Consider the following 72,089-nt stretch of genomic DNA (forward strand, 5'->3'; position numbering starts at 1 on the left):
TCCGCTCTCCTTGGCTTGATGCCCGACATCCGAAGCGTTCAGCCATCCAATATCCTGACGTGATCTCTTCTGGCGCAACGTCAATTCCTCCTGCGTTAACTGTCTAATCCTGATCGAGTAGACCTGCATCACTCAAAATGCAGTTTAAATTATAAACATATATCAAGTGGTTTCATCATCAAAATACAAGATTCAACATCTCGCTGCCCTTCCACAGCCATCCATTAACCCTCCACAACCGCCCAAACAAATTCCCACAATTGCTTAAAAGATCGTTGCCAAATTCCACCATCATCTCCACCACCACGGATCATCCTTTGATCTCCCCGTGAATTACAACAGGTTCTGGTTTTCTACCTTACTGCTGCTGCAATTTAGTTATCCTTATTTAAAAATCCTAAAAAAATTATTCCTATATTGCTGCATAAACTTTTCGTCATAAAGTTTTCATCTCTACGACGAAAGATATATTGCAGAATTCCAACCATATAGCACCGTTTGTTTGATCTTGCTACTGTGTTTTTTCTATCCAAATCTCTATAAAATTTTTATGACATATTTGACATTTCCTAACAGCAGATTTCCTTTGGTTTTGTCAAAAAATTCTCAATATAAACCATTGATATTTTACGTCTAATATGCTATACTTGAAAATCTGCACTGTAAAATTTCAGTCGCATAGTACTGTTTGTTTAATCTTGATACTACGTTGTTTCTATCCAAATCTCTATGAAATTTTTATGATAGCTTTGACACTTCCTAATAGTAGATTTCCCTTTGGTTTCATCAAAAAATTCTTAATATAAACCACTGATCTTTTACGTCCAATCTGCTATACTTAAAAATCTGTGCTGTAGAAAATTTCAGCCGCATATTGTTGCCTTAACCCATCTATTTGCAATCTTTTTTGAATGAAATTTCTTATACACTTCATAGATCTATTAAGAAATTCATCTCTAAAAATGATTTTGTGTTGCTGCAAATTTTCGTCGTAACCCGCTGAAATTTTTCGACGAGAATTCTACAATCGCAACTTGCACTAATTTCCTTGCTGTTATACTGTCGAAATTTTTTTGATTAAATTAGATATCCTTGCTGTCATATAAACTGTGATTTTGCTATCAATTCCCTCCTCAATTCTCTCAAGTTTTTGGTAGAAATTACGTCGAGAAACTATTATTTCTTCGACAACAATTCTACTCTTACAAGATAGCACATATTTGCTGCAACTTCCTCTGATTTCTATCAAACCTTTGCTACCATCTACTACAGATTCAAAACTTTTATCTACAGCCCTGAAATTTCACCAAATGGAGTTTTAGGGCTGTAGAAGCTTTCGAGGCGCGAATGGAGGATAAGATTCGGACGCTCTTTACCGAACTCAGATTGGGTCGACCACTAAGCCCGAAAAAATCACATCAAGGAGAGAGCTTTGCCCAATCACACCAAGCCCGAAGATATGACTTCCAAGAGAGGGGAAGCTCTATGACCAACCCTAAGTATCCATGCATGGGAGTGGACTTTCCTAGATGGGAAGAAGGAGACCCGATTGGTTGGATCTCGCGCGCAGAGCGATATTTTCGGTACCATAAAACCGCGGATACATCTATGGTGAAAATTACAGGTATACATCTTGAAGGGGATGCTATACAGTGGTTTGACTAGTTTGAACATACTTATGGAGTCCTTTCATGGTGACAATTCAAAGAAGGACTACTGATCCGCTTCAGACCAACCGATTACGAGAATATTGACGGACAACTAGCAAAGATCCAACAAACATCTACCATTCAGGAGTACCAAACCAGGTTTGAAAGGTTATCTAATCAAACTTGTGATTAGTCTCAAAAACAGCTATTGAGGACCTTCATTGAGGGCTTGAAGCCGGAGATCTGATGAGAAGTTAAAGCACGACAACCATATACGCTTATGGCAGCCATCTCTTTCGCACGACATCAAGAGGAGCAATTGAACCATGAAGCTCGGAGGACTAGGGTCGCTCCTCAACCAATAATATTGAAGCCCTCAGCTCCCCCTACTATCGACCAAGTCCCTACACCAAAGAGGTTAACAAGAGAAGAGCTTCGGAAGCGATATGCGAAGGGGTTATGTTGGCATTGTGACGAGTCGTGGAGTCGTGAGCATCGCTGTAGTAAAGGGAGACTTCTTATGATTGAACCAATAGAAGAAGAGGTCATTGAACATCCAAAAGAGAGCCTTGAACATGAAAAAGAAGATGCAGAAGAAGAGCCACAACCGACCGAAGTTACGGTACATACACTAGCCGGCTACTCAAACCCGCAAACGATGAAAGTTGGAGGCCTTCTCAAACAACAACCGATCACTGTTCTCATCGATACAGGCAGTACTAATAACTTTCTAAACAGTAAGGTTACTATCCAGATGGCCTTACCTATTGAGAATTGCAACAGGTTTGATGTTAAGGTCGCCGATGGATGGATTTTGAAGTATGATCGTAGGCGCCCGCAAGTGAAACTGTTGCTGATCATGAGGCCTTACCAAGAGATAATTGCATATTTCTTCCTTCTCCCTCTTGATGATCATGAGGCCATGCTCATAATTAAATGGTTAATGACATTATGTAATATTTCTTGGAATTTTATGCAACTAATTATGAAATTTTATAGTAAGGAGAAACAAGTGATACTGAACGGGAAACGTGGGGGCGACGTAACGACGATTTGCACACAACAAATGGAGAAGGTTTTGCATAAAGCATGCAGCAGATTTTTGGTACAACTTGAGCAGCAAACTAAGGGAGAGCCAATATAATTTGAAGATCCAAACCTACTTCCTTTGCTTGCTGAATTTTCAGATATATTTGACGAACCATACAACCTACCTCTTACCCGTCGGCATGATCATTATATAATGATTCTTTCAGGCAAACCTCCAGCAAATACTCGGCCATATCAATATCTACATCTCCAGAATGATGAAATAGAAAGGATTGTAAAAGAGATGCTCAAAACATGAGTTATTCGGCCAAGTTGCAACCTCTACTCTTCACCGGTGCTACTTGTTTGCAAGAAGGACGGAACATGACGAATATGCATTGATTACCGAGCTCTCAATGACATAACCATCAAGGTCAAATACCTTATTCCAATAGCAGATGAATTGCTAGATGAAAGGGAGCACAAATCTTCACAAAGCTGGACCTTTGATCCGGGTATCATCAAATATGAGTGTGCGAAGAAGACATACCGAAAACCACCTTTTGAACACACAACAACCACTACGAATTTTTGCTTTCTTCAACAGAAGGTAGAATATCTTGGGCATATCATATCAGAGGAAGGTGTGATGGTGGACCCCTTCAAAATTGAAGCAATGCAAAACTGGCCTACCCTGAGGAACATAAAATTGCTACATGGCTTTCTGGGTTTAACAGGCTACTACCGTAAGTTCGTGAAAAACTATGGAAAGATCAATGCACCACTTACTTTCTTACTGGAAAAAGATGTCTTCCAATGGTTGGACAGAGCCTCCGCTGCCTTCGACAAACTTAAGGCAGCCATGACGACGACGCCGGTGTAAACACTACCAGATTTCAACCGACCCTTCATTATTGAGGCCGACGCATCTGGAGTCAGAATTGGAGCCATTCTCATGCAAGATGGTCGACCACTCGCAAACACTACCAAGGCATTATCTTCCTCCCATCAAAATAAGTCAACATATGATAAGGAGATGCTCGCCATTATGCGCACAGCAACGAGGTGGAGACCACTTGATTGGTCGACGATTTCAAATTAAAACCGACCATAAAAGCCTCAAGTACTTTTTGGAGCAAAAGATATCATCTCTTGAGCAGCAAAAATGGGTAACAAAACTTCTTGGATTTGATTATGAAATAACTTACAAAAAGGGGAAAGAGAATGTTCTTGTAGATGCGCTTTCGTAGCTACCCGAGCAAGCTGAAGTTTCGGATGTTTCACTTCTGACCAACGACTTCCTTGAGGATATTAAGATGGAATGGCAAGAAGATTCAGAGACTAGTAAGATTATAAAAAAATTGGAGGAAGCACCAAGCTCTGTGGCTCATTACAATTGGGACTCAAAAGAATTACACTATAAGGGACGCATTGTGCTTATGATAAATTCTACTTGCATCTTTACGAGCAGATTTTGGACAAAGTTATTCCATATACATGGTACTAAATTGAAAATGAGTATGGCATATCACCCACAAATCGACGGTCAGACAAAAGTTGTAAATAGGTGCTTGGAGACAGCCTAAAGCCACCCACTAAATATGACTATCTAAGAAGAACTCCAGACCCAGCCAAGTGCTATTATTGATCGACGGATCATGACTCGACGATAACGTCCCACTACTAAAGTGCTAATACAGTGGGTGAACCTACCAACAGAAGATGTCACTTGGGAGAACTATGACGACTTGAAGATCAAATTCCCAAAATTCATGAATCGTCAGCCTTGAGGACAAGGCTGATTTGAAGAGGGCGGGACTATTAGGACTCTAGCTAGGAGAGTCCTAATTGAGAGGGGCATTCATGTAAAACCTACCTAAGCTGACCCCTATTAAAGAGGTGAAGTGGCCGGCTAGGGTTAGGAGGTTGTTTCTTAGAGAAGAATTAGGAGTTGTAAAGGAATAGGAGTGTTGAGTAGAAGTCCTATTAGGAGTTGGTTAGAAGTAGGAGTCTTGAGTAGGAGTCATATTATGAGTTAGGGTTTAAAAACCCTATAAATAGCCATGTATTCCTCCTCTTTTGATAAGCAATAGATGAATCTTTTCTGTAGCCTTTGAGCAGCAACTTGGAGAGAGGGACCCCTATAGAGTTCCAAGGAGGTCGATCCCCTAAAGAGATCAACCCCAAGTTTAGAATCTGTAAGGGTTCTAACAGACAGTCTCGGAGATTAAGTCTGGGCGGTACCACCACCCAAACTGGTGGTACCACCTCCTGACACAGCCTCGGAGACTGTGCCACCGACAGTTCCACTAGTTTGGGTCACTATTTGGGCCTTTCACTTGGCCCAACATAGCCCAAACTTGGGCCTAATTGGTCCTTAATTGAGTTGGCCTAATTCCAACCCAATTACGCCCAAAACCTACTTCGATCTAGACAATTATTACAAAGCTAATCAAATATTGTCCGGCATGTCATTGGTTCATCGGCGCTTCGTCCAAATCTTCGACGCATCGTCCTCTCTTGCACCCTATTACCCAATCAGCCAGTTGACCTCTGCAACTCCGATTTCCTTAGTGCAATTTCCGCTTTTCTTAGCCCGGTGCCTAAACCTATGGCCTGAAGCCTTCTGTCGATATGTCAACCGATCCTCTAGCTCGACGTCCAATCTTCTAACATGTTCCACTCCGGCCCAACATGATTCTCCTACTTTAATTATCTCTCCCTGATCAAAGTTTTCTGTATCACTTAAAGTGTAGATCAGATCATAAATACTATCAATTGGTTTCATCATTAAAATCTGAGATTCAATAATATCGTTTGAGGACTGCGTCGTAGTGGCCTAGTACGTCCACAGTCGATGAGTCGAGTAAATTATTATAGAAATAATAATTCACTGAGCTAGAAGGAGTTCTGATAGGTATAACTCATGGTCAACTCATTATTGGGCCTAGAGGGTCCCACACATATGGTAGGCATTGCGATGAGTCGAGGTTCGGATATGAGATATCCATCGGAGCCCCTATCTTATTGGATATCCAATAAGCCCCTGAATTATTAGATCCTATGAATGAGATCCAATAAGAGCTAATGAGAAATTATTAGATAGAGATCTACTAATCTAAGAGGCTTGGATAGTTGGATGGAGATCTAATACCCAATATAGCAGGATTCATTAGGGTTAAGTTGATGGGGGACCTTTTATAAATAGGCAGGAACCAATGGTTCATAGGTTAGAGTCTCTCTTGGTTGTCACCTCCTATTCTCCTCTCTCCCTCTCCTCCTCAAATAGTAGGCCTGAAGACTTGAGGAGCATCGTCTCAGCCCTGTTGTGTGGATCACCGCTAGAGAGGAGGATGCTTGACCTCCTTCACCCTCTAGTAGAGGTCTATAGAGATTCAGGGATATACAATCTCCCTAGGTAACATAATCTTTAATATATACAGTTTTAAATTTTATGATTTACGTGCACCAATCTTCGCACGACGACGAACACATCGATGGAAAAGAAACCTCATTTTACACTTACCATAACTTTTGCACTCGATGATATTTTGTGTGCACCTCACATTAAAAGAAACCTTATTTACTTATCAAAAAAAAAAACCTCATTTTCATTTCTCAATTTTGTATATAAAATAATGTCTTAATTGAATTCTTTCCTGACTCTTTTCTTATCAAGGATTTTAGCACGTGGGCATCCTTAGTTCAAGGCCTGAACAAAGACAACATTTATGAGTGGCCATCAGCTTTGAAAATTACCCAACCTATTGTTTACTCTTCAGTTGCAACTCCAATTGATGTGCGACATCATCGTCTTGGTCACCCCTCACCCTTTATCTAGCAAAAATTGATTTCTCATTATTCTCTTCCGACTTTCAAAACTTGTAGCACTATCACTCATTGTGATGCTTATCTTAGTAATAAAAATAATAAACTATCTTTTGGAACATCCTCCATATCTTGCTCTAAACCTTTTAAAATTATTTATACAAATATTTATGGTCCTGCCCCAACTCGTTCTTTTGATAAGTTCAGATTTTATGTAATTTTTGTAGATTATTTTACTAAGTACACATGGTTTTATCCTCTCCATCATAAATATGATGTTTCAACAATCTTTACCAACTTTAAAAAGTTGGTCGAGAATTTTTTTCAGTCTTACATTATAATAGTTTACTCTGATGGTGGAGGTGAATATCAAGCCCTCATATCTTGCCTCTCAACTTGTGATATATAACACATCAAGTTACCTCCACATACTCCCCAATTAGTTGGCTCTGCTGAATATAAACATCAGCATATAATTGGATCTGGTCTCTCACTTCTACATCAAGCATCCATGCCACCAACCTTTTGGTCAATAGCTTTTCAAAATGTAGTCTATCTCATTAATCATTTGCTCACTCCAGTCCTATAATACCAATCATCATTTGAAAAACTATTTCACAAGCTTCCAAACCTCTAGAAACTTAAAGTCTTTGGCTATTTATGTTATCCATGTATATCCTTATGCCTTACATAAGTTGACACCCCGATCTAAGCCGTGCACTTTTATACGATACTCTATTGAACATAACGCTTTCTGATGCTATGAACCCCAAACTCAAAAAGTCTTTATATCACATCACATTATTTTTATGGAGTCTATCTTTCCGTTTTAAAACCATCCTACCATGCAAGCTACTCCGACAAACATACATCACTAGAGTATCCCTCTGATTCCGTCACATGAACCTCCCATGACACCATCCAGTCCTTACATGTTACTCCAATTCAACAGCTCCTCCCTCCCTCCATTATTTTTGAAGCAATACCCTCAATAACATCGCCACTAGCGTTACCTTCTCCTAGACCTAGTGACAATAAAGTGTCGTAGGCTGGCCCAGCCCATGTTAGTGACTCACCACCGGATATACCAATAACACAATCTACCACTTTCATTGCCCCTAGTCATCTAATGACAACATAGTCCAAAAGTGGTATTTTCAAACCACGTCAAGTCCTTGACCTATATGCTATAACAAACTCCTCTCCTGAGGCCAGTGAACCCACTATAATTACTCAAACTCAAAAATCTCCTCACTAGCATAAAGTCATATGTCAAGAATATGACGCTCTCCTCTATAACTCTATATGGACCCTAGTATTCTTTTATCATATGCAAAATGTCATCGGGTGTAAATAGATCTTTCGAATTAAGCGGAACTCAGACGGATCCATTGCCAGATATAAAGCATGTATAGTTGCCAAAGGGTTTCATCAATTACCTGGTGTTGATTTCATAGAGACATTCAGTCCTATTATTAAACCCATAACAATCTGACTTATCTTGAGTTTGGCCATCTCAAAAGGCTGGCACCTATGACAACTGGATGTTAATAATGCTTTTTTATAGGGGTCTTTGACTGAAGATATCTTTATGCAACAATCTCCTAGTTTCGTTCATCCTTAATATCTGAGGCATGTTTGTAAACTACAAAAAGCTATTTATAGACTTTGTCAAGCTCCAAGAGCTTGGTATACTAAACTTGGCTTATTTTTTACATCAATTGGCTTCATCAATTCCAAATATGATACTTCATTATTCTTACGATAATAAAATAAAAGCACAATATATCTTCTGGTGTATGTGGATGATATTATTGTCATGGGCAATGATCCCTTAGATACTCAAGCATTCCTAAAGTAATTGGTCGATCAATTTTCCCTCAAAGATCTAAGAACATTGAGCTACTTTCTGGGAGTGGAAGCAACATTTACATCTTCAGGTCTCTTCATATCACAAAGAAAATATATTCAAGATTTATTATTAAAGATAAATATGCAAGATGCAAAAGCGGTTACAACTCTCCTCTCTACTAGTGAATCACTAAAGTTATATGATAGAAGCCGGATTACACTCAATACCGACAAGTACTTGGCTCCTTACGGTACTTGCCTCTCACCCGTCCAGATATCTTATTTGCAACTAATAAATTATCACAATTCATGCATTGACCATCTGCTACACATTGGTCTACGGTCAAATGAATTTTACAGTATCTTAAAGGGACCCTTAATCATGGCCTTTTTCTTTGCAAAAGTGCTCCACTTGTTAGAACCCTTGCAGATTCTAAACTTGGGGTTGATCACTTTAGGGGATCAGCCTCCTTGGAACTCTATAGGGGTTCCTCCCTCCAAGTTGCTGCTCAAAGGCTGCAGAAAAGATTCATCTATTGCTTATGAAAAGAGGAGGAATATATGACTATTTATAGGGCTTCTAAACCCTAACTCATAATAGGACTCCTACTCAAGACTCCTACTTCTAACCAACTCCTAATAGGACTCCTACTCAAGACTCCTATTCCTTTACAACTCCTTATTCTTCTCTAAGAAACAACCTCCTAACCCTAGCCGGCTTAGGTAGGTTTTACATGAATGTCCCTCTCAATTAGGACTCTCCTAGCTAGAGTCCTAACAGACCCGCCCTCTTTAAATCAGCCTTGTCCTTGAGGCTGACGATTCATGAATTTTGAGAATTTGATCTTCAAGTCATCATAGTTCTCCCAAGTGGCATCTTCTATTGGTAGGTTTACCCACTGTATTAGCACTTTAGTAGTGGGTCGTCGTCGTCGAGTCACGATCCGTCGATCAATAATGGCACTTGGCTGGGTCTGGAGTTCTCCTTGGATAGTCATATTTGGTGGGTGGCTTTGGGCTGTCTCCAAGCACCTATTTACAACTTTTGTCTGGCCTTGATTTGTGGGTGATATACCGTACTCCTTTTCAATTTAGTACCCTGCATATGGAATAACTTTGTCTGAAATCTGCTCGTGAAGATGCAAGTTGAATTTATCATAAGCACAATGCATCCCTTATAGTGTAATTCTTTTGAGTCCCAATTGTAATGAGCCACGGAGCTTGGTGCTCCCTCCATTTTTTTTATAATCTTACTAGTCTCTAAATCTTCCTGCCATTCCATCTTAATATCCTCAAGAAAGTTGCTGGTCAGAAGTGAAATGGCCGAAACTTCAATTTGCTCGGGTAGCTGCGAAAGCGCATCTGCAAGAACATTCTCTTTCCCCTTTTTATAAGTTATTTCATAATCAAATCCAAGAAGTTTTGTTACCCATTTTTGCTGCTCAGGGGATGATATCTTTTGCTCCAAAAAGTACTTGAGGCTTTTATGGTCGGTTTTAATTTGAAATCGTCGACCAATCAAGTAGGGTCTCCACCTCGTTGATGCGCGCACAATGGCGAGCATCTCTTTATCATATGTTGACTTATTTTGATGGGAGAGAGATAATGTCTTGCTAGTGTATGCGAGTGGTCGACCATCTTGCATGAGAATGACTCTAATTCCGACTCCAGATGCGTCGGCCTCAATAATGAAGGGTCGGTTGAAATCTGTTAGTGTTAGCACCGGCGTCGTCATCATGGCTGCCTTAAGTTTGTCGAAGGCAGCGGAGGCTCTATCTAACCATTGGAAGACATCTTTTTCCAGTAAGAAAGTAAGTGGTGCATTGATCTTCCCATAGTCCTTAACAAATTTTCGGTAGTAGCCCATTAGTCCAAGGAACCCGCGCAGTAATTTCACGTTTGTAGGTTTCGGCCAGCCTTGCATTGCCTCAATTTTTGTTGGGTCTACCGCCACTCCTTCTTCTGATATTATATGCCCAAGGTATTCTACTTTTTTCTGGAGAAAGTTGCACTTTGGTTGCTTAACAAAAAGAGTATTCTCCCGAAGGATCGTCAAAACAATCCGTAAATGCTGAAAGTGAGTCTCAAGAGAAGGGCTATAAACGAGAATATCATCGAAAAATACCAACACAAATTTACGAAGAAATCTCCATAAAATATCGTTCATGAGACTTTGAAAGGTTGAAGTAGCATTAGTGAGTCCAAAAGGCATTACCAAGAATTCATAATGGCCATCATGTGTGTGAAATGCAGTTTTTGGAATGTCATCGTCACATACCCGAATTTGGTGGTAACCGGATCGGAGGTCCAACTTCGTGAAGACTCGAGCTCCTTTCAATTCATCAAGAAGTTCATCCACCACTGGTATTGGGTATTTGTCCTTGACGGTGATGCCATTTAAAGCTCGGTAGTCGATGCACATCCGCCAAGTTCCGTCCTTCTTGCGTACAAGTAGCACCGGTGAGGAATAGGGGCTGCAACTTGGCCGAATCACCCCTGTTTCAACCATCTCCTTTACGATCTTTTCAATTTCATCTTTCTAGAGGTGAGGATATTGGTACGGTCGAGTGTTCGCTGGTTGCTTGCCCGGAAGGATTGAAATTCGATGATCATGTTGCCGAGAAGGAGGAAGACCGTGCGATTCATCAAATATATCGGCAAATTCAGTAAGCAATTGGGCAAGATTTTGATCTTCAATTTCTATTTTCTTCTCTTTTGGTTGCAGCTGGAGATGCATCAAAAAGCCACCATTTACCTTGTGCAAAACTTTCTCCATTCGTTGGGTCGAAACGGTGGTTATGTTGCTTCCGCGCTTCCCGCGTAGGATGATTTGTTTGCCCTTACAGTAGAATTTTATAATTAATTTAGAAAAGTTCCAAGAGACATCACCTAGTGTAGTCAACCATTCTATGCCAAGCACGGCCTCATAGTCATCGATTGGTAGGAGGAAGAAATCGGTGATAATTTCTTAGTCTTGTAGTAATAGTTTCACCTACGGGCATCTTTGGTCGCACTTTAGGATTCTGTCGTCGACAACCTTTACATCGAACTTGCTGCAGCCTTCAATATGCAGTGTCATCCAAGCAGCAACCTTACTATTCGGGAAGTTATTAGTGCTGCCCGTGTCGATGAGAATAGTGATCGACTATTGTTTGAGAAGGCCTCCAACTTTCATCATTTGCGGGTTTGAGTAGCCGGCTAGTGCGTGTACCGTAATGTCGGTCGGCTGTGGCTCTTCTTCCATATCTCTTCTTCATGTTCAAGGCTCTTTTCTGGATATTCAATAACCTCTTCTTCTACTAGTTCAATCATAAGAAGTCTGCCTTTTTTACAGCGATGCTCGCGGCTCCACGGCTCGTCGCAATGCCAACATAACCCCTTCGCATATCGCTCCCGAAGCTTTTCTCTTGTTAACCTCTTTGGTGTAGGGACTCGGTCAATAGTAGGGGGGCTAAGGGCTTCAATATTGCTGGTTGAGGAGCGACCCTAGTCCTCCGAGCTTCATGGTTCAATTGCTCCTCTTGATGTCGTGCGAAAGAGATGGCTGCCATAAGTGTATACGGTTGTCGTGCTTTAACTTCTCCTCGGATCTCCGGCTTCAAGCCCTCAATGAAGGTCCTCAATAGCTGTTTTTGAGACCAATTATGAGTTTCATTAGAATAACCTTTCAAACTTGGTTTGGTACTCCTGAATGGTGGAGGTTTGTCGGATCTTTGCTAGTTGTCCGTCAATATTCTCGTAATCGGTTGGTCTGAAGCGGATCAGCAGTCCTTCTTTGAATTATCGCCATGAAAGGACTCCATAAGTATGTTCAAACTAGTTAAACCACTGTATAGCATCCCCTTCAAGATGTATAGCTACAATTTTCACCATAGATACATCCACAGTTTTATGGTACTGAAAATATCGCTCCGCGTGCGAGATCCAACCAATCGGGTCTCCTTCTTCCCATCTAGGGAAGTCCACTCTCATGCATAGATAGTTGGGGTCGGTCATAGAGCTTCCCCTCTCTTGGAAGTCATATCTTCGGGCTTGGTGTGATTGGGCAAAGCTCTCTCCTTGATGTGATTTCTTCGGGCTTAGTGGTCGGCCCAATCTGAGTTCGGTAAAGAGCGTCCGAATCTTATTCTCCATTCGCGCCTCGAAGGCTTCGAATTTAGCATTGATTACCTCCTCCGATGCCATAGTATATGCCGCCAAATCTGTGATGTTAAGATCTCTCTTTTGTTGTCGGGTTAAAGGCATGTATTGGTTGAGAGAGGTGATGGTCGAAAGGGTTGGTAGATTGGTGGATGTAGGCTACGGTTTAGGCTTGTTTTGTGGCTATTTTGGGTGAAGTTTGAGGGTGTGGTTTGGTGGAGCTGTAGATGAAAGTTTTGGATATGTGGTAGATGGTAGCAAAGGTTTGATAGAAATAAGTGGAAGTTGCAGCAAGTATGTGCTATCTTGTAAGAGTAGAATTATCGTCGAAGAAACAACGGTTTCTCAACGTAATTTCCACCAAAAACTTGAGAGAATTGAGGAGGGAATTGATAGCAAAATCATAGTTTATATGACAGCAAGGATATCTAATTTAATCAAGAAAATTTCGGTAGTATAACAGCAAGGAAATTGGTGCAAGTTGCGATTGCAGAATTCTCATCGAAAAATTTCAGCGGGTTACGATGAAAATTTGTAGCAACACAAAATCATTTTTAGAGATGAATTTCTTAATAGATAAATCTTAGATAGAACCCAAGATGATCTATGAAGTATATAAGAAATTTCATTCAAAAAAGATTGCAAATAGATGGGTTAAGGCAACAATATGCGGCTGAAATTTTCTACAGCACAGATTTTTAAGTATAACAGATTGGAGGTAAAAGATCAGTAGTTTATATTAAGAATTTTTTAATGAAACCAAAGGGAAATCCACTGTTAGGAAGTATCAAAGCTATCATAAAAATTTCGTAGAGATTTGGATAGAAACAATGTAGTATCAAGATCAAACAAATAGTGCTATGCGGCTGAAATTTTACAGTGCAGATTTTCAAGTATAGCAGATTAGACATAAAATTTTAATGGTTTATATTGAGATTTTTTTGACAAAACCAAAGAAAATCTGCTGTTAGGAAATGTTAAAGATGTCATAAAAATTTCGTAGAGATTTGGATAGAAAAAACAAAGTAGCAAGATCAAACAGACGGTGCTATACGGTTGGAATTCTGCAATATATCTTTCGTCGTAGAGATGAAAACTTTATGACGAAAAGTTTATGCAGCAATATAGGAACAATTTTTTTGGGATTTTCAAATAAGGATAACTAAATTGCAGCAGCAGTAAGGTAGAAAACCAGAACCTGTTGCAATTCACGGGGTGATCAAAGGATGATCCGTGGTGGTGGAGATGACGACGGAATTTGACAACGATCTCTTAAGCAATTGTGGGAATTGCTTTGGGCGGTTGTGGAGGGTTGATGGATGGCTGTGGAAGGGCAGCGAGATGCCAAAAGCGTTGCTCTGATACCAGGTGTTAGAACCCTTACATATTCTAAACTTGGGTTGATCACTTTAGGGGATCGGCCTCCTTGGAACTCTATAGGGGTTCCTCCCTCCAAGTTGCTGCTCAAAGCCTACAGAAAAGATTCATCTATTGCTTATGAAAAGATGAGGAATACATGACTATTTATAGGGCTTCTAAACCCTAACTCCTAATAGGACTCCTACTCAAGACTCCTACTTCTAACCAACTCCTAATATGACTCCTACTCAAGACTCCTATTCCTTTACAACTCCTTATTCTTCTCTAAGAAACAACCTCCTAACCCTAGCCGACCTCTTCACCTCTTTAATAGGGGTCGGCTTAGGTAGGTTTTACATGAATGTCTCTCTCAATTAGGACTCTCCTAGCTAGAGTCCTAACACCACTCCATCTCCATGCCTTTGCTATGGTAATTAGGTAGGAAACTTTGATGATATCACATCTACGTCAAGGTATATTATCTTTCTTGGAGCTACTCCAATCAGCTAGAGTTCTAAAAAATAAAAGACAATCATATGATCTACAACTAAAACTAAATACCGTGTCGTCGCCACCGCCGCTATTGAACTCAATTGGGTCATAAATTTACTCAAAGAACTTAACTTCAACTCCACCGTTACTCCTACAATATATTGTGATAATGTTGGAGCTACCTACTTATGTGTCAATCCAGTATTCAACTCCCACATGAACATTGCCATCGACTTTCACTTCGTGCGAGATCAAGTTGTCAGACATCAACTACGTGTTTCTCACGTGCATATGACTGATCAACCAGCAGACTCACTTATAAAATCTCTCGTCCGTAAACTATTTTCATTGTATCGGTCTAAGATTTACATCCTTGATAGAAGCTCAATCTTGTTGGGGCATGTTAGCAGATAAGATTTTCTTAACTACACGAGGAAATCTATGAACAGTTGAAAAAAATCCTCTCTGCTAAAATGTATAAATAGCCATCAAGTTCTAAGTTCGCTATATCATGTAATTACATTTTATATTCTATCAGAACTTATTAGATGCATGCTATAATGTGCGCTTCATCGTTGCGCTTCATCCACGTTTTTTCTTTTTTAGCTTGAAGTGGATGCAAGGTTCGAGGAGCTCTAATCCAATAAGTTTTCCATTTGTCGAGTAGGGTGTGACCTTTTAGTCTTCCCTAGCTTCATCCACAGGGTAGAGGAGCTAACTCGACAAACGAAAGTAGCTCTTTGGCCTAAGTTCGAAGTGAAGGTGCTCATCAATATATGAAGTGCCACTGGGATTCACAAAGAAGGTCACCAGTTTATTTACGGTTATCGTATGGTGATCTGTTCGAGTGCTCCATGACTAACTGGATCTAACAATCTTCGAAGACCCGAGTGACTGAGGTTCCACAGATGGCCAAGTCACTCTATTCGACAATGACGACTTCAACAACTACAACAAATGGTCAACTCCAACAATCGGCAGTAGTGCTCGAGTGGGAGATGGAGGAGTTGAGCTCGGTGAAGAGATTGAGAGAGGTCTTAAGCTGTCGACCAAGTGAGTGAGGTGGCTTCGACCAGCTTGTAATTTATTTTGGCAAAGATTCATATTGAGGTAGTAAGCATACAGTTAAAAAATTTATATTTACTACAGCTAATCCCATTGCTATAAAAAGGGCAATTGAGGCACCTAAAGTCATCTAAGCTTGTCGGTGGGATATCATCGTAATGTAGTAGTTTTTAATATATGATAGGGAGATGATAGTTAGTATTTTTTTTTACAGGGATTCGAGGCTGTTTTTGAAGAAGTATGCATAATTCTTTAGACACAATTAAAATTTAATATAACTTTTTTGAGTTCACTAATCCAAGAGAATAATACAAATTTGAAAGATCTTACAGATTCAGGAGATAGTTGATATATGCATGCATGTTATATTTAAGTGGTAACATGATTCAAACAAAGAGGCCACTCCATAATGATAAGAGAAAATTAGAAAGTAATATCAATATTTATTTTCTAAAAATAAATTAAATTATAGGACCATGTATCTTTTAAGAGGGGATGAATGTAACCATTAACACATTTTTTTTCCTTTCCAAAAATAAAAGTTTCTATGTTACCTTATGTGGTTTATCTATTTTTATTATTTGAACAAATAATTAGAAAATACTAATTAATTCTGCCAATGGATTTAAAATGAAATTAATTAATTAATTAATTGATAAAATAATATAAAATTTAACTTTTGTTTATTAACTTTTGGATAACCCTCTCTCCTATTTAAAGATGATCCCTCTCCCTTGTTGCTCACCATTTGACAAAGACAACCGAGCTCCCAAAGTGAGAGGTAAGTCCTCTGTTCATTTTAAATTAAATATTTTGATTTATTGTTTTTTATAAATTTTAAGAATTTTAAAAATATTGTATCCTCATGTCGCATGACAATGTTTATTCTATTAGTTTATAATAAAAAATTTTAATTAATGAGTTTTAGGATCCTTTTTTTTTAATATTATGATGCATGAATTTTAATGTCATTTTTAATGGTTTAAGTTTTGAATAATATTTCGTAAAGATTAACTAAATAATTTCATGAAATCCATCTTAAATTAAATTATTTTAAGGTTGATTTAAGCATTCTGTGGCATGTTGATTTCTTTGATGAAGCATGTTGACTAAACCATTTAATTAATTTCTATAATGTTTGCTGTTTGATTATCTTCATGTGTGTTATTGAATTAGGTTGGTTATATTAGTTATTAGTAATGCTATTCGAAAAAAAAAGAAAAGGGAGAGTGGAATTGAATTGATATATGGGTCCGACATAACTTGGTGTTTGAAGGCTAACAAAGGTGTGACTTTTTTGACGATAGGATGTTTGATGGATTATTGATTATCTTTAAATATTTTGATTAAATTTTATAAGATATTATTGTATTCAAAATTAATATAACCTATCATATCGTGCGAAGACTTTGTTTTCTTATCGATAACAAATATATCAATGTTGATAAGTTGATTTTTTTTAGAGATTAATAGACTATCACACATTACTAAACATCCAATCAAATAAATATATGACATAATTCTATTCATTGTTAGGAGTATAATATGAATTTTTTTTATCAGTCATGAACGAACATAAGGCTCATCTCAAATCTTCATATTTATTATTAAAAGAGTACCTTGACCTATGCAAATCGTGATGACTATGATATGATATCTGACATCACCAATAAATATATGAAGTTTTTTTAGGAGGTTTATACTCAATATATTTACTAATTATTTTTATTTTTATTTGTATATTTTGAATAATAACTTTATGATAGATTAGCGTGCATTTAAAATTTTTATTTATGTAAAATATTATGTGACAATGGTTTAATTGGCAAGATCATTTAAAATTTTTATTTATATAAAATTTCAGGTGTTATATTATTGTGTCGCCAAAAAAAATAAAATAAGGATGGAGGAGTCATCCGATCGTGCCAAGAAGCAGGTCTCCTTCTCCGACCCAAAGGATGAAGGGAAGAAGGAGAAGAATCCCAAGCCACCGGCTTCGCCGAAGGGTGGCAGCGGCCAATGCGTGTGCTCTCCGACGACCCACCCGGGCTCGTTCCGTTGCCGCCTCCATCACTCCCGACCCACAGGATGGAAGCGTTAGCTCCAAGTCCATGCGTTCCTCCTCCACTCCCCCGGATCAGACTTTTGTGTTTCGTTCGTGTAGTCTCTCTCTCTTGTTTGAATCATCGCAGTTACTGCATAAATGAATGATAGTTTGAGAGTGAAAACATGCGTGCGAATGCTCTCCTCTTGAATTTGTCTGTTTGAAAGGATCAAGTTCCTCCAGTGTACTTACTGCTCATATTCTGTGTTGGTGGGACGGATCTAATGATCGGGTTTTGCGTTGCATGACATAAGCTTTTTATTCTTGTTGGCGCTTTGATGTGATCGAGGACCGTGACATGTAGTTCTCGGAGCTGTTGTATAACATTCTAGCGATTTGCTATCATCATTTATATTCTGATCTAGGTGAATGATTATTATTATTATTATTATTATTATTATTATTATTATTATTATTATTATTATTGTTATTGTTATTATTATTTTTATTTAGATTCAAATAAACTAAGAATTGAGGCATTTCTATAAAAAATCTCTCTCGTGGTGTTTTTTTGTTAGAGGAAAGTGATACACCATTTTGAAAATAATCTTGTAATGTTAAATTAAAATTAAATTCATCATATGGTGACTTCGAGACATTTTAGGAAGATTTTGTTCGAAACAATGCTTGTAATGTTAAATTTGAATTGGTTTGGGAAAACGTTAATCCAAATTAGGTTAGAAGATAAATACCGACATCAGATGAATTAGGTTGTAAATCAGATGTATAGGTGCTAAGAATGTAAATCAGATGAATTGACCTTTTAATTAAAATAATATTGACTGTAAATTTTTTAATGACACCAAAAGGAAAGCATCTGTTTTCATGTGTTCAAAAAAAAAAAAAAAATCATCCTCAATTAATTCAAGTTTTATGTATTGAACTTAAAACTTGTTTTCTACCCACATGTAAGTGATAAAGTTTTAAGAATATTAATCATATCATTTCTCATCTACTACTAAATTAACTTTTATATGAAATGGAATGGCTAAAAAAACAAAAAAAATACAAAAGCAGAAAATAAACACCATCAACTAATTACCGATGGATCCTTCAGATAGCTATCAGTATCACCATATCTCATTTACTGAATTAAATATTCTCAATGAAATGGTATTGATAAAAAAAAAAAAAAAATCATCAACTGATCATAAAACGTGACAAGCTATCCTACCTAGCCGTATCTCGATTGGAGGAACCGGTGGGAACCAGTGCGGATCGACAGTGGGTAAACTGTGGGTTGTTGGATGCTATTAGAGTATATATTCGACGTGTATATGCGCCTTTCAAGAAACGTTTCGTCGAACACAATACAGCGTTGGACAACAGCACGCGAGAGAGAGAGAGAGAGAGAGCGAGCGAGAGAGAGAGAGAGAGAGTTGGGGAGTCTCCGAGGGAGATGGCGGAGCTCCGCCACTCAGCTTCCATGGGCAACAGGGCCTCCGCGGGCTCCTCCCCCGTCAAGCGCGACGATCCCTCCGCCCCATTCGTCTCTGCCAGCGGCGTCGATGGCGGTGGGCGCGATCGGGACCGGGATCGCGACAAGGATCCCCACCGCGCCCCCTTCGCCTCCTCTGTCCTCCATCTGCCGCCCCCCATCCGGTCCCTCCTCGCCCTCGAGGACCCCAGGGTCTCCACCTCCACCGCTTACCGGATCCTCGTCGCTTTCCTCGCCTTTCTTGTGCTGGCTGGCTTCCTCTCCCTCCCCTCTCTTTGGAGTCGCCTGGTGAGCTCCGCCTCCGCCACCTCTCTTTTGCTGTGCTTGATCTGTCTCGTGGTTCTTGATTTGGGATCTTTGACTCGCTTAGTGAGTTGGGATCTTTGAGTCGCTCGTGGTTCCTCTGTATTTATTTGTCTTGTGATTCTTGCGGATGTTTTCAAGCTTCTTTCTGATGACAAAGAAGTGATCTTAGTCCTACAATTGCAGTGATTTTCCCATCATGATGTTCAATAAGATATTTGACTGACTATGACTGACTAGATTGTGCAGTCTAAATGACTGGAGTCTCTTTGTTTGGTAGAATGCACCTTATTTGTGCCGCAAGGAAGGGATTGTTCTTCACTGCCCTCGCGTAAGTTCTCATCAAGTATACATATCTTGTTTTGTGATTGCCTCTGTGATGTGATGTAGCAAAATATCTTTCTTATTGCGATAGCATCTTTTTGATTGTTTTCTTTATTTTCCCTTTCTTCCTACAGGTGAAGGAGCCTCAATCACTTTGGGAGAATCCCTACTCTGCGACTACCTCATGGAAACCATGTGCTGAGCGCCGGGAGGGTGGTATCTCGGGCAAGTCTTCTTTTTTTTTTTTTTTCCATGTGAAATCATCTTCTTCTGTGTTGATGTTCGATATACAGTGTGCAACATTGATACACAAAACGTTTTCAAGAAAACTATAGCAGGGAGATACGGAGAGATATTCTGGTGCATGTACTGTAAATCATTACTATGCTAAGAGGGCCTTTGGATGCTAAGAGTGATGAAGGCACATTTTTCACAAGGAAACATCATTCTTCCTCCGTGGTTTTAGTATTCCCTTTAAGTTAACCTCCCAGTTTATTGACTTTTGGGCAAGCTATATGCTGGTGGTGAGCTATTATGCACTTACCTTATTTAACAACTTGAGTGGGATATGTCCAAATTAAGTTAAAAAAAGAAAGGGATACCCACATGTTGAATAAAAGCAGTAGACTTCGATCGATTGTGTTTTTCTTGCGCTACAGTTGGAAGCAATTTGCTAAATTACATGCTTGTCCCCATAACAATGCCCAATTTGTAAAGTCCAAAAGTTACTTGATTGAAAAATTCTCTGCTGAAATTCATTCAAATGATATCTTCTAGATTAGATAATGTAGCACATAAATTGAACAATAGAGCCTGACAAAATATGCTTTGCTTATTTTTAATGAAATTTCATCTACTAAGATATTGAAGATTGAAAAGTTTTATAGTTATGCATTCAATGTTTTGGGGAAAGGGTTACAGCTCATATAAATGATATATTTTCATTTGCAATTTACACTTTCATTTTAAGTTACATTCCTGAAACTTATCTGATTGTTTTTATTGCTTTTTTAAGTTGATTGTATAAATCAATGTTATAAAGTATCTTTATAACATTGTTTTACCATAAGATGGTTGTATATATATCTCATATTTGTCACTTGTGCCACAATGTATAAACACATGATTGCCTAGCAGCCTAATTTTACTTTAACCTTAAGATCTAGATATTGGTGTTGAGGGTGTTTTAGTCACTGTTAGTTGTTCTCCATTGTTCATTTTAATAATATTCTGTTCTTTCTTAATAATCTTTCATTTGTTCTTTTGTTGACTAATTAAATTTGTCTACAGAAGTTCTCTTTAACTAGAAAAATTCAGTGGAAAAAAGTAGCACATATGTCATTTTCCACTTCAGTCATAAAATGGAATGACCTGCTGGATGAGGATCCTACAGGTTTAGAGAGGGTCAATGCCTGTAGCCTTATCTTGGAAGCAGAAAATATGTTTTCATGACTTAAATTCTGGTACCCAAGTCCATATTAGATGTTATAGTTTAAATTTATCTCAATATTTTCTTTAGCATCAGTGTTGTGGATTATCATTTCAAGGTTAAAGCAGCATATATTTTAGTTTATAACTACCTTTCTCATTAAATTTACTATATGTTATTGTTTTTTATATTTTTTTATAGTTGACTTCTTCAAAATTCTTTATAGGTTGTTGTTGCCAAGAATTTGAACCTCGGTTTCATAGCGGTAACCGGTTGGACTAGTACAGTAACAGTACACAGAGTAGTATGTTTAACTCATGCCACCCAGTATTGATGAATAAAATAATTGAAAATCAAATTGAACCATATGTATTGGTATCAAACTATCCATTTTGATACTGGTACTTGGTTGGACCAGTATTTAAAACCTTGGTTGTAGTGTCATTGCTCCTTTCCTCAGAACTCACTTTAATCAGTAGTAACTTTAAACCTTAACATGCTCTTCAGTGTTTGTTCCTGTTCTTTGTACTTACTGCAATTTGCCTTCTATTAATTTCTTGCTTTAGTTTTTTCATCTCTTCGTAGATATTAATTTTATTACCCTTATGCTTCCTTGGAGTGGCTTTACATTAATTTGTCCAATCTAATCAATTTAACAAGCGATAAGATTGACTATAACATGCAGATATTGTTGCATGCTCTCTTGTGTGCCTATATAGTTCTTTACATATATATGAACTATTGTTGCACGTCACTATAATAATTCTATGAAATATTGGATGTACCTGTATAGTTCTGACATGTATATGGATATACTTCTAATTCTGATGATTTTTATGTTCATGCATCCATATGCAAAATGTTTAATAATGTATGCTAATTTTTTCTTGAGAGAACATGCTGATGCTAATAAGGGAGTATGGAAATCTCTATTGGACAATAATAAATGCCACTGCTGTTTTAAGATGTTAAAGATAAACTAAATACGCTGCCTCGTGTTGCAGCCTAGCAAATAGAGTTTGAATTGAATTTCCACTTCATACTGTCCTTATAGCCACATTTATCAATTTTATGCTTTGTGCATCTAAATGATGATACCATAGTGCCATGGTTGTAAGCTAGAGATGCATCCTGTGGTGTAAACTCTGGTTTGCATGGTGAGTACTTTGTCATACCATGAGAGTCACATGGCGTGCGTACATGATCACAAAAATTTCAGTTGTGTAAGCCAAGTTCAGTCCCATTGCCAGGATTGATATAATCTCATATGGTCACTGTATGCTTTCACTTTACATTGTCCTTATCAGCCACACCAAAGTTGTATACCTTGTGGCCATCTAAATGATGACACCATAGTGTTATGGTTGTAAGCTAGAAATGGTATCTGGTTTGCTAAATTCTTGCCTGCATGGTGTTATTTTGTCATACCATGAGGGTCACATTCCAAAGTTGTTTACATAAGTTCAGTTGTACAAGTCTGGTTCAGTCCTAGCACCAGGATTAATATAACATCACATGGTCCCTGTAGACTTCATGTGGGCACACATTCATGTCGCATTAGATTTAACAGGCTGATTAGACAATATGTTCTTCGATGTTCATGCACTTATATACCTACTGATATGTGAACCTACATGCACTAGCATTGGCCAGAATGTCCATTCTTTGTTTGCAACTGATTCATGTACATTTAGAGAATTCTTTTAGTTTTCTTGAGGATATGGTAGTTGTGAATCTAAATTAAACTCGATGCTGCACAAGATTTTTTGGGTTTATGGAATTTTTAGCTTTATTAGGTGTTGCCAACATTATCTTGTGACTTTGATCAAGTTTGTTTTTTCACAAACTATGTATCTTGGCATAGCCATTATCTCTGTGGTTCTTCTGCAGATCTTCCTTCTGAGAATGAAACCAATGGTTACATATTCATCCATGCTGAGGGTGGTCTTAACCAACAACGTATAGCTGTATGTACTCTTCTTCATCACTTACGTCTGTACTTGTTTCTTTTTGTATCCCATCATTATAACGAGACAATGTTACCATGACAGTTGGATCTTGTTTGCAACATTAGGATCACTTCACATTAGGATCTACTTTGTCTCACTAAGCCAAACTAAGTCATCTTGTACAACCAGTGCAATTATAGATCTTTCTTTGAAAATGTCCAAGCCATGTTGAACAGTTTCTCTCAGTTTTTCCTCTATTAAAGCTGCCCCTGATTGTTGTGATGTGTACAGTCATTTATTTTTTCTCTTCCTGGTAACTCATGCTTACATCTATCATCCTTATCTAGGGCAACACTAACATTTTGGGTTTGTTGTTTTTTAATTACTCAATGTTTTGATTCATAATTATAGATGCCATTACAGTTGTCTGATAATTTTTTTTTCTTAATCTAGGGGCGCATATGTTACATTGATTGCATGTCTGTTCCCCTTGTCCATCTTCTTTGAACTTTACAAGCATTATCTTTATCAATATCTCCCTTTTGCTGTATAGTACATCCAATGTCCTCAAAATTTTTTCTTTTGGTGACTTACCATAAATTTCAATTGTACTTACTATGAAACTGTTGTTTTTGATGATCAACCAATTTTTTTTCCCTTATAACAAGGCTTATTTGGTTGTGTCAAGTCATATTGTTGCCGATTGATCCATTGTCATATTTTCAAAAATTACAGGTGGCTATTTCCTTTACATTAATATTATTTGTGAAGATATACTACACTGTAAATTGCACTCCACATTAATAATATTATCATATTTGGTTTATAATTTTTATGTTGCACATTGATGGGAACATGTTTGATGGTGATGTTTTTAATTTGGTTGCTTTGCAGATATGTAATGCTGTTGCTGTTGCCAAAATAATGGGTGCAACTCTTATTTTGCCAGTGCTAAAGCAAGATCAAATCTGGAAAGATCAAACGTAAGGTTCTGATGACACATTGCCTCATTGTTGCACTTGCAACTCCACTTTATGTTTGCTTATCAAGATAGTTTAACTTAGGAAGAAGCATATTCTTGCATGATAGAAAAATGCATCTTCATTTTGATGACAAAAATTTAGTTAACAAATTGATTTCAAGAGTTCATGAAGTTCAAATCAAAGATTGAGAGACATTATGATATTGAATTCTTATGAAGAACTGATTTTTAGTCTGTGCAATTGTCATTTGCTACCTACATGTCATAGTTGAGTTCTGATTTTTGGCGTTTTTATGGATCAATGCTTGCTTGATAGAAAAAAAATGCTAGAGAAATTAATCATCTTGGTTAAATTTAATGATAAAATATCTATAATTTTAATCATTCTTATTATCTCATGCAGGAAGTTTGAAGACATATTTGATGTTGATCATTTTATTGAATACTTGAAGGATGATGTACGTATCGTAAGAGATATTCCTGAGTGGTTTGTAGACAAAGCAGAGCTTTTCACCAGTATAAGGTTTTATGCCATGTTTCTTAATTTAATTCCTTGCTTCATGCAAAACCTTTTTGATTTCCCACTAAGTCTTTCTCAGATCTGCATTCCACAAACCCACCAAAAAAGAAGATATATGTCTAAGAGCTCCATATATTTAGTATGCAACTCGTAAATAATTTCATTATATCCTTAACATCCGAAATGATAACTCGCATTTTGAATGAAATGGAAATGCCTTATGAATTATAATTAACTCCAAATACTGTGGGATACGCAAAGGAAACAGAAATAGCAATTACATAGGCTCTTAAATTTCAGATTGACTAAAATCCTTCTGACCTGATTTCCAAAACAGGCATTGGAGGAACTTATACCCCATGGTCCAGAAAAGAATTTATTAATAAAAAACATAAAAGCCAAAAAATCAAAAGAAATATTATAAATTGCGTAAAGATTCTCTTGATTTCATATATTATGATATATAACTTTTACAAAAAATCAAAATATGAAATATGTAAAATGTACAAAAGGTAATAATATAAACATGAAAGTGTATTAATTAACTATGATATATATTGAAAAATTAATGTTAATCATAATGTAGAATGGTATTATTGTAATAAATAATTTTTTTATTTATATGTTATAGAGAGCCTAAAACTTTTCCAATTGTAGTTTTGGAAATAGCAATTGACCTCAGTGTATCTCTAATGCTTCTCTACATACTTGGTAATGCTATTTCTGGTACATACAAAAAGAAAGGACTATATTTGAAGAAACCACTCATATTTTTCAGATTCATTATGAAGAAATGAAGATTTTGTATTGGAATTTAATAATACCATATACTCTACTCTATTGTGTTCACTACTTTATCGTCAGCCACTTGGTACCTTTGCTTTTGTAGTAAGAATGAGATGACCTGTTGGTAGAAAAGTAGGAAACCTGGATAGTTTATTGCTTTGCTCTGACTATGATCAAACAATACATAAAATGTTTTTTTATCTTTTATTAAGAAATAGACACAATTTATAGGTTCTGGGTTATAGCACAAGATGATGGCTGTTTTATAACTCAGATTATGTATTTTCATTTTTATATCTGCTGAAGTATGTGCGATCATTTTGATTTTGCAATTCAACTATCTTCTTAGATCAATATTCCCTATGATCACATACTTTTCGTTCTTTTAAAATTTAGAGTTCACTGCAACTGTAAAACAACTTCCATAGTGGCAAATAGGCTTTGCGTTCGATGAGTTTGTTATAGCCAGAGCCTGACTTTAAAAACTTGGTATCATGCAGTATGCCTGACTTACTGTCCAATACTAGCTATATGTAACTTCTTTGTGCATGTATCATAAAACAAAAGTTCTATGTGTAGTGTAGAGTTGATATGTACAGCCTTCTGCATGGTGTTTTTGCCCTTTTCTTCTCATTCGTGACAGTCATCCCTTTCATCTTTCCATTATCCTATTTAAATTAAAAATGAATTAGTAAACACTATGGATCACTTGGACATATATATCTTATATCTTTCTTGAATATCTTAAATTATGCATTGTCCATAGTAGCACAGAGCTTTTGTTTAAATGATATAGATCAAATATAATTTATTTAGTATTCATCAAAATATAATTTATGTAGTATTAATTATTGATGGTTTTCATGACAGACGAACAGTAAAGAACATTCCAAAATATGCATCAGCAGACTTCTATATCGACAATGTACTTCCGAGGATCAAGGAGAAGAAGATAATGGCTCTAAAACCTTTTGTTGATAGGTTGGGGTAAGTTGTTCATGCTAAAAGACATTTTATCTTCAATTGAGATTTTTAATTTCCTTTTTTGCCATCTTGTGCCATCATTGAAATCTTCTTTAGCATCTAACTTTTGTGAGAATGTGCTCTCATCATGTTAGCACCTATTGATTCATAAATGAGTTATCCTAGGGATTTTTTTTGTTACAAGTCTATCCAATTAATTGACAATCTGTATCTTTGCTTAGGTATGACAATGTTCCACCAGAAATAAACAGGCTCAGGTGTAGAGTTAATTATCATGCCTTAAAATTTTTACCTGAGATTGAGGAAATGGCTGAGAAATTGGCGGCAAGAATGAGGAACCGCACTGGAAATGTCAACCCGTACATGTATTAATCCTTTCAGTTCCATGATATGGATTCAACTAATCATTGATTTCTTGCATAAGCATCTAGCTCTTTTCCGACAGGGCACTACATCTGAGATTTGAGAAGGGAATGGTGGGCCTCTCTTTCTGTGATTTTGTTGGAACTAGAGAAGAGAAAGCAATGATGGCAGCATATAGACAGAAAGAATGGCCGAGACGGTACAAGGTAAGGGAATCTTATTACTTGATAGGAGGGAATGATGGCTTTCGTATTTACCAAATAGAACAAACTAGTATAGAGCTGGCTTTTTTTTCTGAGGACCTCAGTGCTGTCGTTTACTTCTCACTCTTGCACATTGTTTACAGAATGGATCCCACCTCTGGCAGCTAGCACTTCAGAAAAGAAAGGAAGGACGTTGCCCTCTAGAGCCTGGCGAGGTTGCTGTCATATTGCGGGCAATGGGATATCCCAAGGAAACACAGATATATGTTGCTTCTGGACAAGTGTATGGTGGAAAGAATCGGATGGCTCCGCTTAGAAATATGTTCCCTAATCTGGTAAACACTTCAACTCTTGAGGAATATAATTTACTTTGCTGATACATTAAAATTGAAACGAAATAGGAAATGAAGCTTGGCATTGCATTATTTATACTCTATTTTTTTTTGTATTTTATGTAATACCTTCTATAAGAACTTATAGAAGGGATATCAAAGTGATAGTTTAATGTCTTTGGGTTATAATTCGAATATTCAATCTGAAACAATTGATGTTAAGGACTTCATTTGATGTGATCTTTGTCGGAAAGCTAATGCAAGAGACTGCATATTATGTATAATTGTATATCATACGCGTGATTCATTGGATGTACTTACACATGTACCTTGAACTTGTATTTTTATTGGTATTTTCTCTAAGCTTGTGTTTGCACCTAGGCATTTCAACTAGGCCTTTTAAGGGGCTAGTGCCTATGATAGCTTAGACAACATTTTGACAACTTTGGTTTGTATAGATTGTTTCAGGTACCAGTTCTTAGATTTGAAGTATGTATTGCTGATTTCTTCTGTCATGCAATTGGCAGAAAATATCTAACCAATGGAGTTAAACATTGCTAAGTAATACCTGACTTCAAGCATTGTGATGAGCATGTAAAAGTAAACTAAACTAGAACAAGGCTTCACTATCCACGGAATAACTATCCATGAGGGTTTGGATCTGGCACATTCATGTCAAATAAACAAATAAGTGAATTAACTTGCTTTTATAAAAATGCAAAAAGTAAAGACCTAAGTAGCAAGCAAATCATTATTTTGGCAGCATAGACATTCATTCATTCTTCATTCAATGCCAAAACATGATTTCAAATTTTCAACTATATCCCACTTCATGGCACTAATTGCACGTACTTGTCTGTAAGAAAAATTGGCTAACTCAGTTGTCGCTGTTAACTCATGAATACTACCCGTCATTGCTGTCTAATAAATTTGTTACTGATCTTGAGCCAGTAGAACATCTTGTATCTGAAATTATTGAACACACAAATACTCTCACTTGAGTTGTTGTCTTTGTAAACTTGTTGCTATTTTGCAACTGCAGTGTACTAAGCTTGTTTTGGTTTCTAAAATCCTAAACCTGAAAATTACTACTGAAATTAAAACACAGAAAAAGCTTAGGAACTCTAGGTTTTGCTATTTCTACTTGCAAACTAATCAAAGGTTACTGTAGATTTAGGATATTCATGTATCTGGTTTTGGCTTGTGAATATATGCAATGCGATGCTATCTTCTTTGATATGGTTTCATACTAGTTATTCGCTGAGCCAACTGTAGATGCTGATGATGCAACATGAGGTCTATATGAGTGTATTACACTGATAGTAATTCTTGTTTGATACCTAGTATTTCTGGAGAACAATCACAGTAACATCTTCAAATCAGAGTCTGTTTGGTTGTACAGGAAAGTTCACAGGAAAAACATTTTTTTTCCTTGGAAATATTTTCAAATATTTGTTTGTGAGATAAACCAAAAGAATGGAAAATAACCTTCCAGATTTCTAGGAAAGGTTACCTTTTTATTTTCTGGATTTTCTCCTGACATGGACAAAGAAGACGTATTCAAAACCTTCTAGTGGTTTTGAATGTGAATTTCCAGAAAAAATAGAATAAGTACTTTTTCCATTATTGCAAACACACTAAAAGTAAATGGAAATTGACTTTCAATTAATTTTCTTTTTCCTACAAGCCAAATAATTTTAATTATTATTCATGGAGAAATTTTGTTAACTCAATAGTTGGAAAAGTTCCATTTTAACACGAGAGTGCTTAAATATACTACAATCACTTTGTGAGGATCTTGCTGATTCTATGATATTCTCTACAGTCCACAATGTTGTCTCGTAGCTTTTAACCCAGCTCACTCAAATATGGCAGCTCATAAGCATATTCCTTAAACAAAGTTAAAGCTATTTCAAGGTATTTTTCTTCATGACTAAGGAATGCATTAAAGGGGTTAGTTACCAACTGTAAGACACTTAATTTTGTAGTTCTCTATGCATGAAGGATTGTTTCATGCAGTAATACTTATTTTGATGTTTTAGGGTTAGAAAGAAGTTTAGAAACTAATGGTATTGGCAGAAACTCTTTTGAAGTTCTCTCTCTTAAATTTTATATCTCTTGCATGTTTCCTTGAGTAGTGAGTCTTTTATTTTCAGTTCTGTATTCTTGTTTATTTTCCTTGGGGTGATGAACTTTCTGTATCCCTTTGTGATTTTAAACTCAGTGGTGAGTTGTTTCTCGATTTTATTAAAGTATTATCGTGAGTTCGTTCCTTTTCAATCTGAAGAACTTATTCTAGTAGTTACAACTGTACTATTGACTTTCTTTCAAAGTCCATTCCGTATTATCCCGATATGACATTTAGCCCGTCCTGAATAAGGCTTGTTGTGGTCATTGTTAGAGAAAGTTATTTTCCATCATGTTTTTAGCAGCTAAACAGGCTGTAAGATTGTTAGGCAAAAATCTTAGGCCATCTTGCCTATCATGTTAGTTGCTTGTTTCAGGAAAAGATCCAGCTGGTTCATGGAGGCTCTAAATTCTTTCAGCAAGTGCCACATATCCTACTTCTTTCCTTGTAAACTTAATGAATACAACGCCATTTTCTTATTTGTCTGACAGGTCACCAAGGAGGAACTAGCAAGCAAAGAAGAAATAGACCACTTCAGGAAGCATGTGACGAGCTTGGCTGCCCTCGATTTCCTAGTATGTCTGAAGTCAGATGTGTTTGTTATGACCCATGGTGGAAATTTTGCGAAGCTAATAATAGGAGCTCGCCGATACATGGGACATAGGCTCAAGTCAATAAAGCCGGACAAGGGGCTCATGTCCAAATCCTTTGGGGACCCCTACATGGGTTGGGCATCATTTGTCGAGGATGTCGTGATCACCCACCACACGCGGACTGGCCTTCCAGAAGAAACCTTCCCCAACTATGACATATGGGAGAATCCTCTTACTCCATGCATGTGTAGAGCTTGAGCAGGGCTTGTCCTCTTTCCTACTTGTTATATCTGTTCTTTTCTTTCTTCATGACTAAATTCAGGCCTTGAACACTGTCGTTTTAGAAAGATAGGCTATATATGTGATAGTGTTAGTTCTGCAGGTCATGTTTGTTCTCTTTGTGAAAAATAAGAACTTTATTCCAAGTGATAGAAAGGGGATGTCATGAGAGGGGATGGTGGTTTCCAGGTTCAGCTGCAACCATCGCTCCTTCATAAATTTGATGTCAACGAAGTGATATATGTACATACACACACAAGGAATAATAAATACTATGAGTGTAATGATCATATACAAACTGGTAGATACTAACTTGAGAAAATTGGAGGACTGCAGCAAGAAGAATTTACGATCGGTTTATGTGCAAAATTTAAAAGAATTTATCTAAGCAAAAAAAAAATAAATTACTTTACGTAACACATGAATAAGAAAATTTTCTCCTGTTTTCTTAATTTTATATATATATATATATATATAGTTTTCTAGTTCTTTGGCTTAAAAGCCTATGCTTTTAAGTCATCAAAATTCGATTCAAATGATCTCAAAATCCCAAAATCTCTCACTTCCGTCTCAATTATTATGGTCCAAATCTTTGTCCTAACCTTATATATGTAATTGAAATTATCTTCAAAGAATACAAGAATCAGTAATATTTGGCAAGAAGCCATATGATTTAAATACAATCTTGTGTCTATTTATTCTACTTGTGCTGCTTCAGTGATGAGTGTTATCACCCCATCACCACTGTATTCTTCACAATTTTCTCTGCCTCTGCAATTGTTAGATGTTTTATACCATTCTCCCTCAACCATCTCTCATCATGTCTTAAAATACCATCCTTGAGCTGCTTCTCCTCCATCTTCAGCAGTTTCAAACCCTCAGCCAGCCTTGGCAAGAAGCCTTGAGGCCTCAAACACCATGCTGAAAACACCCCAAACAGGACCTCCAGATCACCATTCAGCCTTTCCACAGCACTACTGTTGAACTTGATACTGCTCAGAAACACGCCACTAAAAACTAGCTGGTCCACACCACTGGCCACGGCTCTCCACATTGGTACAAAGTCCATCGCATTCAATCCCTCTTCCAACTTGGAGATCTTCCCTTGGATGTAGTCCAGGGCAGTAACAAAAGTCTTTGAAAGAGATACTCCTTCAGTCTTCTCTTGCCACTGCCTCCTATTTTTCAGGTAGTCTCGACAAAGTGAATCGAAACCCCTCAGTACAACAGTGGCAATTTTCTCAATCCACTCTGTTCTGAACTCTTTATACATAGTTATCTCTTCTTCAAAAATGCGCCTCCCCTCCGTATCATCTTTACCTATACTTTCCATCTCGAGGAAGAACACATTCTCACACCATTCAGTCAAGCCTGAATCAAAATGCCGAGCTGAATTGATGGACTGGGAGACCTTCAATAAGGCATCATCATCTGCCAGAGCAGTGAGGCCCTCAGCTTCCTGGCACCTACGAAGCAAACAATCAAGGAACTCCCTCACGATAGGAGCTCCAGCCAACCTAATAAACCTTGCCCTGAGCTCAACACTTGGCAAAGGCCGAGACCTGTCAATCAGCAAAGATAAACCCTGAAGAACAGCACCAGAAACTGCAGGAGATTTGTAATCCTCTGAGCCAGTCATTAGCACCGTCCCTTGGAACCTCGTTTTCCAGCTCTTTTCGTCGTGCATAGCTACTCTTAATTTCTCTACCGTCTCACCAAGCTCAATTTCAGCCCACATCTGAAGCCAATCTGGTCGATCACAGAAGATGGACATAGAGGAGACACGCTGCAAATTCGCATCATCAGTCAGTGATAGCACCAGCCCAGAGTTGGTGATCAGGGTCTGGATTCTCTTATCAAAAGATATCATCAAGTCAACAAGATGAAGCCATGACAACCTAGCCTGTGACAAGTTACTGCTCGAATGGCTACCTTCTAGAAGATCAACATATTTTGGAAAAATCTCCTTCGACAAGAAAGTAGAGAGTGAAGTCACCATTGCTGAAATCCACTCCTCTCTACAACTACGGCCCACAAGCATGGCCTTGTCTACCAGAGGTTGCAATATCTCATCCACGGAGGCCACAAAATCCATTGTCAATTTATAGACAAGAGCAAAAATGAATTCTGGTTTATCATGCCACTTTGATAAAAAGTGCTGAGCAGCAACCATTATTGGGTTCACTAACTCCTCTACAACCCAAAGTGGTTGGCTAAGTGCAATCTCCAGAGTATGCCCTGAGAGTTGTCGAGATTTTCTCCTTCTCTGCAATTCTTGCAACTTACACAGGGAAAGGAAGTTCTCACAGTACTTAATCTTCAGGTTCCCAGTCATCAAGAAAAGAGGATTGTAAAGCTCGGGTGATGCCCCTGTGTTTGGATGCACAATGTTGGAGCCCGAAAGTGGAGGTGGCCAGCCGAGGGATGCTAGAAGATTTCTGTGGTCAGCAATTGCCTGCGGTCGTAAGATAGATAAAGCCCGGTCAACTCTGTGATCTACAGCTGAGACAAGACGAGACCACTGAGGTCTTGATTTTGTCACAGAAGCTAACATATCCTCTATTTGTTTGAGAGAATTGATTGCCACCATACAAATATCCTGCAAGAAAGGCAGGAGAAAGAAGGCTGAAAAAACGTAAGCAGTTTGAATATCTTTTACCATTTATTCATGTCAAATCTCACCACCGAGTTAGTTGCACTAGGAGTTTTAAGTTTTCCTGTAACAGAGGAAGAAACAGCATCTTCAACATCACCAATCAGTCTGTCGAGCTTGAGTGTGGTCTCTGAACTCAAAACAGAAAACAAATCCTCTCCAATCAAATATTCACAAGAATGATAAATGGTGTGACCATTTGATCAGTTTAAGTAAAAACAAAAAAAATAAAAAATAAAAATGTTAAGTTTGGTACAAACATAAAAAACTGCATGAGGTAAATACATATCCAACTTAATCATGTCACAACATTGAATATCATATGTCACATATAGAGCTACTCAGAAATGAAAACAACTATACTGGAAGAAGATCTAGCAGAACAAATTGCAGCAAAAACAAATATCCAATTTCAAGTCCAGTTATTCAATGTTATTATGTAGTGATTTTTAACTATAACATTCGATACTTTGAATCAACCTGTAAGCCATGGGCACTGTTCTTGATTAATCTTTCTCATCGAAATCATCAGTGAAACATTTGAAATGAATACGAAAATTTAGGAGGAACTTCATCAAAATGTCATCAAGAATTCACATCTAAGGGTTCACATCCACCTTACCAAGTCATGTTTTGCATGCAAATTTTAGATCTATCACTAACTACATAGAGTTGGAAAGATTACAATTTAAAAAACAAAAATTCTTTGTTATCAGACTTATTTTACCATAAATTCGTCAACAAAATTGTTCGATGCCAGATCTAAATAACTTATGACAACCAGTAAAATTTCAGCATCTATTACATCACCGTGAGGAATATTTGACAATAAAACATCATTAACAAAGAGAAAGAAGAAGATAACAAGAAAATGTCCAAAAGTCAATCTAGTGATTCAGTGATATATGTTTGTTTTGCAATATCCAATTGACAGGGAAAGATTAAAAACCTTAAGAACTGGAAGTTTCTCTGTTCTTTGATTAATATAGTGACCTACAAGTCATTATTTGACAATTAGTTTTTTCTTAGAGTGTCGACCTTAACTAAGAACTACAATGTTCATAATCCACATAATGTAGAATTCATAATCTTTCACCATTTTAAGCATACAAGGGAAACAAACTAAAAAATATGTCAAACTCACCGGCATAAGACCGAACGGTCTCCACCCTCGCTACCTCCTTCGCGAGCGCCGGCAGCTCATCCGCCAACATCTGCTCTCTTCTTCCCGACCCATCTTCTGTATCTCCACCATCTGAAAACACATCAGTTTCGGGTGGTAACGAACACAACAATTAGGTCAATACAACCAAGAAAAATCTTGTATTGGAATTCAGGAACTCGAAACCTTTCGAAGAGCCGCGGAGGGAGGATCGAAGATCGACAAGCCCCGCCCTGACGTCACCGAGCAGTGCGCCGGTCTCCTCCGAGCGCACGGCGTACGCCGCAACACTCCCCGCCAGCCGTCTGCTCAGATCGGCCAGAGAAGCCTCGAGATCCGAGCATCGGCTCGTGAGTTCCGCCTCGAGGTCGGGGGATCGAGGGAGGTCCTCCGGGGTCCGGAACTTCTCGGCGAGGAAGCCGACGAGCGACGGCGAGAGATCCGACGGCCGGGGCAGCGATGCTGCGACCCCTTCCATGGCTTGTCGGTCTCACCTCATCGGCAGATCAATTTTAGGGCTTGAAGCGACTTCTCGTCGCGAAGACGACGGCGAGGGCGAGGGCGAGGGCGAGGAAGGACCGACAAATTATGTATTTATGCGCAGGTTAAAAGATTAGATCTAGTCCGTTCATTCAGTTGACTGATCTGATCATGATCGTTGAATTAATGGCTAACTCATCTATCGGCCAGACGGACTTAATCCAATAGGTCGAATTAATGTGGCTCGACCCAATATTTCGTGACATTTGTGTATAATATATATTACAATTAATGACAACATTGTGAAACTCTCTAAATAATAATCATCGATTATAATTTAACTATGGGTTTAAAACCATATACATAAATGTATTATATGCAATATTATGTAAAAAAAAAGAAACCTCCAACAAAAAAAATGACATGCAGGCTTTTATATAACTTCATCAATCACGTCATCACGATCTGGAATCTTCCATAACGATACAGGATTGAGAATGGACCGTAGGATCACTCGTCGAGTCGACGATCAGAAAATAAGAAAAGTTAATACTAGTTGATAACAGCCATGTTTGCAACCTACTCGCTGAGAATGGACCGTAGGATCACCTGCTCGGAAACAAACACTACTCGCGTTTTACACCAATGGAAAACTGCCATCTGTATCTTTTCTCTCGCTCGACCCATCTTTTATTTGAACGCGTCGAGCTTCCGTGAGGGCGCCCGCGTATCGCCGGCCGCCTCGGAGGCGTTGTCCGTGCGGGCTTCGATTTCGGAAAGAAAACCCATGTTTGCAACCTTTCACTGTGACTGGATAACCTAGTGGGTTCTACCGGGGCCCAATATTTCATCCAATCAAAGGGCAGCAGAAGAATGAAGACGTGTTCGCCACAAGTCCCGGTCTTCCCGTGTCCCGCCTACGCTCAAAGCAACGCCAGGAACAGCCAGAAAGAAACCGGAATACTAATACCGCTATTATATTGTATTATTTACCAGCCCATCATCCCCGAGGGATTTACGATCGTAACCAGATTTCGCAGCTCGGAAGGCATCGCATCGCGCATTTCCCAATCTCATCTCCATCAGTCGTTTTCTTGCGTAGATTCGCGATCGGACTGTTTCATCTGGCCTCGGATGAAGACTAGGGTTTCTTGGTGGATCACGATGCTGATGCTTCGCTGATGTCTGTTTTCCTGCTCGATCTGGCGATCTTGGCACAGTTGCACTTCGGCTTCGTCGCTGGTTCGGTTTTAAGCGTTCACAAGGAGTGTCTATCTGGTCAGATTGGGTGTTCGTGGTCGGCGGATGAGTGCGAGTTCTTTGTAGGTCTGAATAAGGTGCTCAATTTTGTTTCTCTGTGTCAAGAGTTGGAATCGTACCTGGCGAGTGGGTGCTTGGTTTGTAAGTCTCACGCTGAGGAATGGGAAAGAATCAGCAAGGAGCACTGTGACCTGGACTGGACAGTCTTTGCCCTTGAGGAGAGTGATGCATGTCCCTCAGGTAATTCCTCTCCTTTGTTGTGCTCATGCATATATATTATGTAGTAAAAGGTATCTTCGAGGATATATTTTCTTTCATGAAATCTGTGTTGCTCAGCGAATTGGTTATCTGGGATTGTAATTATGTTTTGCATTGAGATTTTGCGAGCACCGAATGGTATATCAACCTAATAAGCAGTAAATGAACTTTATGTAACCTGGTGCACCTTTTCATGGCTAGTCCCTACAATGCATGCCTTTAAGCTAATCAGACAATGAAGACAAGCTTTGTGGCTTGCATGGCAGAAAAATAGACAGGTACAAATGGAAGAATACACATTCTTTCTCTCATGGTGAACCATCGAGCTCAAAAGGCATCAGAACTAAGCTATATATAGCCAACAACAAGCACACAAATAACATTGGAGATTATAAGCTGAAGCCAGTTTAAGAAACTGGGAATATGTTTCCATATTGTTGAAAGTTATCATTACAGCAGCAAATGGAGAAGCAACTATTATCTTATGGCAGGCATAGCAGCAAATTAGATTAGCACAAATGGGATATTACACATCCTTTTTCTCATGGTGAACCATCAAGCTCAAAAGGCACTGAATCCAAGCCATACATAGCCAACAACAAGCACAAAAGTAATGTTGGAGATTATGAGCTGAAACCAGTGTAAGAAACCAAGAATATGTTTCTAAATTGTTTAAAGATATCACTGCTGCACTAACAATTCTGAAGAAGAAAAGAATAATTAAGCTGCTCTTAAACTAAAAAACTGGAGGCATTAGAGCAGCTAGAGATGTGTGGTACCTGTAAGTCTGAGATATTTACTGTTAGGAAATTTCCAGCATTTTCTTAAGGTCAATTCTAAATAGATAGAGTTGCTCCATGAGATATTCAAGATGCTTCAGGTTAATTGCCAGCAATGTGTGTGAGATCCAACACCGTTTCTCATAGAAACTGTAGCAAGAGGTCAGAAAGATTGTATGATAAATTGTTCCATCTTGGAGATCTTCTTAATGATGGTTTCCTTTAAATGATGTAGATGGTCGCTTTTAAATACTACAGCCTAATTAATCTGAGATTGATAATTATCTTTTCTCTTTGAACTCCTCTTGATCCAGCATCTTGCAAAAAGAGAGAGAAGGTATCTTGTGGATGTTTTAGCACAATCAATCTGGGATACATTCTTACTGGTTCATCTTTTGTTCTTTGGGTTTTGGTTCTTCCAGTTTATTGCAATATATTAAAGAAGGCACCTGTTAAGCATGTTGGCATAAGCAAGCTGAGATGTTTCCTTGCTTGCCCATATTTTCTCTTTGGATCTTTTTTCCACTTTTCCAAAGACCTGAAGGGTCTAAGCTTTAGAGCTGATTTGATTGCTATAGGTTTTCACCAAATAGTTTCCACAATATTGTGTTGGTAACTTGATAATTAGAGCTAGAGATTGTTCCTAAAAGGATCACACTCAAAATAGTGGTCACAAATGTTTCCATATAATGAGTCTGATGAGACTTGAGAGTGCTATAGATAATAAACAAGTGAATATATGGGATGAGATTATTTGATAGCAGATTCCCATGAAAATCATGTCATGGACAAAGAGAACATTTTTTTATCATAGATATAAAGGAATTTTAGATGCAACACCTCAGTGGTGCAAGTTACAGTTTTAGACAGGATTATATGATGTTATTTGCTAAAGAAAGCGCATGTTTTAACATAGAAGAACTTTGATTATTAAAAAAATTCATGAACGGTGGAGATAGATTTATAGGGTGCACTAATTGTATAAGCTTTCTTAATGTGATGGCAATATATATTTTTTGTTATTATTTAACTGATCGAGTTTGTTACTCTTTGTATATTAGGTGCATTTTCTAATTGATGCTGAAATATAATTACTAATTAGTGCATTATCTTCTTAACAGTGGAGATGAGCTTGGTTTATGATATCAGACTTCTTCTGATTAATGCAAAATTTAGCAATTGAATCCATGTCAGCTTATCTTAATTTGGTTTTCCACTGGATCTGCTAAGAACAGAAGGGTAAAAACTTCTTCGACAATCATCTTATGCTGGCATCATTGATCAGCTTAAGCAAAAGGAGCAATAACATATTTTAGGTGCCACACTAGATAGTGTTATGCTATCCATTTCAGGAGCTTTCTTGCTGTGCTGTAACTTTCTTTGTCCTTGCTTCCGTTCAAAGTGCAATGACATTAGTGAGGATCCTGTTCTCGGTGGAGATTCAAGTTCATGTAAGATAACAGAGCAACTTTTTTTTTCCATCAATAGAAGTTGCACAAGGATAATATTTATGTGCTCTGAATGTCGTGAACACCAGTATCATGAAGTACATTACTTGTAAGCATGGTTTGTCTTGCTGGTCATTTTGGCTGTTATGAATTATTAGTTAATTTTTCCTTACTCAAATTGGTGATTAACTTTAATGTCTTGCATTCATAAATTAAATTTCTTTATCTAGTCCTCAATTGAGCCTTGTATCTTTTAGCTTAGAAATAAATTATGGTGTATGATTCTATTGATGTAATGGCATGTAAGTGGACCTACAAGATCTTGTCCTGCTAGACAATCAAGTATTTTCATAGAAGAGCTAGAGAAAGACATAAGAGAGCCAGGAAAACTTATCATTTATTGGAAATTGGAGTGGTGTTATTTCAGATCAAGTTAATCAAAATAATCGGGCCTAGAATTGATGCCAGTGATGAGCAGACTTAGTTCTATATAATAAAACAATGCAAATAAACTCCAATATATTGTTGTATTTTCTGACAGAAAACAGTTTCTTTTGTTTGGATAACTAGACCTGGGGAAACTGATGACTAAAACATGGTCTTGACTGGTAATCAGCAGAACGTTTGTGACATATTGAAGTCAAGGTGGGTTCTCATGAAGGTTTGAGATTGAAAAATGTGGTTAATTTTTTTGTCTTGACCTTGATATAAATTTTCATGGTATAACAACGACCATGCCAGTTTGATCAGGATTGATATGCTGGTAACGTGGAATAGTACCCATATACCAAAGATTATTTTTGGACCTTGTTTTTACATGCTTCACCAGTTCAACTAGCTGGTAGAGAATCGGGATTTGGGTATTAAGATATCATAGGTGGTTTGCAGCAGATAATGATGCAAGCCATGTTTAAGTAAATATATATATATATATATATATATATATATATATATATATATATATATCTGAAATTCTAGAAGTTGAAAACAAGTGATCAAGAGGAAGAAATTTTGTGGTATGCATACACAATCTGCTTCTCATGAATCTGTTCTGGTTGTGCTTATTGGCCATAGACCATTGAGAAGAAATTTTGAGTTTTTCTCCTCAACTTTGATTGAGAAGTAGATTGAATTATTCTCATCAACTTCGATCTTACATGCTTAATAACAAAATCAAGCTCAGTCTTACATGCTATAATTGTCATAAGAAAGAAGCACTGAAGTTATAGGGTTGTTTTTGCATCTAGATCAAAATTAAGGACGATACTGATGAGCGGCCATTTTTTATGTTTGGAAATTCTGCCAGGCCAAGATTTGCTTAATCTTTCCATTTGTTAGAACCCGTGAAACTAATGACCTTCGTATTATTGATACAATCTATTTTACAAACATTCTACAAAGTAGGAGCATCTCTCCAAATGACCTTTTCTCAATCAAGTTTCCAAGTGAAAACCTTCGTAGTTCTCTCAGGAATCATTCTGATGTTGAATTTGCTTATATATAAGTAGTATCCTTCTCAACAATAATTCTACCAAGGTAGTTGTATTGGATGTTTCGTCTCTCTGTGTTGCATGAAATGGAGATTTTTGGATTTGTTGTAAACTAACAATCAGTTATTTAATTTCTGCTACAATTATGGTCATTCCTTACAACTGCATAGCCCTAGGTAGTATTTAACTGCAGACAATTGAACCTATCCATGCATTATGTAATCTCTTGCTTCAGTTCTCCTTCGTACTATTAAAAGTGAATATGCAGCTCAAATGATGAGACATCAACAATTCAGATCATTTCTGTTTTCCTTATGCCACCTCATCAACTTGCATTCATATGTGGGTACATGTGCTTGATTGTTGTGCATGTTTGAGTTAATTTGTGTTTTTATGTGCTTTGTGTCTATGAGCTCCTGATATGCCTTCCAGTTCCTGATATTCAGTATATGTGTGTTCATCTAGTAAGTTATCTTTGAGGAAAAGGACAGAGGAAATGAGGTAGGAGATGTGTCTTCGTCTTTTTTCCTCTTAAGGAGTGTCTTCCATATGATATCTGTTATGCATGGACTAATAAGTATTTGAAATGTATTATGCACATTGTCATCTTAACTGTGATATCCTGAAATTTCAAAATCTCCTATTATTGTGGCTCAATGATTTATGGATTTTACATGGCAGCAGGTCCAGTGCTTGGACCCTCTCAGAAATTTTTTTTTGAATTTTTTCGAATAATTCATTGCATTAAATTGGCGTTTAAGAATTATGATTACCGTTTTCTAGCACTAGGAAGTTCTCAAATTAAGGAAACTAAAAATTGACTCAGAAAGATGGAGAAAAGTAGCCACTATCCTTGATGAATTAATCTCCTATTTGAGTGGACATACATTTTAAATTTCAAAATACAAGATTAGATGTTTTTGTTCTACTATATTTTTAAATCAAGGATTTAATTTTTTAAGGTTCACCCATGTTGGCCAGTATATCGCCAGCACAGGTTTTATACCAATCAGCACAAGCCACAAATTCACAAGATGGTATTTCAGTGCAACCTTATTAAGACACAATGCTGTTATGCTTGCATGATATGACACTGAATCTCCTGGGAACTCAGAAATCATGCTCTGGACACGTGTGTAACTACTTGACTTCAATTACTTCTTATGCAATTTTTCATTAGCTTGATTGCTCTGTAGTTTATTTCCCTGGATGCTTGTTAAACTATTTCTCATACACTAGAATTAGGTTTTGGCGGCTATTATAGGAAACTATGAAGCATCTTCCTATTCTTATCTAATATACCATTAGTACATCAGAAGTTCATTAAACAAATACTGAACATGCTGTTTTTGCTGTGATTTATAACTTTTGACCTATTAGCTGTTCAAATTTATTTTTATATCTTTGTTAATCATTCAGTGCTTTCCTTGCAATAAATTCTGACTCCATTGGTTATTGTACCTTTTCTACATGCCTTTGTCCATTTTTGCTATGGTAACATGCATGCATCACATGCTTCGTGTGGATTTTCTTTTTAATATTAGAGCTATGTTTCTCATTGTGCAAATTAATCATCATAGTTAAACCTCTGTTAACACATATCTATCTCTTTTGCATTGGATTCTTTTGAGCTAAGATCAAATTCAGAAAGGACATCAGGAACTCCATTGAGAATACCTCCTGGTCCATCTCGATTATTATTGTCCCTGCAACCAATTAAACTGATGCCATTACATCTCAGCCTCAGTGAAATCATGAGGCTTACTCATAATTTCTCGTCTTCATATATTATAGGTGAAGGTGGTTTTTCAACTGTCGACAAGGCTGAGCTTCCTAATGGGGCAGGTTGTTGCTTTAAAGCAAGCAAAGAAGGTGATTCACAAATTTTTATCTGACTGAAAAACTTGTAGATGCTCAATCCTGTATACATATTTACAGTTTATAACAGTATATAACTGTATAATGTGATAATTATCTGCATAGCAAGTTCATGGATATAATTATCAATGAAGTCAGGTTCAGAGTAGCTTTTCTTAACATATCATGCCTGTTTTTGCAACCAGTCAGCAATCAGAAGTAGCATTCAGTACAGTCTATTGGATGATATGTAAATAAGGTATCTGTGTTGTTAATATATAATAAGTTCAGACTTTCTCAGGGAATTGCTGGAAAGTTTTGGCTAATTAATAAGAAATTAATGTAAAAACATCTCACAATTAATGGACTCATGTGAGTCATGTCTTATGATTCATGTGCTTCTAATGGAAAGGTTCCAACTTCTAACTAGTTTTTCCCGTATAAACTACTGATATTTTGGAATTTTAGACAATTTCATGATCTCACCAATCCTTACTGATGTGACAAAATGAGATGTAAGCACCAATTTGGTTTAACATGTTCCTCAATGCAAACAGTATCGACTAATTAATTTAAACACTTTTATCTGAACTTTCATGTCCACCATGATGAATTCATGCCGAAAATATATTTATCCACTATTATGGGCTTAGTCTTTTCTTTTCTTGATGTGTTAAGAGTCCATCCACAATGTTTATGCTTGTTACAATGTCAAAAGATGAGTATCATGTTATTTAAGTTAGATTTCCAGTCGTTTCTATATCTCATTTTTACTAATGTATGACATCTGTAAACAGTTTTAATATTATGACCTCATCTATTCCACAATTAGTTTGAGTTGTCAATATTCTTATTTGTATTGATTGCCATATATTTCCAACTAAATTCTTTGCAACAAATTAAACTTGTTCTGTCAAATAGAAGTTATTGCTGGTTAAACATGTACTCAATGTTGTCATATGAGCTGCCATTTTCAATTTCTATTCTTGATTTCTTTGAGACATAATTATGCTTTTCACAGTTGGTATGTTTAACAGGAATATATTGCTGCTCTAAAAGCTGAATTTAAAAATGAAGTTGAACTCCTCACCAATATTGAACACAGAAATTTGGTCAGGTTACTGGGTTACACTAATAATGGAAATGAATGAATTATCATCACCGAGTATGTTCCTAATGGTACCTCAAGGGAGCATTTGGATGGTAAGATTTGTATTCAGAGTCGGCAAGCAATACCTAGGTTAAACGTTACCTTATATTATAATTAATTTGGCAGGTAAGTATGAGAAGATTTTGAATTTCAGTCAACGTCTAGAAATAGCTATTGGTGTCGTTCATGGATTGACTCATCTTCATATGTATGCAGGTGACACAGCCCTTTCCCATTCTATAAAATATAGATTTTTCTAGTAGACTTTTGCAATGCCATCTTCAATATTATGCCTTCGCCTTATTTCTGTTTTTTTTTCACTACGGCTGCTAATGGCTTGACCATTTAACTCCACCTAAGGTTTCTATTCATATTTACTTCCAACATGTTCAGATATTACAAAACTTGTTAGAGGACTTATACTATTTACTCTTGTTTATGTCTATATATAAATATATATATAAATATATAAATATATATATATATATATATCTCAATTATATAAAACCTGAAGACATATTGAATGCAGTATATTGTATGTAGGGCACATTTTCTATACAAGACTTAAAGACGTGTTGGATACCAACATTATGCATGTGATCTGGACTTTGCCTAATTAAAATTATAAAACTATAAACTATGTATAGAGCATATACATGTGTTAATTGCTATGTTGATGAGATGTTGTTCTACTTCGATGACTTCTGATGCCATCATGTTCATATCTCGTTCTGTCTGTGTCACATGTCCACATCATGCTCCGTCACCTATCAACATCCAGATTTAAAGTCTGTTTGCCTCTATTTTTAGATTTTGTTATTCATTGATAGTTTTTAAAGCACTAAGTTAGCATGTTGTCCTAGTAATTCATCTGACAAAGCATAGATGCATAGGCACCAACAGTTTAGATAACAGTGTCGGTCCATTTGATTGATCCAGTTTCTGATACATGTACCATTCTAGTGCTAAGGTATACATCTGGTTTGGCATGAACTAGATTAAAGTGTGTTGGCAATAAAAAGAAATGTTGGAAGGCGATTTTGTCAAATATCAAGATGTATTTTGGCAAAGAATGCAGGAAAGAGCAAAAGGAGCATTGGATCAATTGATAGTATCATCGGTCATACTAAAACTATATAGGGCGTCATGTTATATTACCAACACCAAATGAGTGTATTATGAGCTAGTACTATCGTGATAATTTTGCTTAGCAACTAAGAGTAGGTTAGTGTGCCTAAAACCCACAAGGCATAACTATTACACAGTTGAGCTCAACTTGAAAAAAGTCTAACCTACTGATGTCTCTTTTGTGCTAGTGTAACAGAATAAATGGCTTTTTATACAATACTTAGAGCCTATAGACTTCCTCGTATGAAAGAATGAGGAGCCTTAAGGTTTGCAGAATTTGTCTAAAGTTCTAGACATACCTAAAACTAATCTGGTTGAGATAGGCTGAGTTTGATACTAAAATTACATATTGTTGGAGGATTCAGGTAGTAATCGGTCAGTTACCAATTCCATACTAAAATACAATTCCCTGCTGAGCATCTTGATCCCATGATGGTTTCTGAACACACACAAAAGGAAGTTTTTCTGAAAAGAATGCCAACCTACACAGGAGCCGTAGTGTCCCTACTAACTCGAAGGCAGTGGGTTAATCTTTATTTGTTTCTTTTACATTATATATATGTGCAATTTAAGAGAATATCAGTCTTCCTATGAGAATATTCATATGTAAAACCACCTACAATGAATAGATTAAATAGTGTGTACTCCTCAAAATTTATTAATAGTTTAACATGAACTTTTGGTTCTCTTTACACCCACATTTCTTTCAACTTGTAAAAGACTTCTGATTATATTTTGTACACAGATTCCTAATTAACTTGAAAGGCCAGAATCCTATTAAATACTGACCCTCTCAAAGAAATATAATTCAAGACTTATAGCATAATATAAACACTATAATCCCCTTGTAATAATATAAAAAAAATCAAAATTTGTTTGTCATTTTAGTAACAGTCTATTCTGATAGAATAAGAAATGGTTGTGCGTGTCAAAAGTTATCATAGTTTTAGTTGAGACTTAAATAATGAAACATCATTTAATATGGTTTGGACCTGCTAAAAAATGTCCTACAAATGGATGATGAACTAATTCAGCTTAGATCTGCTGAGGCAGATAGAGGATGACCAAACAACATTAAGCTAGAAATAGCACACACAAAAGTGATGGTCATCGTATTATTTATTTGGTGATATTTCTTAAAGTAGGTCAATAGCTGAAAGGAATCACTCCAAAAGGTAATTAATAATTTGATGTTTCATGTGAAAGTTAGAATGATAAAGATATCAAGTTCCTATATATGTTTAGCTTGCACTAGTTGATTGGGTACATTGATGCATGATCTTAGTTGCTCTTTAGCTTTAACAGTCTGATAATCTGCTTTCTTATGTTTTCTGCCAGAGAAGAATATTATCCATCGTGATGTGAAGGCATCGAACATTCTGCTGACTGAAGGCTTTACAGCAAAGGTAGCTGACTATGGCTTTGCTACGTCAGGACCCACAGAAAAGACGAGACTCACATTTGAGACCAAAGTGAAAGGAACAGCTGGATACACCAGAATATATCAGTACCTTTCACCTCACACCTAAGAGTGATGTTCACTCTTTTGGTATATTGCTATTGGAAATTCTATCGGCACGACGCCCTGTAGAAATAAAGAGAAAGGTTGATGAAAAGATTACTGTGAGATGGGTAAGCTTAATTTTAAACTATATTTCGGTGGTGGTGTAGACTTAAACTATAGACATGATTTTGTAATATTAATTTTACAGCACTTTGTCAATTTAGTTGTGTCAATCTCTGATGGTGCAGGCCTTCAGCAAATATAACGAAGGCAACGAAAGAGAAATTTTGTATCGTTGGCTGCGGGCAGTGGTAGAAGCGGAGGTATTAAAGAAGATTATCACTTTGTCTTTTCGGTGTGCTGCACCGACCCGTAGAGATCGACCAGTCACGAGGGAAGTTGTAGACCGGGGATAATGAGTCGAGCTGTCATATCTCATATTTATAAAATATAATAAATTGTTATTTTATTATTTATAATTTATAGACAATGTTTTTTCTTTTCTTCATTCTTGAATTTAAATTTTTATCTTTATAATAATAAATATTTTATTAAATAAAAAAATTATATTTTTTGATAGGGTCATAAATTATAAAATAATAGATTATTTTTCGTTAGGTTTCAAATCTATTATAAAATAATAGATTATTTTAAAAATAAATATAAAATAAAAATATATCAGTAATCACACATACACATGTTGGTAGGAATATTAAAAAATCATAAAAATAATTTTAAATATTTATAATATATATATATATAAATAATTTAATATTAGAATGATAATATATTAATTCATCATAAAATTATTTTATATAATAAAAAAATGATAATTTCTTATGTAATAAATAAAATTATGCATTAGCCACATGCAACATGTATATAATAATAAGATAATAAAGACGTACATTACACTCGATAATATACTTTCCTAAAAGTAATAGAGGTATATTTTATAGGATGAATTTCTCTTAATAGCATATGAAGTGATATCTTTCATACATTATATTTGTGTCCTAAAAGTGAGGATACGTTCCTCCCAATAGCGGATAGAGGAATCAAACCATTATGTCTGACGGCTCGCTAATCCCAATCATCATATTTGCTTTCAGCAAGGATACATAAATATCTATGATCATTCATTTATATTCATCCAAGAAATAGTCTGATCAAATACTATAAGAGATAATGCTTGATGTATGATCTAGTAGACTATGTCCATTGGTGGCTTTGCATTGTGATGGACTCACAGCTCCTTTTACATATTGTACTTTCAATATGGACCACTAGTATAGTCACTTTTTCTACATGGTAATAACCATATCAATAATCATTTTTAAATGATATCTATAGATAAAATTTTTAAGTTCATCAAAATAAAACATTAATATTTCAATAGTCTTCAATCAACCAAAACCCTAATTGGAATAGCCTAATTGATTTGAACTAAACTCAATTCAATTATGATCTAATGAAATCAATCTCAAATCCTTATTGAACCGATCTAGAATCACCATAGATTAATCTAATTTACATTTGATTGATTTTGATTAGCTTAACTAGTCAAGTTTGATTGAAATCACCCTAAACGGTATGATCAAACCTATCTGATTCAATCAATTCACGAGCTCAAGCCAATAAAGGGATAGGTAATTGGGCTATGTCATATAGTGCTATCCTAAACTAAATCAACCAACCTAAGTCTTGGACAAGTTATGTGCGCTATACATGCTTGTCCCTAGTAATAGGCTAGGTTGAGGTACAACGGGCTACAAAGAGAAGTGATGATATGTTTAGTGCCAATCGTAGAACTAGGCGAGCCTAACTTTGAGGATTTGACTTAGCCTCACTCATAACTTTAGTTGAGTCTTTCCACTATACTTGACTCGTAGGTTGGGTCATGTCTGACCATATGGATTGGGTCATATTTTGTCATATGGGTTGGGTCATACTTGGCCATATGGGTTGGATCATGCCTGACCATATGGGTTGGGTCGAACCTTTCCACATGGGTTGAGACGTACATGGCCACATGAGTTGGGTTGTAGCTGGCCACATGGGCTGAGTCATGCATGGGCACATGAGTTAGGTTGTACTTTGTCACATGGGTGGGCTACTACTTGGCCACATGCATTGGGTAATGCCTGACCATATAAGTGTTGAATCTCAGATTTTGATGATGAAATCAATTGATGAAGTTATGATCTAATGAGCGTTTGAGTGACACAGGACTATCTTCGATCATGGAAAGGTAAATCGATTGAAGTAGGAGAATCAGACGTTGGGTCGGAATGAATCATGTCAGAAGATTGGACGTCGGGTCGGAGGATTGGTCGACGTGCCGGAAGATAGACTTCGTGTTGTGAGTTTGAGCATCGGGCTAGAGGGATCAGATATTGCGCCAAGAAGATCGGATACTAGTCCTAGGTGCTTTGCAAGCTAATCACGTGAGTGATGACACGCGTGACATGATACGTAATTTTTATTTATTTATTATATTGTTTGATATTTTCTTACTTTATATTGCTTATTGCATATATATAAATATAAATATATATATATATATATATATATATATATATATATATATATATATATATATATATATATATATATATATATATATATATATTGTGATGTCCATGAATCTATGCAATGGGAATCAGATCATAATGATATCACGATAATGAGACCGATTCGCCTTTACACACAAACCCTAAATAATCCCGATCATAGGTTACTCGAAAGAGACATTGAGATAATCTGACAAACTAGTGTAATGTATACCCATCTATATGATGGAGGCGGTTGATCTCAAAATTGCTCATGTGGGGATACTAGATATACAGTGCATGTGCTCATTAGAAAATAAGTTCACTAATTGATTCGCTTACAGAATGTTAGATGATTAATGATACCTCATTGTCAGACAACGATTTCGTCGTCCTAGTAGTGTATCTGGTCTTTAGACTTTAGACACCAAGGATGTCCTGTATGAGTACTCCACTCTTTGATATCGAACTTATAGGTCTAAAAGTTCCAGATCTTGTATAATCGATTATCGGGAATAGCAGCCAACTTTACGAGGGCTATTGAGTGTCGATAGAGGATCATCCGCTCTCGGTGTTATAAGAGAAATATCATATATGTTCTTGCTCAAACAAATCCCTGGTCAGGGTTATTTAGATTGAGAGAGAAAGAGTTCTTTAAGAGAATCCGATTAGAGAGAAACTCGAGTAGAAACTGTATGGGCCTAATAGCACCTTTACCCAGTATATAATCTCTAAGATATTAGATGGATAAGGGACTATAGGTACATGGTAATTGAGGACAGATAGGTCCAAAGGATTAGATTCTCCTATATCGTTTGGGGACTACGGCGTAGTGGCCTAATACATTCGTAGTCGATGAGTTGAGTGAATTATCATGGAGATAATAATTCACTAAGTTAGAAGAAGTTCTGACAGATATACCTCATGGCCAGCTCGATATTAGGCATAGAGGATCACACACATATGGTAGGTGTTACGACAAGTAGAGGTTCGAATATGAGATATCCATTGGAGCCCCTATTATTGGATATCCAATAAGCCCTTGAATTATTAGATCCTATAGATGAGATCCAATAAGAACCAATGAGAGATTATTAGATATAGATCCACTAATCTAAGAGGCTTGGGTAGTTGGATGGAGATCCAATACCCAATATGGTAGGATTCATCAGGGTTAAGTGGATATGGGGCCTCTATAAAAAAGAGGGAACCTAAGGGACATAAGCTAGGCCTTTTTGGCTACCACCTCTTATTTTTCTCCCCTCTTCTCCTCCTTAGTCAATAGCCACTATTTGGGGTATGTGAAGATTTATATGTTCGAAAATTTGGGGCGACATTATATGTACACCAGAAGAATAGAAAGACAAAATCCTAGAATTCCCATGTAAAAGAAGGTTTCTGTTAGTGCCGGGTGAATTAGTGCAGCGGATTAAAACGTCGGTTTTGACAAATCTTTCGTATGATAAAAATCGAACTCAGAAGTGCTTAACTTGAAGGCGTATTCGCAAAGTTGTGCAGCAAAGGTAATGAGGAAATAAAGCAAGTAAAAAGGTTTGCAGTAATGTAAATAGCAGTAATGAAATGCAAACCAGAGATTACGCCGATTTTAAAGTGGTTCGGTCAAATGACCTACATCCACTTGCGAGGCCCCTCTTCGATGAAGCTCCCACCTTCCACTAGCAAATCTCTTGAAGGGGAAGGGTAAATACCCCTCTTATAACTTTTTATAAGCGGTTCACTCTCTTACAGATTTTCAGCAAAAAAGGAGGTGAACACTAGCAAATTGAAAACAAGACTAGCTAAGACTTTTCTAAGACCTTTCTCTCAATCAATTGCTTATTAAAATGTTGTAATCTCAGTTAAGATTTGAGGGGTATTTATAGGCCTCAAGAGGATTCAAATTTGGGCTCCAAAATTTGAATTCTCTTTGGTTCCCGATGCTGGCGGTGCCACCGCCTGTCAGTTTCTGACACTGACAATGGCTGGCGGTGCCACCGCCTAGGCCAATTCAACTCATTAGTTGGGCTCCAAACTTGGCCCAAACCAGTCCGAACTCGGGCCCAATTGGCCCCTACTTGGGTTATAGGATTAACACCTAATCCTAACCCTAATTAACGTGCTAACTACGAATTTAAAGACATTTTCTAAGCTATTACAAAGTCCGTAAGTCAAGACTTCTTCCGGTGAGCTTCCGGCGAACTTCCGACGGTCTTCCGATAAACTCTCGGAAACCATTCTGCGGACTCTCGGCAAGCTCCTAGACTTCACGATTTGATCTTGGCGAGTTCCAACGAGCTTCTTCGACCAGCTCCGATCTTTCTCGGCGAGCTCCGCGAACTTCCAACGAACCTTCCGGTGAGCTTCCGAAAAACCCTTCGGCAAGCTCCCTACTTATTCTTGTCTAGTTCCGGCAGCATTCCCGACGAACCTTCGGACTTCCGTCGAACTCTCGAACTCGCAACGAATCCTTCGTACTTGACTCCGACACTTTGTTTTGCTTTATATCTTCGTCGTTATCGTAGTTAATCCTGCACACACAAGCAAAAACTCTACTCTGATCTAGATAATTATTACAACGCAAATTGACATTCTGTTGCCCGGCACGTCATTGGTTGGCGCTTCGTCCGATTCTTCAGCGCATTGTCCTCTCTTGCGGCTTGTTGCCCAATCGGCGGTTGACCTCCGCAACTCCGATATCCTTGGCGCAATTCTGCTCTCTTTGGCCCGATGCCCGACGTCCGAAGCCTTCTGTCGTTCAATACCCTGACGTGATCTCCTCCGGCGCAACGTCAATTCCTCCTGCGTCAACTGTTTAATCTTGATCGAGTAGACCTGCATCACTCAAAATGCAGTTAAACATCTAAACACAATTCTCCAGCGATTTGAACTCAATAGGCTGCCGCAACCAAACTTGCATCAAGAATTAGGCGACCTCATACAAAGTTTCTCAAGAAAAGGACCTCTTACACAATTGGCAAAGGTTACTTTCAGATGTGCTATTTGGTGGATGTGGAAGGAGAGATGTAGCAGAATCTTTGAATGTCAACACACAAACAATGCTCAGCTCTTGACAGAGATTATTAGAGACTCAAGATCATGCATGGAGCATAATCTCAAAATGGAGCACTTTACACGAAGAGAAAGAGATATTTTTATCAAATTCAATTTTACTATTAGCTAAAGATCTTGGCAACGATGTTAAATGCTGTAACCAATGGTAGTCTTGGCACATCTTAACATGCTCGTTACAGTTAGGAGTTAAAGTCTACAACATGTGTAGTCATAACTACCACATATGTACTCAATGAGTTACCTGACTTTGTCTATGACTTGTATAGACAAAGCTATTTGTAGAAACGTTACACATAATCAATTTACTTTTACTTACCAAAAAAAAAACATCTAAACACAATCAATTAGTTTCATCATCAAAATCTGGGATTCAACAATCTCCCCTTTTTTTATGATGACAACTAATTGATGACTAACGGAGTTAACCTTAACTCTCCGGAGTTTAAACAAACTCCCCCTATCAATATGCCATATTGATAGAACCTTGAATTCAAACTGAATTCAAGTCATTGCAATATTCATCATAAATACTTGCAACACATCATCACGAACATATGCATAAACTTATGCATCACATGTCATGTCATCAACATGCTAGTCATAGGTGCCCAGGAAGCCAATCACGTGAGTGATGGCACGTGTGACTTGATACAGAATCTTTTTGCTTATTATCTTTTGGCGTATATCACTTTATAACTATTGCATAAATGCATACATATATTGTGATGTCCTTGGATTTGTGCAATGGGAATCGGATCGTGATGAGATCACGATAATGAGATCGATTCACCTTTAAACACATGTCCTAAATAATCCCGGTCATAGGTTACTCGAGAGGGACATCGTGATAACCGGACAGACTGGTGTGCTGTATACCCATCCATATGATGGATGCAACTGGTCTCATAGTTGCTCGTGTAGGGACACTGGGGATATAGTACAGGTGCTCATTGGAGAATGAGTTCACTGATTGATCCGCTTACGGAATGCTGGATGGTTGATGATGCCTTATTATCAGACAGCAATTCCGTAGTCCTAGTGGTGTATCTGGTTCTTAGACTTGAGACACCAAGGATGTCCTGTATGAGTGCTCCACTCTTTGATACCAGACTTATAGGTTTGGCTGTCCCAAATCTAGTACAACCTGTCATTGGGAGTGATAGTCGACCTTACGAGGGCTATTGAGTGTCGATAGAGGATCATCCACTCTCGGCGTCATAAGAGGAATATCCCATGTGTTCTTGCTCAGACAAATCCTTGGCCAGGGTCATTCGGGTTGAGAGAGAAAGAGTTCTCCGGGAGAATCCGATTAGAGCGAGACTCGAGTAAAAACCGTATGGGTCTGACAACACCATGCTCGATATACGGTCTCTGGGATATTAGATGGATGAGGGACTATAGGTACAAGGTAACTGAGGACAGACAGGTCTAATGGATTGGATTCCCCTGTATCGTTTGGGGACTACGGCGTAGTGGCCTAGTACGTCCGTAGTCGATGAGTCAAGTGAATTATTACAGAGATAATAATTCACTGAGTTAGAAGGAGTTCTGACAGGTATGACTCACGGCCAGCTCGATATTGGGCCTAGAGGGTCACACACATATGGTAGGCATTGCGATGAGTAGAGGTTCGGATATGAGATATCCGACGGAGCCCTTGTCTTATTAGATGCAGATCCAATACCCACTAGGGGAGGACCCATTAGGGTTTGATAGGGGACCTCTATAAATAGGAGGGATTCAAAGCCTCATAGGCTAGAGCCTTTGCTTGTCTTTCCTATTCTCCTCTCCCTCTCCACCTCAGAGCAGGCCTGGAGTTTTGAGGAGCGTCGTCGCAACCCTGCTGTGTGGATCACCGCTAGAGAGGAGGACGCTTGACCTCCTTCACCCTCTCCTAAGGATCTGCAAGGAAACAGGGATATACGATCTCCCTAGGTAACACAATCTACTCTATACGCAGTTTTGAGTTTCGTGGATTTTGCGCACCAATCTTCGTACGACGACGAACATCGTTTTGGGAATCGGGGATTTTGTTTTCTTGTTCTTCCGCTGCGCATATGATGTCGCCCCCAAGATTTCCCAACAGTGGTATCAGAGCCAGGTTGCTCGTGCGAATGATTGGTTTTGAACTGCGTGTGTTGTGTTTAGGAAGAATTTTGAAGTCAAAATCGTTGACGCAAAAACAAGGAAGGGCAGCAACAGTTGCTGCCCTCGATCTGCATGCGTGCAGCGCAGCCGAAGGCGGGCAGCACAGGGGCTGCGTCTGCAGCAGCCGGCCAGCGGCCTGCTTGCGTCCGACGGGACTGGCAGCCCGCTGGCAGAGGCGCCTGCGGCCGCTTCTCCCGCGGGGTGAGGCGCCGTAGGGCAGCGGCGCCTACCGCCGCTGCTCCCGCGGGCGAAACCCCCCACAAGGGCGGCCGCCCGGCGGGATAGCACCTCCTGCGGGCGTTGCCCCGCGGGCAGAACCGCCCGCGGAGGCGGCGGCGCCCCCAGGGGCGCCATCCTGCAGGGGCAGCACCGCCTGCGGGCGTTGCCCCGCCAGCAGAACCGCCCGCGGGGGCGCCCACCTGCAGCGGCAGGCAAAAGACAGTTTTGCCCCTCGGAATTTAAGAAATTCTATTTTCTGTCTTTTATCCAAATTACGAAAATACCCCTATGCATTCAGAAATTTCCTATATGTCCCTGATTTCAGAAAATATTAATTAATTAAAAAGTTTAGTTGATTATTATTTTTATTATTATCTAGTAGTCCTATATGATGATGATTATTTATACATGTGATGTATGATGTGTGGACGGATGATCATGGACCGTGTGATGTGTGTACTTGTGATTATTATTATTGAGGTCTGCGTGCCTCCATTATATTTCTCGTTTATTGTCGGGCCTGCGTGCCTATGATTAAGTTGTAATCACATGAGGAAGCACAGCGGGAGCGTGGATGCGATAGCGGGACCCACGAGACGGACTATCGTGATGCATGAAGATGCATCAAGATGTCGACGGAACCGACGATGACGAGATGGATGATCACAGGGCATGGAGATGCACCGTTGCACACATAGATCTTGATGTGAGTGATTAGGCCTACTACTGGCTCGGGCCTAATCATATTAGGTTGTGGTCCATGATCATCTGGTGTGATTGCTTATACACATACTAGATATGTATATATATTTGCATGCGATGTAGATATATATTAAATATGTATATGTGTGACATGTCATATTAGGAGACCAAATCATAGAAACATCTCTCGATAATATTAAGTCGGTAAACGTGAGGCAATTAGATTGACCTACGTGGTCTTCCATCATTATGAGTAGGAACCGATTCCCGATGTAGGTTGAGTTGGTCGAGTCCCTCGAGACTCACCTATATCGCGATTCGCTATCTTGCTTACAACATAGAGATGTCACCGGTGACCTGAGGGCATGGTATGCTTGATCGAGTCCCTCGAGGGTATATCATCAAATCAGACTCATCTTGTAACGAAGGTGTTGACTTAATCGAGCATAATGGTTGGTCGAGTCCCTCGAGGCCATGGTGATTCGGAGGCCGAATAGGACGGGAATCACAAAGAGTTGTGATCGACAAGAGTTGCCTACCTTTTAGGCTTAGTGTGATTGGTCGAGTCCCTCGAGGTTACACTAAGACGCTGATTGGATCCTGATCCCCACTAGAAGTCTGCCGGAGACTTCCGTTTCACGTGCTGAGGGTGTCGCGTGACTCGTTAGTAAAATAGTGGGAGCATATTAAGATAGAAATCCATATCTTGATAATTTATTACAAAATCTGCATGTTATTCATTTCTGTTGCATCTTTATCTTTATTTTTAGAAAATGTCGCTTTCAAAACGTGGCATACTTGATGTCAACCGCCTCACTGGTCCAAATTATACGGATTGGCTCCGTAACTTGAGAATTGTTCTTACAGCGGAGAAAATCGTGTACGTCCTTGATACAGTGATGCCTACGCTCGAAGAAGGGGCAAGCGAGGATGAGATCGCTCGCTATGTGAAGTACATTGATGACTCCACTCTTGCTCAATGCTATATGTTGGGCTCTATGACTCCTGAGTTACAGAGACAACATGAAAAGATGGATGTCAGATCCATTCTCCTACATGTCCGTAAATTGTTTGAGGAACAGGGAAGGACTCAACGATATGAGATATCCAAGAGCCTTTTCCACGCTAGGATGACTGAGGGGACACCGATTCAGAACCATGTCCTCAAGATGATTGAGTGGATAGAGAAACTCACAGGTCTAGGAATGGTCCTAGAAGATAACTTGTGTGTGGACATTGTGCTTCAGTCCCTACCAGATTCCTTTTCACAGTTCATAATGAATTTTAATATGAACAAGCTTGAGGTGACTCTCCCAGAGATCCTCAATATGTTGAGGGGGGCAGAGAGTACTATTAAGAAAGAGAAGCCAGTTCTCTACACTGGTGAGACTAGAAAGAAAAGGAAAGCAGAAAGGGCCCTTAAGAAGGGAAAGGGCAAGGGCAAACCAGGTAAAGCAAATGTTGCTAAGAAAGACCCAACAAAGGACAAAGGCCAGTGCTTCCACTGTGATAAAAATGGGTATTGGAAGAGGAACTACAAAGAGTACCTTGCAGAAAGGGCGAAATAGAAGCTTGGAGAAGCTTTAGGTACATTCATGATCAATCTCCAATTGACAGATTTTTGTGATAGTGCATTGGTATTGGATACCAGTATTGCTTATTACATCTACAATTTATTGTAAATTCTAGCAAAGCCGAGGGGAGATTGACGAGAGGAATATTGCATAAAGGTTTGTTTATGCAAGACAATACTCCACATATCATGAATGTAAGTGTCTTAGAGGAAACGAGATGAGGTGAACAGTGCATATCTATGGCATTGTAGGCTAGGTCATATCCATGAGGGAATGATTCAAAAGTTGCTAAATGATGGATATCTAGATCCATTCGACTATGTGTCATATGCAACTTGCGAGTCTTGCCTTCGTGGAAAACTAACCAACTCTTCATTTAGTGGAACTAAAGAGAGAGCCACTGAGCTGTTGGAACTCATACATAGTGATGTATGTGGACCCATGTTAACTCATGCCATTGGTGGTTACTCCTACTTCATTACCTTTACTGATGATTTTTCAAAGTATGGATATGTGTACTTAATGAAGTACAAGTCCGAGGCCTTTGAGAAATTCAGAGAGTATAAGAATGAGGTGGAGAACTAGACTGGAAAGAGTATCAAAACTCTTCGATCAGATCAAGGAGGTGAGTACTTAAGTACAGAGTTTACTCAGTTCCTCAAGGACCATGGGATATTATCCCAATGGATACCTCCTTATACACCTCAGCTCAATGGTGTCTCTGAAAGGAGAAATCGTACGCTATTAGATATGGTACGGTCCATGATGAGTTTCGCTGACCTACCCATCTTATTCTAAGGATATGCCCTAGAGATCGCAGCTTACCTTCTGAACAGAGTTTCAACTAAGTCGGTAGTGTCTACACCATATGAGATATTGAAAGGGAAGAAGCCTGATCTTAAGGTTGTTAAGATTTGGGACTGCCCTGCCCATGTTAAAAGACACAACCCCGATAAGTTAGAATCAAGGACAGAGCAATGCAAATTTGTGGGATACCCCAAGGAAACTTGTGGGTATTATTTCTATCATCTCGAGGACCAAAAGGTCTTTGTAGCTAAGAGAGCAGTGTTCCTTGAGAAGGAACACATTCTTGGCGGAGACAGTGGGAGAATGATAGAGTTGAGCGAGGTTGGAGAACCAAGCTCAAGCACCACTCTACAGCCCGAGTCTGTTCAGGTACCTAATACACAAGTTTCAACTTTACGCAGGTCTGATAGAGTATCCCATCCTCCTGAAGGATATGTGGGACATATTAGAGGAGAGGATGTTGAGGATATTGATCCTCAGACCTACGAGGAGGCTATTATGAGTATAGACTCCGGGAAGTGGCAAGAAGCCATGAATTCTGAGATGGATTCTATGTACTTCAACACGGTTTGGAACCTAGTTGATGCGCCCGAAGGTATTGTACCCATCGGTTGCAAGTGGATCTTTAAGAAAAAGATCGGAGTGGATGGAAAGGTAGAGACCTATAAAGCAAGGCTAGTGGCTAAGGGGTATCGTCAAAGGCAAGATGTTGACTACGACGAAACCTTCTCACCCGTAGTAATGCTAAAATCCATCAGAATTATATTGGCTATTACAGCACACTATGCTTATGAGATTTGGCAGATGGATGTGAAAACCGCATTCCTCAATGGGAACCTCGAGGAGGAGGTGTATATGATGCAACCTGAGGGATTCGTGTCTAAGAACTGCCCAGATAAGGTGTGTAGGTTGCTTAGATCCATTTATGGACTAAAGCAAGCTTCCCGAAGTTGGAACATAAGATTTGATGTGGCAATCAGATCTTATGACTTCGTTAAGAACGAAGATGAGCCTTGTGTGTACAAAAAGGTAAGTGGAAGCGCTATCACCTTTTTGGTGTTATATGTGGATGACATCTTCATCATTGGGAACGATGAAGATGTAGGAATGCTATCCACAGTAAAGGCTTGGTTATCTAGACACTTCTCTATGAAGGACTTAGGGGAAGCATCCTATACCTTGGGGATTAGAATCTATAGAGATAGATCCAAGAGGATGCTTGGCTTGTCCCAGTCCAAGTACATAGAAACTATTGTCAAATGGTTTGACATGGAAAATTCTAAGAAAGGGCGAACATGGATATGATACCTTATGCCTCAGCAATAGGGTCTATCATATATGTCATGCTATGTACTAGGCCTGATATAGCGTATGCTCGGAGTGTCACGAGCAGGTATCAAGCGGATCTAGGCTTGGAGCACTGGAAAGCAGTAAAGTGTATCCTTAAGTACTTGAGAATGACTAAGGATCTTTTACTAGTATATGGAGGTAGTAGCCTTAAGGTTGAAGGCAACACAGACTCAAGTTTTCAGTCTGATGTCGATGATAGCAAGGCGAATTCAGGGTATATGTACACCTTAAATGGAGGAGCAGTGTGCTGGAAGAGTTCCAAGCAAGATACCACTGCTGACTCGACCACAGAGGCAGAGTACATTGTTGCATCAGATGCAGCAAAGGAGGGAGTCTGGTTGAAAAAGTTCATCACAGATTTGGGAGTTGTTTCGGATAGCGAGAAGTCGACTTCCTTATATTGCGACAACTATGGGGCGATTACTCAAATAAGGGAACCCGGGTCTCATCAGAAGTGTTCTGAGGAGGTTCCAGCTTATTAGAGAGATCGTAACCCGAGGAGATGTAGCAATGGAAAGAGTTCCATCCGAAGATAACATTGCAGATCCACTAACAAAGCCGTTGTCTCATTTTGTCTTTGAGCGTCATAGGGGTCTGATGGGGATCAGACATATAGGTGATTGGCTTTAGGTCAAGTGGGAGATTGCTAGTCATAGGTGCCCAGCAAGCCAATCACGTGAGTGATGGCACGTGTGACTTGATACAGAATCTTTTTGCTTATTATATTTTGGCGTATATCACTTTATAACTATTGCATAAATGCATACATATATTGTGATATCCTTGGATTTGTGCAATGAGAATCGGATCGTGATGAGATCACGATAATGAGATCGATTCACCTTTAAACACATGTCCTAAATAATCCCGGTCATAGGTTACTCGAGAGAGACATCGTGATAACCGGACAGACTGGTGTGCTGTATACCCGTCCATATGATGGATGTAGTTGGTCTCATGTTAGAACCCTTGCAGATTCTAAACTTGGGGTTGATCTCTTTAGGGGATCGGCCTCCTTGGAACTCTATAGGGGTTCCTCCCTCCAAGTTGCTGCTCAAAGGCTGCAGAAAAGATTCATCTATTGCTTATGAAAAGAGAAGGAATACATGGCTATTTATAGGGCTTCTAAACCCTAACTCCTAATAGGACTCCTACTTAAGACTCTTACTTCTAACCAACTCCTAATAGGACTCCTACTCAAGACTCCTATTCCCTTACAACTCCTAATTCTTCTCTAAGAAAAAACCTCCTACATGAATGCCCCTCACAATTAGGACTCTCCTAGCTAGAGTCCTAACAGAATGTCCCTTTCAATTAGGACTCTCCTAGCTAGAGTCATAACATTTTTACTTGAATGTCCCTCTCAATTAGGACTCTCCAAGCTAGAGTCCTAATAGACCCGCCCTCTTCAAATCAGCCTTGTCCTCGAGGCTGATGATTCATGAATTCTGGGAATTTGATCTTCAAGTCGTCATAGTTCTCCCAAGTGGCATCTTCTTTTGGTAGGTTCACCCATTGTATTAGCACTTCATTAGTGGGTCGTCGTCGTCGAGTCACGATCCGTCGATCAATAATGGCACTTGGCTAGGTCTGGAGTTCTCTTTGGGTAGTCATATTTGGTGGGTGGCTTTGGGCTGTCTCCAAGCACCTGTTTAAAACTTCCGGTTGGCTGTTGGTTTGTGGGTGATATGTCGTACTCCTTTTCAATTTAGTACCCTGCATATAGAATAACTTTGTCCAAAATCTGCTATTGAAGATGCAAGTAGAATTTGTCCCAAGCACAATGCGTCTCTTATAGTGTAATTCTTTTGAGTCCCAATTGTAATGAGCCATGGGGCTTGGTGCTTCCTCCAATTTTTTTATAATCTTACTAGTATCTGAATCTTCCTGCCATTCCATCTTAATAGCCTCAAGGAAGTCGCTGGTCGGAAGTGAAACGGTCGAAACTTCAACTTGCTCGGGTAGCTGTGAAAGCGCATCTGCAAGAACATTCTCTTTCCACTTTTTGTAAGTTATTTCAAAATCAAATCCAAGAAGTTTTGTTACCCATTTTGGCTGCTCGGGGGAAGATATCTTCTGCTCCAAGAGATATTTTAGGCTTTTATGGTCGGTCTTGATTTGAAAGTATCGCCTGATCAAGTACAATCTCCACCTCGTTGCTGCGCGCACAATGGCGAGCATCTCCGTATCATATGTTGACATATTTTGATCGGAGGGAGATAATGCCTTGCTAGTGTATGCGAGTGGTCGACCATCTTGCATGAGAATGGCTCCAATTCTGACTCCAGATGTGTCGGCCTCAATAATGAAGGGTCGGTTAAAATCTGGTAGTGTTAGCACCGGCGTCGTCGTCATGGCTGCCTTAAGTTTGTCAAAGGCAGCGGAGGCTCTGTCCAACCATTGGAAGACATCTTTTTCTAGTAAGGAAGTAAGTGGTGCACTGATCTTTCCATAGTTTTTCATGAACTTGCGGTAGTAGCCTGTTAAACCCAAAAAGCCATGTAGCAATTTTATGTTTCTCGAGGTCGGCTAGTTTTGCATTGCTCCAATTTTGAAGGGGTCCACTGCCACACCTTCCTCTGATATGATATGCCCAAGATATTCCACCTTTTGTTGAAGAAAGCAAAAATTTGTGGTTGTTGTGTGTTCGAAAGGTGGTTTTCCGTATGTCTTCTTCGCATGCTCGTATTTGATGATACCAGGATCAAAGGTCCAGCTTTGTAAAGATTTGTGCTCCCTTTCATCTAGCAATTCATCTACTATTGGAATAAAGTATTTGTCCTTGATGATTATGCCATTGAGAGCTCGGTAATCAACACATATTCGCCTTGTTCCGTCCTTCTTGCGTACAAGTAGCACCGGCGAAGAGTAGAGGTTGCAACTTGGCCGAATAACTCCTGTTTCGAGCATCTCTTTTATAATCCTTTCTATTTCATCCTTCTAGAGATGTGGATACTGATATGGCTGAGCATTTGCTGAAGATTTGCCTGGAAGAATCATTATACAATGATCATGCCGACAGGTAAGAGGTAGGTTGCGCGGTTCGTCAAATATATTTGAAAATTCAGCAAGCAAAGGAAGTAGATTTGGATCTACAAATTCTGTTGGCTCTCCCTTAGTTTGCTGCTCAAGTTGTACCAAAAAGCCGCTGCATGCTTTATGCAAAACATTCTCCATTTGTTGTGTGCAAATCGTTGTTATGTCGCCCCCACGTTTCCCGTGCAATGTCACCTGTTTCTCCTTACTGTAAAATTTCATAATTAGTTTCATAAAATTTTAAGAAATATCACCTAATGTCGTCAACCATTTAATTCTGAGCATGGCCTCATGATTGTTAAGAGGGAGAAGGAAGAAATCTGCAATTATCTCTTGGTCCTTCAGCAATAGTTTCTCCTGCAAGCGCCTATGATCACAATTCAAAATCCGTCCGTCGGTGACCTTAACATCAAACCTGCAGCGATTCTCGATAGGTAATGATATCTGAACAGCAAGCTTACTATTTAGGAAGTTAGTAGTACTGCCCGTGTCGATGAGAACAGTGATTGGTTGTTGTTTGAGAAGGCCTCCAATTTTTATCATTTGCGGGTTTGAGTAGCTAGCTAGTGTATGTACCGTAACTTCGGTCGGTTGTGGCTCTTCTTCTGCATCTTCTTCTTCATGTTCAAGGCTCTCTTTTGGATGTTCAATGACCTCTTCTTCTATCGGTTCAATCATAAGAAGTCCCCCTTTACTACAGCGATGCTCACGGCTCGTCACAATGCCAACATAACCCCTTCGCATATCGCTCCCGAAGCTCTTCTCCTGTTAACCTCTTTGGTGCAGGGACTTGGTCGATAGTAGGGGGGCTGAGGGCTTCAATATTACTGGTTGAGGAGCGACCCTAGTCCTCCGAGCTTCATGGTTCAATTGCTCCTCTTGATGTCGTGCGAAAGAGATGGCTGCCATAAGCGTGTACGGTTGTCGCGCTTTAATTTCTCCTCGGATCTCCGGCTTCAAGTCCTCAATGAAGGTCCTCAATAGCTGTTTTTGAGACCAATCATGATTTTGATTAGATAATCTTTCAAACCTGGTTTGGTACTCCTGAATGGTGGAGGTTTGTTGGATCTTTGCTAGTTGTTCGTCAATATTCTCGTAATCGGTTGGTCTGAAGCGGATCAGCAGTCCTTCTTTGAATTGTTGCCATGAAAGGACTCCATAAGTATGTTCAAACTGTTTAAACCACTGTATAGCATCCCCTTCAAGATGTATAGCTGCAATTTTCACCATAGATGCATCTGCGATTTTGTGGTACCGAAAATATTGCTCCGCGCGTGAGATCCAACCAATCGGGTCTCCTTCTTCCCATCTAGGGAAGTCCACTCTCATGCATGGATAGTTAGGGTTGGTCATAGAGCCTACCCTCCCTTGGAAGTCATCTCTTCGGGCTTGGTGTGATTGTGCAAAGATCTCTCCTTGATATGATTTCTTCGGGCTTAGTGGTCGGCCCAATCTGAGTTCGGTAAAGAGCGTCCGAATCTTATCCTCCATTCGCGCCTCCGAGGCTTCGAATTTAGCATTGATTGCCTCCTTAGATGCCATAGTATATGGCCCCAAATCAATGATGTTAAGATCTCTCTTTTGCTGTTGGGTTAAAGGCATGTATAGGTTGAGAGAAGTGATGGTCGAAAGTGTTGGTGGATTGGTGGATGTAGGCTGCGGTTTAGGCTTGTTTTGTGGCTGTTTTGGGTGCAGTTTGAGGGTGTGGTTTGGTAGACTTTTAGGGCTGTGGATGAAAGTTTTGGATCTATGGTAGATGGTAGCAAAGGTTTGACAGAAATCCGTGAAAGTTGCAGCAAGTATGTGCTGTCTTGTAAGAGTAGAATTGTCGTCGAAGAAACAACGGTTTCTCGACGTAATTTCCACCAAAAACTTGAGAGAATTGAGGAGGGAATTGATAGAAAAATCACAGTTTATATGATAGCAAGAATATCTAATTTAATCAAGAAAATTTCGGCAGTATAACAGCAAAGAAATTGGTGCAAGTTGCAATTGCAGAATTATCATCGAAAAATTTCAGCGGGTTACGATGAAAATTTGCAACAACATAAAATCATTTTTAGAGATGAATTTCTTAATAGATCAATCTTAGATGGAAGCCAAGATGATATATGAAGTCTATAAGAAATTTCATTCAAAAAAGATTGCAAATAGATAAGTTAAGGCAACGATATGCAGCTGAAATTTTCTGCAGCATAGATTTTCAAGTGTAGCAGATTGGACATAAAATATCAGTAGTTTATATTGAGAATTTTTCGATGAAACCAAAAGGAAATCTACTGTTAGGAAGTGTCAAAGATGTCATAAAAATTTCGTAGAAATTTGGATAGAAAAAGCACAGTAGCAAGATCAAACAGATGGTGCTATGCGGCTTGAATTCTTTTTTTTGGTAAGTAAAAGTAAATTGATTATGTGTAAAGTTTCTACAACTAGCTTTATCTATACAAGTCATAGACAAAGCCAAGTAACTCATAGAGTGCGAATGCGATAGTTATGACTACACATGCTGTAGACTATAACTACCTGTGGGTACATTATTTGGCATCATTCCCAAGATCTTTAGCTAATAGCAAAATTAAATTTGATAAAAATATCTTTTTCTCTTCGGGTGAAGTGCTCGGTTTTGAGATCATGCTCTATACAGGATCTTGAGTCTCTAATAATCTCTTTCAAGAGCTGAGCATTGTTTGTGTGTTGACATTCAAAGATTCTATTACATCTCTCCTTCCACATCCACCAAATAGCGCATCTGAAAGTAACCTTTGCCAGTTGTGTAAGAGGCCCTTTTCTTGAGAAACATTGCATAAGGTCGCCTAGTTCTTGGTGCAAGTTTGGTTGCGGCAGTTTATTGAGTTCAAATCGCTGGAGAATCTCCTTCCATATCCATTTTGTATAATCACAAGCAAAATAGAGGTGGTCAACAGTTTCTTCTTGTTGCAAACAAAGGGAGCATCGGTTAACATGATAGATACCTCTTCTTTTCATATTGTCTATTGTAGGTAGTTTATTGAGAAGGGCCTGCCATGTACATAAGGAGTGTCTTTGTGATCCCGGTCGATCCCATGTCCAACTGCTTGGGACCCACTTGTTATTTCTTTGCCTAATTTGATTCCATGCGGATGTGGCACTAAATTTGCCTTTGTCATGAGGCCAAATAAGTGTATCTGAAGAGTTGTTCCTGATTGGAATAGCTATGATAGTCGGCCAAAGTGATAACATTTCGGGAGAAATAGGATTAGGGAGACACCAAGTACCGTTAGCAATGAACTCGGAAACCTTCCAATCTTTGGGAGCCCCAAGATCTTTTCGTATTCTGTCGCCATAATTGAAATGCGGCTTGAATTCTGCAATTCAAGTGTAGCAGATTGGACATAAAAGATCAGTAGTTTATATTGAGAATTTTTTGATGAAACCAAAGGGAAATCCACTGTTAGGAAGTGTCAAAGATGTCATAAAAATTTCGTAGAAATTTGGATAGAAAAAGCACAGTAGCAAGATCAAACAGATGGTGCTATGCGGCTGGAATTCTGCAATGTATCTTTCGTCGTAGAGATGAAAACTTTGTGACTAAAAGTTTATGCAACAATATAAGAACGATTTTTTTTTTTTTGGATTTTCGAATAAGGATAACTAAATTGCAGTAGCAGTAAGGTAGGAAACCAGAACCTGTTGCAATTCACGGGGAGATCAAAGGATGATCCGTGGTGGTGGAGATGATGACGGAATTCGGTGACGATCTTTTAAGCAATTGTGGGAATTGCTTTGGATGGTTGTAGAGGGTTGATGGATGGCTGTGGAAGGGCAGCGAGACGCCAAGAACGCTGCTCTGATACCAGGTGTTAGAACCCTTGCAGATTCTAAACTTGGGGTTGATCTCTTTAGGGGATCGGCCTCCTTGGAACTCTATAGGGGTTCCTCCCTCCAAGTTGCTGCTCAAAGGCTGCAGAAAAGATTCATCTATTGCTTATGAAAAGAGAAGGAATACATGGCTATTTATAGGGCTTCTAAACCCTAACTCCTAATAGGACTCCTACTTAAGACTCTTACTTCTAACCAACTCCTAATAGGACTTCTACTCAAGACTCTTATTCCCTTACAACTCCTAATTCTTCTCTAAGAAAAAACCTCCTACATGAATGCCCCTCACAATTAGGACTCTCCTAGCTAGAGTCTTAACAGAATGTCCCTCTCAATTAGGACTCTCCTAGCTAGAGTCCTAACATTTTTACATGAATGTCCCTCTCAATTAGGACTCTCCAAGCTAGAGTTCAAACATCTCATAGCTGCTCGTGTAGGGACACTAGGGATACAGTATAGGTGCTCATTGGAGAATGAGTTCACTGATTGATCCGCTTACGGAATGTTGGATGGTTGATGATGCCTTATTGTCAGACAGCGATTCCGTAGTCCTAGTGGTGTATCTGGTCCTTAGACTTGAGACACCAAGGATGTCCTGTATGAGTGCTCCACTCTTTGATACCAGACTTATAGGTTTGGCTGTCCCAGATCTAGTACAGCTGGTCATTGGGAGTGGTAGTCGACCTTACGAGGGCTATTGAGTGTCGATAGAGGATCATCCACTCTCGGCGTTATGAGAGGAATATCCCATATGTTCTGGCCAGACAAATCCCTGGCCAGGGTCATTCGGGTTGAGAGAGAAAGAGTTCTCCGGGAGAATCCGATTAGAGCGAGACTCGAGTAAAAACCGCATGGGTCTGACAACACCATGCTCGATATACGGTCTCTAGGATATTAGATGGATGAGGGACTATAGGTACACGATAACTGAGGACAGACAGGTCCAATAGATTGGATTCTCCTATATCGTTTGGGGACTACGGCGTAGTGGCCTAGTACGTTCGTAGTCGATGAGTCAAGTGAATTATTACAGAGATAATAATTCACTGAGTTAGAAGGAGTTCTAACAGGTATGACTCACGGCCAGCTCGATATTGGGCCTAGAGGGTCACACACATATGGTAGGCATTGCGATGAGTAGAGGTTCGGATATGAGATATCCGACGGAGCCCTTGTCTTATTAGATGCAGATCCAATACCCGCTAGGGGAGGACCCATTAGGGTTTGACAGGGGACCTCTATAAATAGGAGGGATTCAGAGCCTCATAGGCTAGAGCCTTTGCTTGCCTTTCTTATTCTCCTCTCCCTCTCCACCTCAGAGCAGGCCTGGAGTTTTGAGGAGCGTCGTCGCAACCCTGCTGTGTGGATCACCGCTAGAGAGGAGGACGCTTGACCTCCTTCACCATCTCCTAAGGATCTGCAAGGAAACAGGGATATACGATCTCCCTAGGTAACACAAACTACTCTATACGCAGTTTTGAGTTTCGCGGATTTTGCGCACCAATCTTCGCACGACGACGAACATCTTTTTGGGAATCGGGGATTTTGTTTTCTTATTCTTCCGCTGCGCATATGATGTCGCTCCCAAGATTTCCCAACACAACATACTTCTCCCCCTTTGTCATCAACAAAAAGGAGTAGTACCACAATCAAGTGTTTGTTATATGGGTTCAACTCATTGCATAAAAAATATAATATTAAATTTTTATTATCATGCAATCTAGCAATTTTACAACATTTTAGAACTTGCAAGCTAGTAATCTAGAGATGTTGGCAAATAGAATGCAAAAGGTAATACACAAGATCATTAGCCCAAATCAAGCTGCTTTCATCAAAGGGAGAAGTATACATCATAACATTTTGCTTGCTAATGACTTGGTCAAAGATTTGCATTCAAAAAGCAAGAGGGACAAAAATATGTTTTAATTGGATTTTCGAATAAGGATAACTAAATTGGATTCAATCTTGCCTGGAAACTCCAAAGTTTTCGATACTCTTTAATGGCCCACCTATTGGTTTTTTTGGGAGCACGAATGGCATCCGACAAGGTGATCCACTCTCTCCGTATCTCTTTACTATTGCGATGGAAGGACTTAGCTGTATGTTGGAACATGCAGTCTTAAATGGCAGCATTAAGGTACCCAATGCTGGCTCTATTCATATATCACATATAACATTTGCAGATGATTTACTTATCTTTCTCCTAAATGATCCAACTTCAGTAAAGAACCTGGCTACTATTATGAATGACTTTGGTATGGTTTCTGGACTTCAGTTAAATCAGGCGAAAAGTAAAGTATATATGAGCCCTTACGTTGAGGATAAGGTCTTTATTGCACAAACTTTGGGGGTTAGTGAAGGAAGCCTGCTAGTTCCTTATTTGGGTCTCCCGCTCATATCCACAGGCATTCACAAAACCCACTGTCAGCCTATCCTGCAAAAAATAAAGAATAGAATTTCTTCTTGGAAAAATAGGCTTCTATCAAAAGTAGGACGACTCGAACTCATCCGTTCTGTATTGCACTCCTACTCTATATATTGGTGTAATGCATTTCTTTTGCCTGCTGGACTTCTCAAAGATATTGAACGGTTATTAATGAACTTCTTCTGGAATGGCACAAATGATAAGGCAATGCATATGGTAAATTGGGATAGCATTTGCAAACCGAAAGATGAAGGGGGGCTAAACTTGAGAAATACTAGAGATTGGAATCAAGCAAGCCTGGTACAACAATTGTGGGATCTTTTGCAAAACAAATGTTCCTTATGGTCACAATGGGTTTCTGCTAGGTATCTTTCAAAGGAATCAATCTGGGAAATTTCAACAAGAACATACCACTCTGCAGCTTGGAAAGGAATTTTAAAGGCAAGGAATTGGCTAATCAAACACATTTCGTATGCAATCTCTTCTGGAACTAGTACTAATATGTTGTACGATCCTTGGGTGAATGGGAAGAGTATATTTCAATTATATGGCGACAGAATACGAAAAGATCTTGGGGCTCCCAAAGATTGGAAGGTTTCCGAGTTCATTGCTAACGGTACTTGGTGTCTCCCTAATCCTATTTCTCCTGAAATGTTATCACTTTGGCCGACTATCATAGCTATTCCAATCAGGAACAACTCTTCAGATACACTTATTTGGCCTCATGACAATGGCAAATTTAGTGCCACATCCGCATGGAATCAAATTAGGCAAAGAAATAACAAGTGGGTCCCAAGCAGTTGGACATGGGATCGACCGGGATCACAAAGACACTCCTTATGTACATGGCAGGCCCTTCTCAATAAACTACCTACAATAGACAATATGAAAAGAAGAGGTATCTATCATGTTAACCGATGCTCCCTTTGTTTGCAACAAGAAGAAACTGTTGACCACCTCTATTTTGCTTGTGATTATACAAAATGGATATGGAAGGAGATTCTCCAGCGATTTGAACTCAATAGACTGCCGCAACCAAACTTGCACCAAGAACTAGGCGACCTTATGCAATGTTTCTCAAGAAAAGGGCCTCTTACACAACTGGCAAAGGTTACTTTCAGATGCGCTATTTGGTGGATGTGGAAGGAGAGATGTAATAGAATCTTTGAATGTCAACACACAAACAATGCTCAGCTCTTGAAAGAGATTATTAGAGACTCAAGATCCTGTATAGAGCCTGATCTCAAAACCGAGCACTTCACCCGAAGAGAAAAAGATATTTTTATCAAATTTAATTTTGCTATTAGCTAAAGATCTTGGGAATGATGCCAAATAATGTACCCACAGGTAGTTATAGTCTACATCATGTGTAGTCATAACTATCGCATTCGCACTCTATGAGTTACTTGGCTTTGTCTATGACTTGTATAGATAAAGCTAGTTGTAGAAACTTTACACATAATCAATTTACTTTTACTTACCAAAAAAAAAATTTAGAGATGTTCAAGAAAGCAACTCTTACTTCTTAAAATATGCAAGTTTTATAAATTAGCAAATTCAAATATATGCAAGTTGGCATATTTGCTTTTCTTGAGATAGGCACGATAGCTCATTTTTGCATTTTCTTGATGTTTCAAGCTAGCAATTCTCGGTGATGTTCAAGATAGCAATTTCTTCTCTTTTGAGAAGTGCAATTTTTGCTTTCTTCTTGAATTGTGTAAGCTAGCTATCTCCCCCTTAGTCATTGTCAAAAGGAAGGGAAGACCCTTTATGTCAATTTCTAAATCATGACAAAGGTGAGTAATCATTCTTATTTAAAAATTTCATAATTGAGATAAACCTTGAATTCAAATTAAGGTAATATTAATCATGATTCACATCATATGTAAATACATCACATAAAAAGCATAAGTATTGCATGCATCATTTTAGCAACAAATCATAGCATTTCATCACATGACAAGATATCAGCAAGTAAAATTACAATGCAAGTTCTTGATATCTTAATATGATGCAAACATGGCATATGGCAATCATAGCATTTCGATTATCAATTTACCATATATTTCGATGCAAGCTTCTTTTGATATCTTAACATAATTCAAATTCAAATATGGCATTTATTTTTGAATCTCGTATTTTGATGATGAAATTACCTGATATATGTTTATGATTTAATCTGCGTTTTGAGTGACGCAGGATGCTTCGATCAGGATGAGACAATTAAAGCAGGAAAATCATGTTATGCCGGAGGAACTGTTAGGATCGAGAGCACTAAGAGGGGGGGGTTGAATTAGTGCAGCGGAAATCTTTCAGCGATTAAAAACGAAAGCTGCGTTCGTTTTATAAAAACTATTTTGATGCAAAAGCCGATTCTAAGATTACTTATGATTGAGTACAGTTTACGTCTAAACACAGTTTGCGTCTAAGCGCAGTTTACGCAGTTTGCATCTAAACGCAGTTTGCGTCTAAATGCAGATTGCGTCTAAGCGCAGTTTGCATCTAAGTGCAGTTTGCGTCTTAGGCTCAGATTGCGTCTAAGCGCAGTTTGCGTCTAAGCGCAGATTACGTCGAAGCTCAGATTGCGTCTAAGCGCAGTTTGCGTCTAAGCGCAGTTTGCGTCTTAAGCGCGGATTGCGTCTAAGCGCAGTTTGCGTCTAAACACAGTTTTACGTCAAAACGTAGATTCGGAAAGATCTGAACTTAGACACTCGTTCGCAAAAGCGCAGAAGTCAGTTTGCAGTTATAAATGGAATCGAAACGTAGACGTCTACAGAGGAACTCGTTCGTAAAAGCGCAGAAATCAGTTTGCAGTTATAAACAGAATCAAGACGTAAACGTAAACTGCAAAGAAACTCATTTGTAAAAGCGTAGAAGATAGTTTGCAGTTATAAATAGAATCAAAACGTAAGTGTAAATCGTAATGTAGAGATCGTACGAAAACACCGATTTACGTCTGAATGCAGATTTGGAAAGAACATAACTTAGAAACTTCTTCGTAAAAGCGCAGAGAGCAGTCGCTATGTAGGAGGTTTGCAGTAATGATAAAGTGCTCAAAATGAAAGCAAACCAGAGATTTAGAGTGGTTCGGTCAGTCTTGACCTACTCCACTTTTGGCTTCCTCCACCGACGAGGTCACCGACGTCAACTAGAGGCCTTCCTTCAATAGGCGAAGGCCAACTGCCATTTTACAATTTCACTCCTTTTGACGGGCTCAGGAGACAACCCTTATAGAACCTTTCTCTCCTCTCTTTACAACTCAAGACTTGAAGAACAGAAAGAGGAGAACTTTTGGACTTAACACAAATTTGAGCTCTTAGAATCACAGAAAAGATCAGGAATTCGGTGTAGTTCTGTATCTTTTCAGTGCTGAATGGGTGGGGTATTTATAGGACCCAACCCAGTTCAAATTTGGAGCTCAAAACGATCAAATCCCGGAATTTCGGGATCAGGCGGTTGCACCTCCTGATTGGAGAGGTTGCACCGCCTGGCAGAGCTCGAAGACTGAGCCTCTGGGCGATGCTACCTCTGTCAGGGGCGGTTGCACCTCTCTGCCAGAGCTCGAAGACCGAGCTCAGGCGGTTGCACCGCCTGACTGGGGAGGTTGCACCGCCTGGCAGAGCTCGAAACTTGAGCTCTGGCGGTGCTACCTCCTGCTACCTCCTGACAGAGGAGGTTGCACCGCCCAGTCTCGCTCGGAGACTGAGCCCTGGGTGGTTGCACCTCTTGGCTAGGGCGGTTGCACCGCCCAGTCTCGCTGGGAGACATAGCCTGGGCGGTGCTACCTCCCTGCCTGGGCGGTTGCACCTCCCACAGCAACCTGGGTCCGAATGGGTTGAACCATTTGACCCAACTTGAGTTCTTCAGGGGCCCAATTGCCCCAAGATTAAGCTAATGGGATCACCTCCCATTTCTAACTTAATCAAAGTGCTAACTACAATTATTTCCTAAGACATATTCTGCAGCTTGCTTCGGTGCATCACTCGCTTCTTCCGGCGAGTTTCCGGCGAACTTCCATCGATCATCCGATGAACCCTCGGTGATGCTCCTGCGGACTTCCGGCAAACTCCTGGACTGCGACGATCCACTTGGCAAGTTCCGACGAGCTCCTTTGGCAAGCTTCTGGACTTCTCGGATTTGTTCCCGCAGAACCTCCGACGACCGTCCGAACTTCCGTCGAGCTCTCGAACTCCCAACGTGATCATTGTCATGACTCCGGCGCAACTCCTGCTGCATATCTTACTCTCATCGTAGTTAATCCTGCACACTTATCTCAACACACTGATTAGACAAACAATTGTCAATTGACTTCATCATCAAAATCCGAGATTCAACAATCTCCCCCTTTTTGATGATGACAATCAATTGATAATGGAGTTAACCTTAACTCCCCCTGTCAATATGCCATACTTCTTGAATTTAAAAACTTTATAAATTCAAGAGACATATTCCCATTATGATTCCTATTATAATGTATCTCTTTGAAGATGATGTCAAGGCTTGACATACATTTTCAAATTTTTTTTTTTTTTTTTTTTTTGGTAAGTAAAAGTAAATTGATTATGTGTAAAGTTTCTACAACTAGCTTTATCTATACAAGTCATAGACAAAGCCAAGTAACTCATAGAGTGCGAATGCGATAGTTATGACTACACATGCTGTAGACTATAACTACCTGTGGGTACATTATTTGGCATCATTCCCAAGATCTTTAGCTAATAGCAAAATTAAATTTGATAAAAATATCTTTTTCTCTTCGGGTGAAGTGCTCGGTTTTGAGATCATGCTCCATACAGGATCTTGAGTCTCTAATAATCTCTTTCAAGAGCTGAGCATTGTTTGTGTGTTGACATTCAAAGATTCTATTACATCTCTCCTTCCACATCCACCAAATAGCGCATCTGAAAGTAACCTTTGCCAGTTGTGTAAGAGGCCCTTTTCTTGAGAAACATTGCATAAGGTCGCCTAGTTCTTGGTGCAAGTTTGGTTGCGGCAGTCTATTGAGTTCAAATCGCTGGAGAATCTCCTTCCATATCCATTTTGTATA

The 72,089-nt window shown here is 38.7% G+C and overlaps 2 protein-coding genes and 1 pseudogene across 3 annotated transcripts; 2 read left to right on the forward strand and 1 right to left on the reverse strand.

Moving 5' to 3' along the window:
* The first annotated feature begins 18,813 nt into the window (after positions 1 to 18,813).
* Positions 18,814 to 30,276, forward strand: LOC103974670 (protein PECTIC ARABINOGALACTAN SYNTHESIS-RELATED). Its single transcript, XM_009389541.3, has 11 exons — positions 18,814 to 19,243; positions 19,539 to 19,589; positions 19,717 to 19,807; positions 22,902 to 22,978; positions 23,855 to 23,943; positions 24,346 to 24,465; positions 26,119 to 26,235; positions 26,454 to 26,597; positions 26,678 to 26,801; positions 26,942 to 27,133; positions 29,750 to 30,276. Exons 1-11 carry the CDS (start codon positions 18,917 to 18,919, stop codon positions 30,107 to 30,109), a joined length of 1,692 nt encoding a protein of 563 aa, XP_009387816.2. The 5' UTR covers positions 18,814 to 18,916; the 3' UTR covers positions 30,110 to 30,276.
* A 395-nt stretch (positions 30,277 to 30,671) lies between these two features.
* On the reverse strand, positions 30,672 to 34,511 carry LOC135676653 (RINT1-like protein MAG2). Of its 2 annotated transcripts, none has more exons than XM_065188065.1 (4): positions 34,132 to 34,511; positions 33,928 to 34,023; positions 32,813 to 32,913; positions 30,672 to 32,729 (listed from the first exon to the last, which is right to left on the reverse strand). In XM_065188065.1, the coding sequence occupies exons 1-4, from the start codon at positions 34,421 to 34,423 to the stop codon at positions 30,861 to 30,863; spliced, it is 2,358 nt and encodes a 785-aa protein (XP_065044137.1). In that variant the 5' UTR covers positions 34,424 to 34,511; the 3' UTR covers positions 30,672 to 30,860. The 2 variants fall into 2 exon arrangements, with proteins under 2 accessions (XP_065044137.1, XP_065044136.1); XM_065188064.1 differs by having other exon boundaries at positions 33,928 to 34,038.
* Positions 34,512 to 35,341: 830 nt separating this feature from the next.
* LOC135676654 (calmodulin-binding receptor-like cytoplasmic kinase 3) lies at positions 35,342 to 45,807 on the forward strand (annotated as a pseudogene).
* Positions 45,808 to 72,089: the final 26,282 nt, after the last annotated feature.

This window comes from Musa acuminata, chromosome BXJ1-6 (assembly GCF_036884655.1).
Source record: "Musa acuminata AAA Group cultivar baxijiao chromosome BXJ1-6, Cavendish_Baxijiao_AAA, whole genome shotgun sequence".
Taxonomy (NCBI): domain Eukaryota; kingdom Viridiplantae; phylum Streptophyta; class Magnoliopsida; order Zingiberales; family Musaceae; genus Musa; species Musa acuminata.

Coding starts and splice junctions, on each gene's coding strand:
- LOC135676653 (XM_065188064.1), bottom strand. CDS start 34,423: ATGGAAGGGGTCGCAGCATCGCTGCCCCGGCCGTCGGATCTCTCGCCG. Junction 34,039..34,131: donor CCTCCGCGGCTCTTCGAAAG/GTTTCGAGTTCC, acceptor ATGTGTTTTCAG/ATGGTGGAGATACAGAAGAT. Junction 32,730..32,812: donor CTAGTGCAACTAACTCGGTG/GTGAGATTTGAC, acceptor CCTTTCTTGCAG/GATATTTGTATGGTGGCAAT.
- LOC103974670 (XM_009389541.3), top strand. CDS start 18,917: ATGGCGGAGCTCCGCCACTCAGCTTCCATGGGCAACAGGGCCTCCGCG. Junction 19,244..19,538: donor CCTCTCTTTGGAGTCGCCTG/GTGAGCTCCGCC, acceptor TTTGTTTGGTAG/AATGCACCTTATTTGTGCCG. Junction 22,979..23,854: donor TTAACCAACAACGTATAGCT/GTATGTACTCTT, acceptor GTTGCTTTGCAG/ATATGTAATGCTGTTGCTGT.